The sequence below is a fragment of the Myxine glutinosa genome, chromosome 2 (genome assembly GCF_964187855.1).
Source record: "Myxine glutinosa chromosome 2, kmMyxGlut1.1, whole genome shotgun sequence".
In the NCBI taxonomy this organism is placed as follows: domain Eukaryota; kingdom Metazoa; phylum Chordata; class Myxini; order Myxiniformes; family Myxinidae; genus Myxine; species Myxine glutinosa.
Window position 1 is genome coordinate 116,424,815 of NC_136262.1, and position 71,523 is coordinate 116,496,337.

General features: G+C 46.4%; 3 protein-coding genes across 6 annotated transcripts; 1 reads left to right on the forward strand and 2 right to left on the reverse strand.

Moving 5' to 3' along the window:
* Positions 1-5,755: 5,755 nt before the first annotated feature.
* Positions 5,756-8,381, forward strand: LOC137422565 (uncharacterized). Its single transcript, XM_078771533.1, has 5 exons — positions 5,756-5,816; positions 6,465-6,671; positions 6,795-7,015; positions 7,155-7,322; positions 7,529-8,381. Exons 3-5 carry the CDS (start codon positions 6,901-6,903, stop codon positions 7,831-7,833), a joined length of 588 nt encoding a protein of 195 aa, XP_078627659.1. The 5' UTR covers positions 5,756-5,816; positions 6,465-6,671; positions 6,795-6,900; the 3' UTR covers positions 7,834-8,381.
* A 13,440-nt stretch (positions 8,382-21,821) lies between these two features.
* Positions 21,822-43,327, reverse strand: LOC137412951 (lysosomal protective protein-like). Of its 4 annotated transcripts, XM_078771537.1 has the most exons (10): positions 43,045-43,185; positions 37,650-37,740; positions 37,435-37,511; positions 37,226-37,294; positions 35,586-35,651; positions 31,396-31,480; positions 28,695-28,786; positions 28,427-28,506; positions 24,285-24,394; positions 21,928-24,114 (listed from the first exon to the last, which is right to left on the reverse strand). In XM_078771537.1, the coding sequence occupies exons 6-10, from the start codon at positions 31,471-31,473 to the stop codon at positions 24,022-24,024; spliced, it is 453 nt and encodes a 150-aa protein (XP_078627663.1). In that variant the 5' UTR covers positions 31,474-31,480; positions 35,586-35,651; positions 37,226-37,294; positions 37,435-37,511; positions 37,650-37,740; positions 43,045-43,185; the 3' UTR covers positions 21,928-24,021. The 4 variants fall into 4 exon arrangements, with proteins under 4 accessions (XP_078627662.1, XP_078627663.1, XP_078627661.1 ...); XM_078771535.1 differs by lacking the exon at positions 35,586-35,651 and having other exon boundaries at positions 43,045-43,327; XM_078771534.1 differs by lacking the exon at positions 35,586-35,651 and having other exon boundaries at positions 37,654-37,740; positions 43,045-43,313.
* A 925-nt stretch (positions 43,328-44,252) lies between these two features.
* LOC144890648 (uncharacterized) lies at positions 44,253-53,040 on the reverse strand. The gene is made up of 9 exons (XM_078771532.1): positions 52,992-53,040; positions 52,747-52,825; positions 51,549-51,610; positions 51,390-51,440; positions 51,052-51,235; positions 50,386-50,858; positions 48,778-49,167; positions 48,284-48,411; positions 44,253-44,898 (listed from the first exon to the last, which is right to left on the reverse strand). Exons 4-8 carry the CDS (start codon positions 51,414-51,416, stop codon positions 48,337-48,339), a joined length of 1,149 nt encoding a protein of 382 aa, XP_078627658.1. The 5' UTR covers positions 51,417-51,440; positions 51,549-51,610; positions 52,747-52,825; positions 52,992-53,040; the 3' UTR covers positions 44,253-44,898; positions 48,284-48,336.
* Between the last annotated feature and the right edge of the window lie 18,483 nt (positions 53,041-71,523).

Below are 71,523 nucleotides of genomic sequence, written 5' to 3' on the forward strand. Positions count from 1 at the left end.
ATTGGAACTCTTGATATTGGCCAAACATTTTAACTTGGAGGTCCGAGCTCATATGAAGAAAGCAGAGATGCCGACATTGGTGGTAGAATCTCTGGTGGGACAAGGAACATGGAAAGAGGTAGCCTTGGATTGGTTACCCGAGGAAAAAGAAAATGTGGAGCTCCGGAAAATGGAGATGCAACTGCAGAGCCAGGAAAGGTTAAAAGAGTTTGAATGGAAAGTCGAGGAAAGATGAGCAGAGGAAAGGAGAGCTGAAAGGGAACTCGAGGAAAGAAGAGCAGAACAGGAACGAGAACTCGAGGAGAGAAGAGCAGAGGAAAGGAGAGCTGAAAGGGAACTCGAGGAAAGAAGAGTAGAACAGGAACGAGAACTCGAGGAGAGAAGAACAGAGGAAAGGAGAGCTGAAGAAGAGAGAAGAACAGAGGAAACGAGAGCGGAAAGGGAGTTAAAGGAACGTGACATGGCGTATCAGAAGGAACTTGAACTCACGGCGCTGGAATTAATGGGAGAACGGAGAGAAGTAGCCGGCTAGTTCGACAACTAGTCAGAACACTTGGGAGGTTGGTAGGCATGTGAGGCTGGTTCCACCCTTCAATGAAAAGGACGTAGCCAAGTTTTTTTTACACTTTGAGAAAGTGGCTCATATGCTAAAATGGCCTGTGGGGTCCTGGACTATGTTAGTGCAAAGTGTTTTGGTGGGTAAAGCTCAAGATATCTATTCGGCTTTACCGATTGACCAATGTGCAGATTATGAGATAGTGAAGAAAACCATTCTCAAAGCCTATGAATTGGTCCCTGAAGCTTAACGGCAAAAATTCAGGAATGCCAGGAAGAGGGAGAGTGAGACCCATGTGGAATTTGCCAGAATGAAGGAAACCATGTTTGATCGGTGGTGTGACTCGAAGGGGATTGGGAAAGACTTCAAACTGTTGCGACAATTGATCTTGGTGGAGGAATTCAAACAGTGTGTCCACGCGGACATTAAAGTACATCCGGATGAAAAGAAAGTACCATAGTTGTATGAGGCAGCAACCATGGCAGATGACTTTGCCTTGACACGCAGGATGGGGTTTCCTCAAACCTAACTTCCCGCCTAGAGTTAGCCTGGGGAGTTATGGTAAATCAGGTTCGGAGAACAAATATTCATGGAGGCGGCCTAGAGATGACTATGAGGACAAATCTGATACCGCGACTTTTAGGGATCAGAAGACTACAGTTCCAAGACAGACTTATCTTCCGGGGTGCCCGAGGCAGACCACGAGTTTTTCCTCCGGGCCTACTTGCGCTTTTTGCAAGAAACCTGGGCATTTGATGTCCCAATGTTATGCCCTGAAAAGGAAAAATCAGGAGCGGAGTCAGACTAGTACAACTCCTAATGCATTGGCCAATGCGAGAAATCGTCCTTGGAGGACAGTGCCGTGTGAAGGTTCCCATGCCAAAGTTATGGCATCACAGAACGACCTTGTTCAAGAGGGTTACAGACCTTTTATTTCAGAGGGGTTTGTGTCACTGGTTGGAGACTTGACTAACCAGTGACCTGTTAGGGTATTGAGGGACACAGGAGCACATCAATCTTTGATGCTTGAAGGCATTTTGCCATTGTCAGAGAAGACGGCAACTGGTGTTCGTGTTCTTTAACAGGGGGTTGGTGGCTATGTTAAAGCTCCCCTTCATGTCATCCATTTGAAGTCTGATTTGGTGTCAGGACCGGTCACCGTAGGTTTACAAGCCACTCTTCCTGTAGAGGGAATCTCTTTTGTTATCGGGAATGATTTGGCCGGTGGTCGAGTTTATGGTAATCCGAAGTTTGTTGAAAAGCCTAGTATGTGAAATAACACCGCACGGTTGGAGCGGGAGAATCCGGGTATCTTTCCATCCTGTGCCGCGACTCATGCTATGGGTCGGAAGCGCTCTGAAGAGAAGGAGATGTACTGACGCCACGCTTTGCACAGGCACTTCTTGTCGAGTACCCTGAAACTAAGTGTCAGCACACACAAGTCATGGATGGAGGCAATGTTGGCAAGCTCTTTGTAGGTGGACTGAACTTTGACACAAGTGAAGATGTTCTGGACTCTATCTTTGGCAAATATGGACCACTCTCGGAAGTGCTGCTGATAAAAGACAGGGAGACGCAAAAGTCGAGAGGGTTTGGATTTGTCACGTTTGAATACACAAAGGACGCCAAAGATGCAGAAAAGGATTTGAATGGCAAGGATTTGGATGGTCGGACCATAACAGTAGAGAAGGCAGGCCATGGGTGTCGAGGGGGCTACAGAGGAGGAAAACGTGGAGGTAGTTTCAGGGGTGGCTATGGCTCCCGGGGTGGGAGTAGTAGTTTTGGTGGCGGCCGTAGTCGTGATTACTACGGAGGCTCCGAGCAGCAGCAGCGCAGTTTTGGCAACTCTCGACGGGATGACTATTACGGTGGTAGCCCAGATGTGGACCGCTACTCACGTGACTACAGCACCCAACTCTACAACTGTGATTATGATTTCTATGATCAAGAGTAGAGTTGGAAGCACTGAGTGCTCAGGAGCAGCCGAGCCAAGATTCCTACACGGATTAACCCGTGAACTCCACGTTCCTAAATGCGTCCATGCAGTGAATACTTCCAGGCCTCACCACCCAACCACAATGAAACCTGGCTCTCAGCTCGGCCTCCTTCAAAAAGTGCTATAGATTTGCTTTGCTTTGGATTTCTGATCACAACCCTTGGCCTTCATTCAAAAAATGAAAAATAAAAACCAGAGGTTGATGAGATGGAGTTTGGCTTTGCAGGAGTTCAACTTGGAAATTGAGCATGTAAAGGGCAGGGACAATGTCGTTGCTGATGCTTTGTCCAGAGTGAACTAACTTTGGAAATTTCTGTAGGTTGTTTGGAAGTTTTGTTTCTTTATTTTGGGAAATATTAATTATCGTTGCTCACGGGAATTGATGATTTGGGTGTGAGTTTTACTTTTGTTTGTTAAAAGAGTTTTTTCCTGCAAAGAAAGTTTTCACTATGTTCAAACTTTCTTTATTGAGGGTGGGAAGTGTTACGGATTTGTCACTTCCGTTGTTGTGGTTTTCATCCACTGTAAACATTTTTGATTCCATGTACTATTATTGTTGTCGTTTAAGGGAGATAGAGGTTACTATTTTCAAAAGGTAAAAAAGTCAATGTTTTAAATGAAACCGGAACCGGACGACGACGAAGAGGAAGACGGAGCGAGTGAGTCGGGGAAGAAGCCTAGCTGCTTCGAGGTCTGGAGCAAATGTTGACGAACGGAGGTCACTAGCGAACTTCGGGTTTCCCGGGAAAGGGATTCTTGCGACAGAGTTGTTATCGCTGTGACAGATCAACCTGCGTGTCAGGTTTTGGCGGTTGATTCCGAGGAGAATCATCGTCGTGCCGTTACGCCTCGAGAACGGGCCGTCGGCCATCTTGATTCTCGCGCTTTGCGCATCGCGCAAGGTTTTTTGCTTCGCTTCAACCATTTTCACCGCATCCAGACGTTTATCTGGTGTGTGTGTGTCACGTGGATTTTGAAGGTAAATCTGCGGTTCGTCGGTTTGGAGCTGTGAAACGTCCATACCCGAGGGTGTGATTTCCCAGTCGCCTGGAGGGCGCCTTTGGATTTCCCCGTCGCCTTGAGGGCACCTTTGCGCAGCTTTGGCTGCGTGACTGTGACTGTCATCCAAACGGGATTCTGGTCTCAATTGGACATCATTCAGACGATTGCTGGAGCGGATCGACTTGGGCTTGATGGCGGAATAGAGACATTGGGGAATGTTCTTCTTTTTGCTCACTTGGAACACAGTGAGTTATATTGTACGAACCTGATGGTACCATCATAGGAAATATATATTGGTTGTACAATTGATTACTATTGTTGTTTTACTGTTATTCTTGTGTGATCTTAATACAATATTTGTTTGTTGGTAACAATTGGTGTGGCTTCACCATTGATCTTTGACATACAGAATAACACATTTTTCTGCCGTGACTCCTCTCGGGGCTCGGAGGTACACCGTGACCGGGGGTTTGGGAGGAGCACGTAACAGTATCCACAAATGCAATTTCTTTGGTTTGCAGTGGAACAAAACAAAAAAAAGCTGAAAATATTACTAAATCTTCGCTGATTCCGCACAAAAATCCTAAAATGGCCCGGACAATATTATTGGCAACTTTTAGAAGTTGTTAGAAATAATTAGATTTCAGGCAGGTGATTGTCCTTTACTTTGGAAATGAACTCACATGTGGTGAGTTGGAGGTGCTTGCAATATAAAAATCATTCCTTCAACCAGTTTGAATGGAGAAAAGGAGTCATTCTGCTGTTTTTTGTCACTGTTTGTACCGCAATGAGCATGGAGAAAAAAAAGAAAACCAGAGAATAGTCTGAAGAGGTCAGACACAAGATTGTATTCAAGCATGGACAATCTCAAGGCTACAAGTCCATCTCCAGAGATCTTGATGTTCCCGTGTCCACTGTACGCAATGTTATCAGGTAAGGCCCATGGCACTGTAGCCAACCTCCCTGGACGTGTCCGCAAGAGAAAACTTGATCGAAGATTGCAGTGAATATTTGTTTGAATGGTGGAGAAAGCACCTCGATGAACTGCCAAACAGATTCAAGCTGACCTTCAGACACAAGGTATTACAGGTAGGTTCAACTCACACCATCCATCGCCAACTCGATGAAAGCGGGTTCTATGGTAGGAGACCCAGGAGGACCCCACTGCTGAGAGAGAGACATAAGAAAGTCTGACTGGAGTTTTCCAAAACACACCTGAACAAGCCAAAATCCTTCTGGGAGAATATCCTGTGGACAGATGAGACCAAATTTTAGCTTTTTGGTAAAGCACATCATCTCTAAGTTTACAGAAAACAAAATGAAGCCTTCAAAGAAAAGAACACCTTCCCTACAGTCAAACATGGAGGAGGTTCAGTGATGTTTTGGTGTTGCTGTGCTGCCTCTGGCACTGGGTGCCTTGAATGTGTGCATGGCATCATGAAATCAGAAGATTACCAAGGCATTTTGGAGCACAATGTTCAACCCAGTATCAAAAAGCTGGGTCTCCGTCAAAGGCCGTGGGTCTTGCAGCAGGAGAATGACCCCAAACACACTTCAAAAAAACATGCAGGAATGGTTCAAGACAAAATGCTGGACTGTTCTGAAGTGGCCAGCAATGAGTCCAGATCTAAATCCTATTTAACACCTGTGGGGAGATCTGAAAACAGTAGTTGGGAGAAGGCATAATTCAAATCTGGGAGAACTGGAGCAATTTGCACAAGAAGAGTGGGACCAAACTGCCAGTAGCGAGGCGTAGGAAGCTCATTCATGGCTATAGGATGCGCTTGACTGCAGTTATTTTGTCCAAAGGCTGTGCTACCAAATATTAAGTCTCGGATGTCAATAATTTTGTCAATGCCATTTCTTTTTATTTTCTGATTTAAAAGGATATATTAAGTTCTGAATCAAAAACAAAGGTGCTGTAATATTTTCAGTGAAATAAAGAATTGTGGAGACCAAATACTTTTGTCAATTTCAACTTATTTTTAGAGAAATTTGAAGAGTTATTTTAAAAAAGTGCAAGGGTGCCAATATTTTTAGTCACGACTGTAAACATGTGTACAATTCACACTTTTCTTGCATTGTGTGACCAGACCCTGAGTAACGACCAACTGCGCATGTCATCCCTCCTACTCTCCTTGGATGAATCCAAGGCTTCTGTTAGCGATACGGGGTGAATCAGTGGGAAAACGCTGGAACAAAACCACCTGGAACTCTTGGCTCAACATGCTGAGATGGAAGGGAAACGTATTATCCAAAGAGGTATCGGTCCTACAATCTCATCACAATGCACCCCACAATGGATTCCTAGTTATTGTCTCTGCCTGCCTGCCATATTTTTAATACTATGCCTGTGACTGAACATATACTTGCTCTTTGTTACTCTGCGCTAATACAAGCCTTCATCACAAGCGGTTGGATATGGAGGTACAGCATTCACATGGTTGAATTCCCGTAGCATCACAGTGGAAGTATTGATTACTGCGCACCACGTTTTGCTGAGAAAGCTGCGAAACTTTGTGTGGAAGTTTCAGAGCCATCACAGGCATCGGAAATGTCGTTGTATCCATTCGGCTCCAGTAGCAGAGAAGCGGGTCACCCTTCTGTTTGGGATGCCCGGGAGCAGGTCACCCTCCTTCGCCAGCCATTTTCTCCCCCAAATGATCATGTTCATTCTGGGTTGCTGACTGCTTTAATGTCGGCTAACCATACAGCCAAGGAGCTGCTGCTCTTTGCCACGTCTGATGAAGCCGCCTGCTTTTTGTTGAACTTGGAAGTTTTCATTGCTAGATTATTAAGCTGTTGTATAATTTTTACTTTTAGCATGTTATGCGACATTAATGACACTGACAATGATTAAGATACAATGCCATTTGCCAACATTCATGCGTTGTGCTGCATGTCACACAGGACGAGCACTACCTGCTGCAACTGGACGAAGCCATCGAGTCGCTGGACGCCACCATTGCTTACCGCAACGAGGTGCTTAGCTCCCGGCAAACCGCACCTAAAGATCCCACTGCAGTCCTTCGCCAAAGTTGGGACAACATAATGGGACACCTGGCCAACCTGGCCACCAAGGAAACCCACCATCTTCTGTGCAAGTACTTTGATAAGGTTGACCTTCAAAGAGGCATTACGTCATGCATCTGCAGAACCCCTCCGCTAAGGTTTTCTCAATTTCTTTGCACACATTGCTGCAATAATCCATCCCATCATTATGTTTTGGTGGACCTCCAGGTGGTATTGCTCCAAGAGGAGAAACGGCACCTTTAGCTCTCCTGCTCCTTTGCTGGAAGCGAAGGCCGGGGAAAGCGAACTACTCGTGGCCGAGTTGCAAGTGGCGATGCAAAACCTCTCCTTGGAGAACGAGCGTAAGCTCACCACACAGCAGAGTGAGCATGACCGCAGCCTGCAGCTGTACATTATCCACGCATCGACTGCGCACTCACTCCCAGCAGGTGAGCACCACAGCACCACAGCACCACAAACATTTTTTAAAAAAAGGCCGAACTTTTAATAGTCACAAGGTGTACCGCCTCTCTTGCTCCACCTCAGAGCATATGGGAATTCTCTTGATATTTTGGTCATTTTATCCAGCAGGCGAAAGTGAGAGCTCTACTGTCATTAAATCTTATGAAGACAAGGTGCAACTACTGCAGAAGGACCTCGTCTTCTACAAATGCACGAGTCGTGAGCTGAAGCGTAAACTGCAGAAAACGTTTCCAGAATCGCGTCGCTCACAAAGAGCCTCAACCAGCCTTCCAGGTGACGTTACTCAAATTTTTCCCTTCGCCTTCCACTCCCAACATTCCCCTCCAGCTGCACAACAAATAAACAAAAAGAGCAAATTATTGACAATTTTGGAAATGTTCCGGCACCCAAACTAAATGTAAATGATTTTGGAAGTTTGAAGGAACCAGATTATCGTTGTCACAGTTGGTAAATACTATCGTTGGTCCAATGTGATGCAGATGCGTTAACGTCGGACCACCCATCACTTGGCGAGGAGGTGCAGCCCGACAGATCGGACGACATTGACCACGGACAGGAGGAGGTAAAAGATGGATCATTAAACAGCTCCATTTCCAAATCGAATATGGCTGAACATTCACCGAGTGTCAGCCGCAACGAAGCGGTCTCTCACCTGCCACCTCAGCGTGCCGCCCCTGTTCCGGTAAGAAAGCTATGGCGAGAGCTTCGTCAGGTTCCCATCTCCAAAATCAAAGCGAGACGTTCCAGCGTCGTCCATAAACCCGAGGCTCCTCAGGATCTATAAACTAAGCAAGAGATGGTAAAGAAGAGTACAAAGTTCCTCATCGCAATCCCACGGGTGAAGCCTCACTGTGTGCCTGGGTTGTCATCCGTCCCGGCAGATGCAAGAAAATGCCACCAAAACCCAAGTTGTTTCCTTCTGTTGTATTTTATGTGACTTGACTTTCCAAAGATTTTGCAGTTTCACTGTTTAAAATGGCTTGGGGAGTGGGAGGTGGAGTTTATATTCCTTTTCCGGTATAATTGAAGGTTTTAAAATGCACTTTAACAATCTGAAAGACAATACCGTACATGCATGCAGCTTCATTCATTCACTGACAAGTCATTTCAGATATGTTGGTACTATTATTCCAAACAATCAATTATTTAAAATGCTTCATTTGTTGCCATTCTGAAAGAGAAGGAAATATTTTTAAGCATTTGGTGTTTTTAGGGTTAACTATTACATCATTGGAGTGATGTAACCTTTGTCATTTCCCCATTTGTTATTTACCCATGTCATATGATGCCTTCGACATGAGCCTTGTTCATTAAAACAACTACCCCGAGCACAGAACAGGCCACACTGCCTTCTTCTTCTTCTTCCGGTGGTTTTTATCTCTATATATGTGGGTTTCAGAAAGTGGAACGGTGACCTCCCAGGTCTCAAAGTATCCTCCTCCGCTTTGGTGAGGGATCACAGTTTATGGTACAAGCTTTTTTTTCAGAGTTTTGCTCCAAGGGTTCTTTTCAGGATCATCACCGAACCCCAGATTGCCTCCAACTTTTTAGTTCATTTGTGGTAATGTTCCCAAGGATGCTTAAGATCTCGAACATTCGTCTTTATAATTCCCGTTGCCCCAATCATCACTGGTACAATTTTGGTGCTTTTCAGCTTCCAGGATCTTTTCACTTCATTATTGACGTCTTGGTATTTGGTGCTTGATTCTGCTCGTGTGTGCTTCTTCTTCTTTAGTATGCAGCACATCACCGTGGGTCGCATCATTTGCTTGAGAAGCTGTGTTGCTGATGCAGTGCCCCCTGTAGGTTGGAGCTGGAATTTGGAATTTAGCCATGGCGACGGTGACCGCTCGCCTTCTGTTTGTGAAGGACACTATGGGATCTCTAACATCCAACGAATGCTGACGGACGGAACGTCCAGTTTAATGTGCATCCGAGGGATGGCATGCACATTGATGAACGAACCGTCCTGCCTGTAAAACACCGGGATGGCAGTTTATAGCTGGGTCGGGATTTGAACCCAGGCTAGATAGCTTGGAGGAGAGTGCGTGCACCTCCAGGCCATCCCACCAGCCCCATCACACTGCCAAGGAAAAGAGTTTTTCCTTTTATCAGTTTTTCCCTTCTTAGTGGGGGGGCCAATGTAGCAGATTGAAATGCCCGGTGAAATTGCTTGTTAATTTTTGGACACTGGTTGGGCTGTCTTTAGGGATGATATAAGTTCTAGAAAAAATATGTCTCCAATTGTTTCAAGTTCTTTATGGCGGCCATTTTGGATTTTCAAAATGGCGGATGTCGAAAACGTAAAATTCCATTATCTTGGCTTCTAAATGACCTAGAGTTTCGATTCTGGTGTCCAGTTGTACATTTTTGGGGATAGAGAATTGAATGAAACCTTCTTTAATAACCTACAAGGGATAAAAATAGGTTTTTATGGCACAGCCGAACCAGTGTCCAAAATCTAACTTAATGCACATCTATCTTAATTGTTATTTGTTATTTGTATGTTCCAGATTCGTGACCCTGAGCTATGATGGAGCCAAAAAGCAAGAAAACCAAGAAAGAAACTGATTTCACACTTTGCATTCAGTGCCAGGATCCCCAAGGTGCACTAGTGACTGAGCCAGCACTGGGCTCATATGCAAAGTTTCTCCAGTTCATCCAGGAGAGGGCACGATATGGTGATGCCGACTTCAAACAGATCAGCGAACGATTAAGCTGTTTCACTGCCACTGACTTGAGGAACAATAAAGCAAAGTGGCACCGGGCATGTTATGGATCTACATGCAACACTGCTCACCTGGAGCGTGCTAGAGTTCGCCACCAGAAAGCCTGCGAACATGGCGACACCCAGCATCTTCATAAGAGGTGTGGACGTCCTTCTTCTGCACCTGCCGCTGCAAGTACCTCAGGTTCTACGCAAGACGAGACTCTTCGCTTCACACGTTCATCATCAACTCCATTCAACAGAGACCTTTGTTTCTTCTGTCAAGAGGTCACTAAGGAAAGTGTACATGTTGTATGCACGTTCAACGCAGGTAAACAGCTGAAGAAAGCTGTTGAAGAAGGCAGCAACCACAAGTGGAAAGTTCAGCTGAGTGCTGCCATCAGTGCACATGATGCTCATGCGATCGACGTCAAGTATCATCTCCCATGCTGGGTGCAGAATGTCCAACGTGCTCCCAAGAGTGGGACATCAAGTGATGACAAAGAACACATACTGCAAGAAACTAATGTTATCAAAATAGCCGCAGACATTGAGTTTGTCAGCCTTGTTCGCTCTCTACTCCAAGCTGGTGAAATTCTCAACATGTCTGACCTGAAGTCGGTTTACTCCAGGATTCTTGACAATAATGGTGTGCACAATGTCCCATCACCTACTACCCAAGGCATGAAGGAGAAAATCAACTCTCACATTGATGACGTTCACTTCATGAAACCAAAACGTCGAAACGAGTCAGACTGTGTATTCTCCACTGCCGTGCGTGATGCAGCTGTCGAAGATGCAATGACGAAGACAAATGAAAAAAACATCGAACAACTGTTTGAGAGTGCCTCTGTTCTCCGCAGTGCCATTGCTTGTCAGAACAAGCACCCATGGCAATTTGAAGGAGAAATGAACACTGATGATGCTGAAAAGCATGTACCCAAAGTACTCTATGCTTTCCTCCGCTGGCTACTGGAAGGACCAGCCACGAGCATTGAGCCAGAGACTATGCGCTCAGCCACTATTCATCGAGATGTTATAACCATCAGTCAGAACATCATGTACGGCTACAAGTCAAAACGCCAAGTCACGTACAAGCCCAAAGAGCCAGATGCACCATTCCGCCATCGCTTAGAATGGCCACAGCAGCTTGCCGTTGCCATTGTAGTCCATCAGTCCACCAGAAACAAGAAGCTTCTGGATTTCCTGCATGGGTTCGGTCTGTCTGTTGATTATAGTCGGATCTTGCGGTTGGAGACACAGCTGGCCAACTCAGTCATAGAGTCTACGACAGAACAGGGTGTATACTTTCCAAGAACCATGCGCATAGGGACGTTTGTCTTCTTTGCAGTGGACAACAGTGACTTCAATGAAGACACACCTGATGGGAAGCGGACACTCCATGCTACAGCCTGGGCACTCTACCAACGACGGGAACATGCAACCTCCACAGATGAACATAGAACACTGACACTACATGACCGAAAGGCCAGACACCGCTCACTCAAGGTTCTGACTGCTCCAGACTTTGTTCCTTGCCAAGCACCAAACAAACAATCTGCCACAGGTACCACGTATAGCTTCAAGACACGGTCAAACCCAGATGTCACCAAGCCGTACTCTGCGACGGACACAGTGTGGCTACTTTCACGCACAATCATGCGAACAGCTGAAGCTGAGGACGTACAAGACGACATCATCCCACCAGATGACCAGCTGCAAGCTGCAGAACCCCAGCATGCTGACCCTGTTGGGTCACTCGTCCACGATCCAAAACAACCACCTGGCAGTAGGATCAAGCATCACGATATCCCAACTTGGACAGCCTACAACTCACTGCTCTCCTCTTCGAAGCCTCTGACAGAGGTCAACGCCCTGCCATTGGTAGCAGCACCAGCCCATGAATGGCAAACACTGATAACAGTCTTGAAACAGACACAGCAAATCAACTGCATGGTCATGGGTCCCGATAGGAAGACAGTGATCACCTTAGACATGGCCCTGTATGAGCGAGCCAAACAGCTGGAGATGACCAGAGATGACTGCAAAGGCAAGTGGGTACTGCGACTAGGGGAGATGCACACTGTGATGGCTGCACTGAGGGCTGCTGGGAATGCCATAGAGGACAGTGGTCTTGACGAGGCTTGGTCTGAGGCTGATATCTATGGCCCAACAACGACCAGACAAATACTGGAAGCCAAGCACATGAAGAGGGCTTTGGAGGCCCACATCACCACTGTCCAAGCCCTCTTCGACCTCTATGTGGACGAATTCTTCCAAGAGCATCCCCATCTGAGGGGCCCATGTACCCAGTCAGCACAACAGGTTGCCCAGAGCTGTCATCTACACAACCGAGAGGAGATGACAAGCGCGCAGAACAACATGCTAGCTGTCCTCGAGTCAAACGAAGTCCTGGAGGCCATGGCAAAGTTTGATGAGAGGAAAGAAGCCAAGAGTCCACTGTTCAAGTTTGTGCGACGCTACATGCGGATGATAATGCTGATATACACATTCATCCGTGCCACCCGTGATGGACAATTTGAGCTTCACCTGTCTTCACTGGATGAGATGTGCATATACTTCTTTGCACATGACAAACAGAAATATGCCAGGCTGACTCCCCGGTACCTTGCAGAGATGAAGGCCCTGAAGATGACAGATCCAGGGATCTACCAAGAGTTCATGGATGGGAACTTCAGTGTCCATAAGAATGAAATCCCCTTCTGTGCTGTAGGTGTGGACCATGCACTGGAGCACATCAACAGGATCATGAAGGTGACAGGGGGTATTGTGGGCATTACCCAGAATGCCAGTGCCCGCGAAAGGTTCTTTCTGACAGCACCAGAGCTGAGTAGGCTTGCTGAAGAAGCCCGTCAGATGGCTGGCTCACAATCAGCTACACGCAAGGAGCACCACGACCTATCAACCACAGTCTGGGCTCGGCAGGAAGACAGCATTCGTCGACTGAAGAATGTGATCAGAGAGTCCATGAATCCCATGACGCATGAGGGTGAAGACCTGACGACTATCATCACCAAGGTGGTGATGCCAGCTGAAGTACAGAAGGATGTCTGCAACCAAGATGAGATTGGTCAGAAAGCGTATAACACGTTTGTTGCAGAGCGCATCAACACAAATGAAATCAACCTTTGGGCCAGAATGGGAAAGGTCAAACTGAAGATGTGGAAGAGTGCCAGGAAAGCTGTGAAGCACAAACTGGCAGACAAGGTTGTAGAGCTGAAAGACGACAGGTCACTGTTTGCGCGCATGCTGATCGTGGCCCGCTCACGACCAGAGATCAACTTGAAGGATGCCATAGGTCAATATGAATTCACCGCGCTTCCACGAACCCTCTTTGCAATGGCTGGGACACTACTACCATGCACAGACAAAAGCAAGCTCATGGCCATCCTAGAAGATCTACCCAAGAAGTCAACTGGCACTGGTCAGCAGCCAGACGACGACAATCCTGAACATACTCCACCCCCTCCCAAGAAGGTGACTGTCATAGACGGCATGGCATTAGTGCAAGCAATGGGTAAGCCACAATGGGTCAAAACATGTGCCCAGTGGGCTGGCCATTTCAATGCAACACTGGACTGCAAGACCAACGGGTATGATGAAGTCCACCTCGTGTTTGACCGATATGATCTGCCAAATTCACTGAAAGAGGCCACACGGGAGAGGCGCCAAGGTGGCAAGCCGCCCACTGCTAACCACGTTCAAGACAGCACCCCGATTGGGAAACTGACAGCAAAACAGTTCCTGTCGCACACCAACACCAAAGATGAGCTAACTGTCTATCTGGCAAAGAAAGCTCTGTGTCACTTTGAGGGGACTACCAAGGTCTTCATCGTCACTTCAAGGCAGGATGTCTTCTCCAACTGCATGGATGTACAGCATCTCCGTAGCTCCCAGGAGGAGGCTGATACGAGGATCTTTCTTCACAGTCTAGATGCCGTCCGAAGAGGTGCAACACAGCTGTACATTCAGTCACCTGATACTGATGTATTCATCCTAGCACTCCACCGGTACCATGAACTATGCAAAGACACATACTTCATCACGGGTGTGGGGAACAAGAAGAGGCAAATCTCACTGGAACCAATAGTACATGAACTTGGTGTCAGGAAGGCTGCAGCCCTACCAGGATTCCATGCATTCACGGGAGCAGACCAGACTGGTCGGTTTGCCGGCAAGGGAAAGCTCACATGTTGGCAAGCCCTCAATAGGTGCTCTGTTGAGGTGGTATCTGCGTTCCATGACCTTGGGGCCTCTGAGGAGCTGAGAGCTGACACAGAAAGTGACATTGAGGCATTTGTATGCCAGCTGTATGAGCCTCGTACTACAGTTGTGGATGTGGGCAAGCTGAGGTGGAGACTGTTTACCAAGAAACAGCTAGAGGCACAGAAGCTGCCACCAACACGGGGAGCTTTACATGAAGCCATTGCTCGTGCACATTTCCAGGCCATGGTGTGGCATCAGGCTGATGTACCGGACCCCCAGCTTCCACAACCAACAGAACATGGATGGAGAGCAGAAGGAGATCAGCTGGTGCCCATCACAACCAAGGACCCTCCAGCCCCAGCTGCCATCACACATCTAATCAAATGTAACTGCAAGAAGACCCAATGCATGTCTCACTGCTCATGCAGGTCTCAGCATCTCAACTGTTCTGAGATGTGTATGTGTGGGGCAGATGAAGAGGTGTGTGGTAACACGGGTCAGGAGCGCCCCATGGGAATCGATAACACTGATGATGAGGAGGATGGAGATCCTTCAATGTAACAATGAACAATGCCAACTAAAAATATTGCACAAAGACATTATAAGTGTACATTTGAACACTAAAGTCCAGCCTTTATGTGATTTAGAAGTGAAAATGATGGAAAAAAATATATATATGTGTTGGCATAAGTGCGTGAAAATCCAAGATGGCTGCCATAAGAACCCTTTTGATCATATGTAGGTGTATAAATGTGTGTTTATTGGATTAAGTATCCGCAAATATGTACATTTGGACACCAAAATTAACACTCTAGGTCATTTAGAAGCCAAGATAATGACAATTTCGGTTTTCAACAAACGCCATTTTGATAATCCAAAATGGCCGCTATAAAGAACTTGAAAAAAATGGAGACATATTTTTTCTACAACTTCTATCATCCCTAAAGACAACCCAACCAGTGTCCACAAATTAACATTTGAATTCAACGGGAAAACATTGGCCCCCCCACTATCTGTAGTAAAAATCCCAAGGAAACGTATGCAGGAATTTCAAAACATGTTTACAAAGTTGTCATCTTTAGAAAAAAGGTGAAGCTGACAAAGCATTGCATTACTATAATTATTGGGGAAAATGTCAGGGGCATAGAAAATGCCCCTTTATATAGTACTAGCTGAGGTACCTGGCTTTGCCCAGGTTGAATAAGAATAAGACAAATATATGATGAAAAGAACATGTATATTTTAGAGCAATATCACAGTACATTGCCTACATGACGTTTTGTCAATTTTCAATTTCTCAAAACCTCTTGGTACACAACATTTCTGGTTTTCTTACTTGGTGCCAAGACATAAAGATTGCTTGGTTTTCCAACCCTCGAGCAGCCCACGTACAGCTGGCCATGGGCAAACACTTGTTCTGTGAAGTTCAGGCCTACAACCTTCATTGATTGCCCCTGTGCCCTGTTGATGGACATAGCAAAACATAGCCTGATGGGGAACTGAATCCTCTTGAAGGAGAATGGAAGGTCAGGTGGAATAAGTGGTATCCTTGGAATGAATACTTTCTCTCCTCTGTATTGTCCTGAGAGGATGGTTGCCTCTAGGACATGCGGCATCATTTGCTGGATTGTCAATCGTGTTCCATTACACAGCTTTGGTGGATGAAGATTCCTTAGAAGCATGATTGGTGCTCCCACCTTGAGAATCAACCTGTGTGTTGGGAGTCCTTGAGGCTGAAGACTGTTGAGAAACTCAGTTGGGAAGTTTACTGCCTGATCTTCATCTGTCACTTTGCCAAGAGAATCATAATGTCTTTCATGACCGGGAAGTTGGTGGAGGAGCAAATTGTTGATCTCTTGAACAGCATTGTTCTTGGGGGCCAAAATGGCTCTTTCGGCAAGCCATGATGAGTCCTGGAACTGGGTCTCCATATTGGGAAAGACCTTTTTGATCAAGTCATCTTTTGTTTCAACAAACTGTCCAAATGGTAGAATTATTTGTTCTGATGCATCTTGAGAGTATAGACTATAGGCCATTGCCAACTTTCAAAAGCTGGCTTGAGAACGCCCCTGCAGTGTTGTTACCAAGAAGGTGGACTCTCATGTTGGTATTCAGGGTAAGTCTTTGCACATGTGGCCAGAGGAGATAAGAAGACTTGATACAGGCCTTGACTTGATCTGCTCTTGTGCCCCGTTGGATGACTGGGAGAGTCTGACGAAAGTCTCCAGCCAGAACAGTTGTCACACCACCCATGATTTTCTTGTTGTTGCGAATATCTTGGAGTGTTCTGTTCACTGCTTCGAATGCCTGCTTGTGGTTCATAGTAGCCTCATCCCAGATGATGATTTTGCACTGTTGAAGGATCTTGGCTTTTGCTGAATTATTGCTAATGTTGCAGGTTGGGGTGTCTTGCTTGGTCAAATCCAAAGGCAGTTTGAAAGTTGAGTGTGCTGTCCTTCCTCCTTCAAGAAGTGTAGCTGCAATTCCACTTGAGGCCACAGCCAGAGCAATTTCCGAATTTTGACGAACCTTGGCCAGGATGTTATTAATGAGGAATGTTTTTCCTGTCCCGCCAGGAGCATCGAGGAAGAATATCTTGCCAGCATCATCATCAACACTCTTCAGGATAGAAGTAAAGGCTTGCTGTTGGTCCTCAACCATTCTTGGGACATTCTGCTCTACAAATGTGGTCAGCTCTTCCATGTTGTAGTTTGTTTCCCTCAGAAGCTCCTGAGCCATTCCCTCAATGCAGACAGTAGGGATGGTGTTGGATGGGTGTTGAGCTGTGCTCGGCTTCCGTCAGACGTGACACTTTGCATTCAGGCCAAAGCATTGAAGTTTCGTCTCATCAGACCACAGAATCATTTGCCTCATGCTCCCAGAGTCTTTCATAAGCCCTTTTGCAAACTCCAGGTGTGCTGTCATGTGCCTTTTTCTCAGGAGTGGCTTCCGTCTTGCCATTCTTCAATTTCTCAAAACCTCTTGGTATACAACATTTCTGGTTTTCTTATTTGGTGCCAAGACATAAAGATTGTTTGGTGTTCCAATCGACCGTCGTTGGTGAACCCAAAAAATATTTCCAACAGTTGAAATAATTATTGTTTCCAACAGTTGAAATTTAATGGAATTCGAATTCGAATAAAATCTCAACTAAAAAAAAAAACCGTTTATTCGTTCTTGGCGCGAAAAAATGGCGTGCATTTTGTCATTATGTGCGACTTTACGTCACTCCTACGGACGTGAAAACATTTGTTTTCCTTAAAAATATATTTAAAATAAATAAAATAGTACATAAATTAACAATAAAAGAAGCTAAAAAACAATTTAAAATACAATAAAAAGCACATTAAAAATATATAAATATGTACGTACAGTATACTGTATGTACGCGCAACTGCCGATTCTCATTCAAAACAGAGGCGACGTACAGTATTCCTTTACTGTGTCTGTGTTAGCCATGGGTCCGAAGAAGGATAATGCTAGTGTTTCCAAGCATAATGTGGTTACGATGGACGATAAGTTAAATCTGATTAAAAGGTATGGAAAAGGTGGAAAAGTGTCGGTGATAGCGCATAGACCTTATCGCGAATCGGAACCGCAATGCGTCATGGGATCGGAAAGGGGCAATAGCGCCGCCACAAACTACACCATGGAATTACAGCTGGCCCGGTTTTTTAAACCATTGATATTAAAATAAAACGTAGCCTATAACCACCGGAATTTTATGCTGATTCCGAATCTGTGTCTAAAACTTTTCTTCGATGTGTAGTTCTTGAGTTATAAGCGGACATCCCGACAGACAGACAGACACTCCTCCTTTATATATAGAGATGTGCCATGTGGCAAACTATAGAAAAGAAGGGACATTCCACATTCCATGGCTTGTAGAAAATACTGTCTTGTCCCTGTCGATTAAGAACACCACCGGATGACGAATACCTGAACGTTTTTTTACTCCTGAGGCAAACTCCCAATTTGGCGGTTATGAGTGTGCGCGAGATGGAGGCTGCAAGACGTTTATCCGGAACGGAAAACGGGTTTATTCCGAACCCACAGAACATGCAAACACCACAATGAATTGATAATCAAACGATTTAATAACCAAATAAAGCAAGACGAAATAAATGTTGAGGTAAACGAATTGAAATTCTTACTTTGAGGATCCTCACACACAGTCACGAATACGAACACACGGGAAATTAAAATGAAAAAAAAAATGTTCCTTTTTAGTGGCAGTGCCTAGCTCACCCAAACGAGTTCGTTTGATGAGGTCGGCAGTGGTGGCCGACACCAACGCTTCCCATGCCCAATTGGCACCAGGCGACGAAGAGAGCGCACGGAGCCGTGAATCGAGCAATGAAGACGACCCTCTTTCCCTGCACTCTGTCCGAAGTGCCAAGAGCCCCACAACACGCCGCCTTTATTGCTCCTCGAGTGCCACAAAATTGCGCCCAACTCCATGCAGCTCACGATCGGAAATAGCCAAAATGGCAAAGCTTCTTGTCCGAGCAAAAACACCGAGAGCGACTCTTCCTCTTCCTCTCTAAAAAAAACCTCGATGACGTCACCCCTACCAATGGCAAAGTTCTTGACAAATCACCCCATGTCTTCTGGGCCAATCATCACCTTCAGGGGTGTAGCCTGACGGCTCTTCTTGACCGCCCATTTATCTGCCTCTCGTGGGCGGGCTTTCACCTATTAGGTCCTTTGGGTGGGGCTTAATCCGGGAACCAGTTTGCTTGCAGTTGGCGGTTGCTGTTGTTTAAATGAGGTTTTGCATGGCCGGCCTTATCAGCAAAACGTAAAGGGAAAATTACAGAGGGAAAATCCCTATCGCTAATTAGCACTGCTTCACCCCTCATGTGAAGACACATAAACAGCCTTAAGCTACAATTTCCCGACTTATTACATTGAAATGCTCTGACGCTTTACACGGTCCAAGCTATAATTATACAGTCCTACCTTCCCTACGGTATCCTTTCAGCTACCCCTATAAACATAACAATACCAAACAATAGAAAAGAAGGGACATTCCATCGCATGTGGAAAATGCCAGACGATAAAGAAGGGACATTCTAAAAATCTTGTGTGCATGCTGTATAACCCTTGTGTTCTTCGGAGGAACCATGTAATGCTCTGGAAAAGTTCATATAAAGGGGCACCCTTAATTTACCTCGCCCTTATTTTGGGTTTAGTTTACCTCGTGCAGGATGTTGTGCTGCTACATTAGTTTTATGTTGCTGATCAAAGGTCCGCAGTCGGCCTCCAGGGTTTAGTTTAACTGAGATTCAATTTCTGGTTTCGATTTTCATAGTCGCTGAGGTCGATAAGGCCCCAGTAAAACAAATTTAGTGAGAATCAGTTCAGTTTTGCCGACAGTATAGTGACATGTGGTGAGGCTTTGTCTCTCCCTCCCCCCTTCCGTTCTCCCTCCCCTTTTTTCCCCCCATCCCTTTCCCCTCCCTTCTCTGCTCCCTTCTCCACTCCCTCTCCCCTCCCTGTCCCTTCTCCACTCACTCTCCTCGCACCACCATTCCCTCCCAGAGTGTGCAGTATAGTGAGGCTTCACTCTCCCTCCCCCTTCCTTCCTTTCTCCCTCCCCTCTCTTCCTCCTCCTATCTCCACCTCCCCTCTCTCCCCCACCTCCTCCCATCCCCATCCCCTCCCCATCCCTTCTCCACTCCCTCTCCCCTCCTCTGGTGAAGTTCTGGTGCCCAACTGTTTCTGCTGACGTCCTCCTGCAGTCGGGTTACCTCCTTCCAGGAGGTTGCTGGCAGGATTTGCACACGTACAGTGTCCACCTCAGAAACTCTGCGGCCGCCGCAGGTTTCTGTCAATTTAGGGGGGGTACGGCCGCCGTATCCTAGCCGTAGAGCAAATGTGACTGAGGAGTGAAAGACTTGCCCGAATGTTACTTTAATGTTCTCTCCAATCCAGGTGTGTACACACATCAAGCGATGAAGGCTTATAAGTCACTGGAGGCCCATCGGTACTTCACTGCTGGCTTCGGGCAGACAGTACATCATGTCAAGTCTGCAACAGGGTTGATTATCTTGAAAGCTGATGTACGTCCATCACAGCGGGCTGATGACCCTTCACATCACCCATGGCTAGCCACAAACAGTGACGGAGTAGTGCAAGCTGCCCACTGCACTTGCATGGCTGGGTAAGTTTAAATATAAACTATTACTTTTAACTTCAGTTAGTATTTTCATTACATCACAGCTACTGAAAATATCACTTTCTATCAAGACTATAGTATTTCATATTCATATAATTTACAATAAATTGGGTCGTGTGAGTACTTAATATAATTTTATTTTGTCTCTCCCCTCCAGGCTTGGCGAGTCCTGTTCACACGTTGCTGCCTTGCTCTTCAAGGTGGAGGCAGCAGTTCGTTTCGGGCTGACATCAGTGGCCTGTACAAGCAAGCCGTGTGAGTGGAATAATTACCACACGGATAAGGTTCAGCCAGCTCCAATCCATAACATTGGTTTCTACAACCAGGATGCTATCAAAAAAGTGGATTTGAAAAAAAGAAAGAGACGGCCCACATCACATATGACTCAGCCTTCTGTAGATGAACAGCAGAGTTTCCTTAAACTACTCAGCACCAATGAATGCCCTCCTGTTGCCCTTTCACTATTCTCGCCAACTTCAGCTGCGTTCGAGTCTCAACGGATTCTACCACCAACACCGCATCTGCCGTTGACATTGCGGTCACATTACAAAGAGACTAACAAACAACTACATTCTGCAGAACTGAAAAGAAAATGTGAGGAACTAGCGACATCTTTGGCAGTGAACAAAAGCGAATCTGAATTTTTGGAACAGAAAACTCGACTCCAGGCAAAGACCACCATCTGGCATGAACACCGAGCTGGTCGTATCACTGCCTCTTCTGCTCATACCATCCTGCACACTAACCAGGACAGCCCAGCTCCATCCGCCATCCTCAGATTGACAAAACCGAATCCTTCAGAGATACATTCAGCCCCCCTCATTTATGGCCGCAAAAAGGAACCCGAGGTATTCCAGTTAGCGGGTCAACTCCTCGGACAATATCATGAAAACTGTGAACTCTCGCACTGCGGAATGGTGATATGCGAGGACAAGCCATGGTTGTCAGCATTGTTAAGTGCTCCTGTCATGGGACAAGGATTTTAGAAATCAAGTGCCCGTATTCAGCAAGGGACAAAGAAGCAGAGGAATTTGTTATGACAAGGCATCCTACATGTATGGTGGACACTTGAAAGAGGAACACCAGTACTACACACAAGTTCAGCTAGAAATATATGTTCACAATGTGCAGGCCTGTGAGTTTGTTGTGTATGTGAAAGACTCTCTTCTGCATCAGACAATTGTTCGCAATGATATGTCCCTCAGCAAAATTCTGCCAACGCTTGAAGGATTCTGGAAACGTCACATCACACATGAACTCCTCACTAGATGAGTAGAACATGCAAATGCACAAGTTAAGCGTGATGAACGGATATATTGCTATTGCAGGAAGAAGTGGGATGGAGTTTCTGTTCTAGTTGGATGCGATGGGTGGTCTTGCCCGTTTGAGTGGGTACACTTGAATTGCATACGTCCAGCTAGGAAGACAGCACCGAAAGGCACATGGTACTGTTCGAAATGCTGCCACGAAAAGTAAATTCAAGCATGAAATGCTTGATATCATGTATCGTACTTACAATATAATTTACATGTAATACCTATAATGCCTACATTACCTCGTTCATTTCATAAGTTAGAAATGAAGTACAAGTATAATCAAGGTTCTGTGAAGACAAAGTACAAGAAATAATAAATGAAATAAAGTTGACACCATGAAATTCATTGTGCAGAAGTCATTATATTTGTAATTGTTTTCACATGTGTAAATGTTATGAGACAGTGCAGTATTTTTTTTGAGAAGAAAATGGGAGTGAAGGGGTGGGATGTGAATGAAAAATTTTTTTAATTGAAAGAGAAACATTGCATGTAGTTGAAATAAATTTATAGAAGAAAATGTATATTCACTGCTCGAACCAAAATAACACCATTGTGTTTTTTTATATCACTACCATTTGAAGTATTTCATTTATATCACCGATTCAGATAGAAGTTCGTTGTATTTTGTGTGTGGGTGTATTTTATTGCATGTGATTGGAGCAACAGAAATTCAATGCGTTAATTTTAAGTAAGGTTCATTCCAGCTTATATTCATTATTTTATATGATCCTCCCCCAAAATCATTGATTCATATAAACGGGTTATTGAAATGTTTTCCAACACTTTTAGAAGACACTTTTGTTATAAGTGCTTATTTTTAGATTTGTTTGTATTTACCAACATAAAGGTACATTAAGGGTACCTTATAATTTCCAATAGTAAGTGGATAGGTTTGTTGATTGCACTTAAAAAATGAAACAAAGAAAAAAACACGTCTTGCCAAACTCGCATACTCGCACAGATATTGCTCATACACAATTTCAAATTACAAACAGAATATGCACGCATTACATTACTTACAGGTAAAAATAAGCATAAATCACATCTCGACAAAATCAATGACTAAAAATGAAACACTTAAAAGGCAACTCTCATCACATTCTAGTCAGTCGACAACTCCAAGAAATTTAAAGAATAATTGCAGCAAACAATACAAATTACAGTTGCAAATGTTTATTAAGGGGCTGTCCCAAATGTGTACATTGAACAAAATACTAAGCTTAAATGGAGTGAGCTGGAAAGAACCTGAACCAAATAAAGAAAGAACAAATAACAATATACATGTGACAGTATGACATCAATCTGTACACAATTTGATATTAGCAAATGAAGCCATCATCCTCTATATACAATGCTTCCACCAAGATTGACTAACACTGCACATACTCTTAGCAGTCTATCGATGCTTGCCTCCCCCACTTGGTCCGTTTCATCTTTTAGAGTTTTTATCATTTGGATAGGCAAAGTCCCTTGGAGAATTGTGTAGCGTTTCTTTAAAAGTCCTATTACCCGCTCAACATGGATGCGGATGGAGGACATCTGCCGTGATACTTCAACCTCAGATGCCGACAGTTGCTTCTTTCCTTTGGTGAAGGCAGGTATCACTAGTTACACCCCACATATTACAGCAAAGTCTTCCTGCAGAGTGAACCCCCTATCTGCCAAAATCTGGTCATGCGGCCAATGAAGTTCAGGAGACATAAACCCAGAACGGCGCACAAGTTCAACATCAGACACTCGACCTCTCCATGCTGTTGACAAATATGTAATTGCCCCTAAAGGGTTGCATGCAATGAAAACTTTTGCCGTCGTATGTTTTTTGTAGTTGGAGTAAGTTTGCTGACACGCTAGTAGATTTCCTGCATTTTCAATGAAAATCTCAAAACAGTCTATTATGCCAGTCAAACGTGGATATAACACTTTAAATTCTGGTGGAAGTGTCTGTGCAGCTGCATCCTTTTCTGGCCACTTGAGTAAAAATGACAATTTAGCATACATCACATCGATCCACTTCCAAAAATAGTCTCTAACTGTGGTCTCCCCACAAGCAGCAATATCTGAAATAAGTTCAAATGGCAAGTCCAGGCGAAGTCGAACAAGAGTTATGAAGAACTGATCTATGGAGGCTAGACTGTCCTTTGTCCTCCCACTCACATGGCTAGCCAAAAAATTGAAAGTCTGAAGAAACACAGCCCATGTCAAACCTGTGTAAAAACGGGACTTCGCATCATTGTCCTTAATGACAACTCGATAGCTGAACTCCTTTGTATCGAACTTTAAGTTCATCTAGATGTTGAATGGCCTCCTCCTTCTCCTGTGTCAAATTTTGAATTTCTTCATGAAGATTTGTGATTCGTGTTTGCTCTCGACTTTCATGTGTCTGGGTTGATTTGTCATTGTCAGTTGCCTGTGCTCTATGCTCATCAAGAAGGGCAACACCTAAATTAGTAGCAGTGTTTCTCTCACTTAAAGTCTCCTCAAAGTCCAATCGCTGTTTACATTTTCGCTTGGAAGATGTGTCTTCATGGCGTTGGTGTCGCTTCAGGCTGTGCTCTGCTTTCTGTAGGCTGTGAGGACGATGAGGGAAGATCGACGGCACATAATCAGGATGAAGTGCATCCTTCGAAGGTCGACCTGCAAAAATTAAGCAAACAAACACAAAATGAGAAATAGTGACATCTTGACATCTTTAACAATAACAGTAAAATATCACTCATTCAGCCAAGCATTATCCTTAAATTTGCAATAATTTATTTAACTTCACTGTCGCCCAAACATGCAACGGTAATAATCATAAACCTTACCTGAGACAAAATGATCAGAGCAGATCGTCCTTGAATTGACTGGACGCCAGTGGGATCTATCTTCATTCTCACGGCTGATCGCGGCCAACCACCGGTCTCTTCTCTCTGGACTGCGTAGTCGTTTTGGGATTTCAAAGAAAGATTGTTTCTTATCTCTCGACAGACTGTGATTATGGCAGCCAAACGCTATACAGTTTCGAGGCATTTTAACTCTATGACAACTGATGAAGACGCATAGGATATGTACAACAAACTGAAATATTCTCCCGAAAAAGAACTTGCGAAAAAATAGCAAACCGTTCATAAATTCAGTGAAAGCTGCAACGCAACATAAGTAACTGTTGTGTGTATCGCGCATGTATACACATTACACATGTACGCACACATTGCTACGCGTCTTTGCTTTCATCGGCCCTTCGGTTGTCAAGTGTCAGAGGGTGAAAGTACCCGGATGTACTTTCATACCTGGTGTGCTCGTGAGGTACATGTACACATCCGCGAACTGAACTGAACCGAAACAGGTCAAGAGACCTGTTTTGAATTATTGCTGCCTGCTGGGAAAAGGGGAACTTGAAGATAAAAGTGTGCAGCCCGAAAAGGTTTTTTTTGTTTACTTGTTAACAGTCGGAACTGCTGCTGAGGTCAATTCAGCAGTTAAAATTTTCAAATTTGGTTCAGACGAAGAGATTATCAAGCTTTGCGGAAATTAAATAAAGGCACAAACACTGGTGTTTGTAAGCATTGTGATGTATACAGGAATACAGCAAATCATAGGTATGAAGATCAGCGATATTACCATTCGTGGATATGAAGCTTTATTGGACAGAAACCGACCTGTTCTGAGGCAAGGCATGATTGAGATGTGCGGACAAAATGGTGGAATTAACACCCCAAGCTGAGTGTTCAGGCACTATAAAAAAAAAAAAATCCAATTCGACCAACACACACACACACACACACACACACACACACACACACACACACACACACACACACACACACACACACACACACACACACACACACACACACACACACACACACACACACACACACACACACACACACACACACACACACACAAAGTGTCATAGTATAGAATATAGATAGAAGATGCTATTGTTCAGGAGAATGTTCAGGGAAACGAAGTTCACCCCGATTTTTTTAATGCTGTGAACAAACCTAAGTCACAACACAACAAATATCATTTGTGCCAAATTTGGTCGCAATCTTCGGAGAAGAAGTTTCAAGTGTTTACGGAGGGACAAACGGACGGACTGACGACGCGCCATCGCATAAGTTCCCCTGAACTTCGTTCCAGGTGAGCTAAAAAGCATCACATTGTTGACAAGTATAGCAAACCTTGTTGGGTAGTCCAAGGTAATCAATGGTTACATTAGCCTTCCATGTTGAGAAGGTGAGATGCTTGGCATCAACTACCTTGTGTTGTGGTTATGCCTGAGCCGGGTTGCTGTGGCCGTGCTGGGTTGTTTGTCGTGACCTTCTCAGTCGTCAGTCAGGGCAGGGATTTGTAATTTGTTGAAGGTGTTGGTGCCAACTCATCTACTCTTTACAAAAGACATCGCTGGATCTTTAACGCGAACCAACAACTGGTGCTGGCAGAAGGTCCTCTGGCTAAATACCTTCCAATGGATGGTGCACCCATTGATGTGAAACACCAGGGTGATAGTTTATAGCTGGGTTGGGATTCTCAGTGGGTTGAGTTGAGACAGCTGAAAGCGGAGTGCACACATCTCTCGGCTATCCAGCAAACACAAAACGGATAAAATAATCAATAAGAGTACTTGCTGCCTGCCAATCAATTTGTGCAAATTGCCATTGCTTGCATCCTGTTTTCTTGTACTAGAATATATATATTCTCACAAATTAAATTTTAAGAATATGGGATTTATAAACAAAAAAAACATCAGAAGCTTGTGATTTCCAAAATTTCAATTTTTTTTCCAAAATTTCCAAATTTCCAATTTATTAAATTTTTGTGAGATCCGGATCCGGTTATGAGAGCTTTTCAATTTTTTAAGTGATTCATCACCATTGAGAGATGGGGCCAAAAACAATATAGAGCATAATATCTCAAAACGTTGTGGACGGAATCTGACAAAACATGGTGGACAGGTTCGGTGTGTGATAAGGAAAAACTGATTCAATTTTGGTGAAGATCCGGATCTGGATCCAGATATGAATATTTTTATGCCTCCACCCCCGAAGGTGACCGGAGGGATTATGTTTTCGGGTTGTCCGTCCGTCCGTCTGTACGTACGTACGTACGTACGTACGTCCATCCATCCGTACCGGCTAAACCTCGTTTTTTTTAATCAGCAACTACATGTCCGAAATTGAGGCGAAACGTTCAGGATAGGAGTGACACCCATGCAGAATGCTTTTTTTGATAATTCTGACGTCATAGGTCACGTGGTATTGCAGCCATCTTGGATTAAACGTAAAAAAAATAAAAAATTATTTCTTGGAAACCGCTGAATGGAAAAATTTGAAACTTGCCACATTGTCAAGTACTCCCAATGGGGAACAAAAGCATGATAATGGTGACACCATCGGTGAAGTTGTATACCAGCCAAATATGTTTTAATCGAATTCCTTTTCCTAAAAATCTAAAACTGCAGCACATGATCTGTGACCCATTTGTATTGCAATATTAAATTTATGACATCATCGGTCACATGGTTTGGCAGCCATATTGGATTTAACCTAAAATCTTTTAAAAATATCTTCTTCCAAACCACCAAATTGATTGACTCAAAACTTTACATGTGTCATTGACTAAGCATGGCGATTAAAAGTTGATCACGAAAACATCTTTGGTCACATGGTGTGGCAGCCATATTTGATTGAAGGAAAATATTAAATAATTATATCTCTGAAACAGCTTACCTTATCAATGTGAAATTTTAAACATGTCATCCAACACTATTGTTGCATATAGTTTGAAAATGATGACGTCGTAGGTCACGTGGTCTGGCAGCCATATCGGATAAACAAAACAAACCTGATCCGATCCTGATCCTGATCCGATCCTGATCCTGATCCGATCACGTGGAGTGGCAGCCATATCAGCTTGAAAGCCAATATTTAAAAAAAAATCCCTTCTCTGAAACTGCTTCACCGATCGATGTGAAACCTATCCTGTTTGGTGAAAACAGTTGAAGGGATTTAAATCAAACTTGTTTTAAAGTGATGTTTCACCATTGAGAGATAGGGCCAAAAATGCAATGGTTTCACATATATCCTAAAAATAATGCACATTATTGGCTTCATCCCAAGCGCTGCTACAAATAAAAATTACCAAGACAACTCGCAGGGAAGATTTTTTTTGCCAATGCACAAGATCTTTCGTGTGCAGCGTCCAACGTCCGTAAATGTCAAGCATGGACACAATGATGCAAATTGATGCACTTTACTTTTGTGACTGGACTCAGCGTCGTTTTCTCCCAGAATCGATGTGGATATTGTCTGCCCTCTAAATAATGCAAGTTGCTGCTTACACTTTTTCTTCACCAAAGCTCACTTTAAAATTTGCATTAGTTTGAAGGTGAAGAGATGAACAATCATGTTACTGTACGACACACTTTTGAGTGCATACACTCAAATACCATTCATCAGCGCACTTTCTTGTATTTTTGAGTGCAACACAAATGCGATGCATCAACATGCTCTTCTCCACTTTCCAGTGTGAACACTCAAATCTGATAACAAAGCGACACTGATACACTTTGTAAAGGTTAACCTTCGTCGGAGCAAAAATATTTTTAAAATGGGAATGCCCAAACTGGGCTCTTCCAGCGCTAAATATTCATGCCTACTACTTTTGAAAGGGAACACAGGATCTTTCACATCCACAACCTAAATGTAGAAGTTATAGACAGCGTTACATCCATACCTGAAGAAAGAGGTGCTCCTACTGCCATTGCATCATGAGAACAGTGGTTATTTTTTGGGGTTTTTTAAAACAAGTTTGTCCCTGCCACAGATCGAACCCTGGCGAGACAGCTCAACGGCAAAAAAAAAAAAAAAGAAGCTACCAAATGAGCTCTCTCACTGCTTCGAAGAAAGCAGAAAGAGCTGAACAAGGCCAAAGTAATTGTGATATGGGACAAGGTGTTTACCTTTTGGCCACGTTTGTTGAGATTTGTGTTGAGAAAAGAGATGCCCTGGATGTGGGATGATCAATTGCTTCCCTTCTGAACTAGAATGCAAGACAAACACAGAAAACATTCTTTCAAAACGTCACCTCCCCCCAGCCAAAGGTCATCAAAGAAGCAAGCATATGGGTTGTACATGGAATAACAAGACGCATCCTCTTGCTTCAACTGGTTCATCAGAAAAAGGTCAAATAAAATAAACAAAACTTCAAACAAAATCAATTGCACATACCGAATGCTCTTTGGCACACCGCCATCACATGGGCTGTACAACTTGTATATATTCAGGCCAATGTTCTCCACAATGTTGTCTGCTTCCTTCACCTGCAAATCAAATAAAAGCAAAAAGCCTGGGTCGTTAAAAGCCCTCGCTCGAAAGTTCCAGAGTTACATTCCAAGATGAGACATTTTGTACTTGAATCTGGTGAGTAGGTTCCCGTTTTTGTACACAAAGTCAACAGGACAAAAGGAATAGTAGATGAGTGTGGGGGAGGGGGGGGCGGTAGGAGGGGGAATAGGGGCACAGCAGGGTTGAAGGACAAAATTAGGCAAATAAGGGGTGTGGGGAGGAATGGGGGCAGGAAAGGATGCATGGGTTGGACAACATTGGTACAGAAGGAAACTCTCAGGAGGGAAAACTGGAAATTTGGAATGAGGGTGGGGTTGGGAGGCGGGCTAACGCGGACAGAAAAGATCATTGTTTTGGAATGGGGATGTTCTGATATGGTGGTGAACAGCTGTGTTGAAGACCTGGAAGGAAGAATAGGATTGAAGAGGATGTGTAAATTGGTTCCACAAGCAGGAACAAAAGAAGAACAAATGAGTGGAGGTGAGCAGTGATACTGGATTTAGATCGTTTCATTCGATGGGGGTTGATGGTGGACTGCGTGTGCCCTGCGGAAACCTGGGGGAAAACAAAGCAAGGAACGAGCAAAGGGAGCAAGACCAAAAAGAATGCGGTAGAAGACAAGGAACACCAACCTGTCTGCAATGTGTTACGGTTTGTAACCTTTTTCTTATTCCTTCCCCCCACACCCCCCTGTGAGTTAGACCAAGTGGTTTGGTCCATGTGTGTAAACCTATGATTGGCTGTGGGGCAGGGGTGTGGCCAGGAAGATGATTCAGAGGTCTGAGTGGCTATTTTGGAGGGGGGCTGATGGCAGAGTGCTTTTTTGGGGGTTGTGGAGTGTAGGCAGGTCCAAGGATGGACCTGCCTATACTCCACAACCCGCTGCAATCTCTCCACCTGAAGGGTGACGTTGATCGAAGTCTTGCTGCCTACCACTGGGGCCTGCCTTGGGGCCTACTCGTGGACTTGCCTACTCCTACCCTCTCGTGCTGGGCCTGCCCTGAGGCCTACCACTGTGCCTACTGTTGGGCCTGCCGTGGGGCCTACGACAAGGCCTGCCCTGGGGCCTATTGTTGGGCCTGCCTTGGTGCCTACTCGTGGACTTGCCTACTCCTACCCTCTTGTGCTGGGCCTGCACTGGGGCCTACCACTGGGCCTGCTCTGGGGCCTACTTTTGGGCCTACTGTTGGGCCTGCCCTGGGGCCTATTGTTGGACCGGCCTACTCTTTGACCGGCCTTCTCTTGGACCGGCCTGCTCTTGGACCGGCCTGCTCTTGGACCGGCCTGCTCTTGGACCGGCCTGCTCTTGGACCGGCCTACTCTTGGACCGGCCTACTCTTGGACCTGCCTACTCTTGGACCTGCCTACTCTTGGACCTGCCTCCTCTTGGACCTGCCTCCTCTTGGACATGCCTCCTCTTGGACCTGCCTACTCTTGGACCTGCCTACTCTTGGACCTGCCTACTCTTGGACCTGCCTACTCTTGGACCGGCCTACTCTTGGACCGGCCTACTCTTGGACCTGCCTACTCTTGGACCGGCCTACTCTTGGACCTGCCTACTCTTGGACTGGCCTATTCGGGTTTTTCCCTCTTTTCTCCCTTCTTGGTTTTATGTGTGGGAAGAGATTTTCGTGTGATGATCCATAAATAAAGACAGTGTGATTGAAGGCTTGGCTTGGTGAGCTTCAGGCCGTAACAAATGGGAAAGTGATAGGCCCATATGCTCAGCTTCAGTGCAGGAGATTCCAACAATCTTCTGGTTTGTAGCACATATCTGTCTATGTACATGTTTGTCTGAAACATTTCGTGCATTGAAGTACTACACAGGCTCTAAGGAACTTGGACATCAGAAGTGGAAGAGGCCATTTGGCCCGTCACGCCTGTGCTCTATCAATTCAACATTAATTAAGTACAATGTATCCATTTATCGACTCAGTTTCACGATTCTATACATCCACAGCATCTCTGAGTGAAAGGTCCCATGTAGCTCTCCTATTCTTTACTCCAAGGCTTTACTCCCTAGTCCTGTCACTGTCCATTCTTCAAGGTTCTCCACTTTGAGCCAGAGCACAGCTAGCCCACCCCGCTATCCTAAAGCCTGTACAGCCCGAAAGTGCCAAATTCAACAGAATTTCTCATCGAATGAAAAGTCTGAACTGGGGCATTATTATTTCACATCACAGTCAGGTTGACGGCTTTAAAGTATTCCATCACCTCTTTCTCGTGTTGTACCTCTACCCTTATCAGCCATTTATCGATTCCCAGCTCCATCAGGTCAAACCTGCTCTTCCAATAACTTTGGCAGCATTTCCAGAGCAAATATTTTCATCCACCTTCACTCCCTTTTGTGGAATAATCTTTCCTTATCTGTTCACCCAAGTCCTTCTACGTGCTACAATCAGCACTCTTTCACAGCAAACGCACGACTTTTACAACTCCCATGAACCTTGTCTGAATGCCTGTCCCATGTCAACCCATATTCTCCACAGACGCCTTTCCGTCCGTGCACTGACCTCTCACCCTTTCTTTAACTCTGTCACATAGGCCTTAAAACTCGTGGAAATGGGAAAAAATGAAATCTTACCACAAATGAACATTTTATTCTTGTGGAGTTGTGGAAGTTACATTTGTCTTCCAAACAACAAGCTTTCTGCAAACGCATCCACAAACTGCAAAATCAAGGAATAACAAACGAAAGAGTAAGACATCTGAAATGGAACAGCAAATTATCAATATGTAGAGACCACTTCTAATAACAGGAGTAAAAATATCCCCAAGTGGGCTGTATGCTCAAAGTGGAATTGTATTTTTTTTAAATTGTTTACAAATAAATTTTACATTAAATCCATATATATCTAATTTACACAAGTATTCAACAACCCCCCCCCCCCCCCCCCCTGTCAATACTTCATAAAAGCACCTTCGGCGGTGATTAGAGCTTCGGGCCTTATTGAGGATGTCCATATCAACTTTGCACATCTGGATTTGGGTAGTTTCTCCCATTTTTGCTTGCAGATTTGCTCAAGCTCTGTCAAGTTGGATGGGGAGTCTCGGTGAACAGCAATCTTCAGGTTTTTCCAAAGATTCTCAATGGGATTCAAGTCCTTCTACGTGCTACACGTGGTCTACTCAAGGACTTCCACATTCTTGTTTTGAAACCATTACAGTGTTGCTTTGGCTGTATGTTTGGGGTTATTGTCCTGTTGGAACGTACATCTTTGCCACAGTCTAAGGCCTTTTACACTCTAAAGCAGGTTCTCCTCAAGGATTTTCCTGTATTTGGCTAAATTCATTGCTCCCTCTATCCTTACAAGTCTCCCAGTCCCTGCTGCTGAAATGCATCCCCATAGCATGATGTTGCTCCCACCATGCTTCATGGTAGGGATGGTGTTACCTAGGTGGTGAGCTTTGCTCAGTTTCCACCAGATGTAGTACTTTGCATTCAGGCCAAAAAGTTCAATTTTCAGCTCATCAGGCCAAATAATATTTTGCCTCATGCTCTCAGTCTTTCATGTGCCTTTTTGCAAACTCCAGGCATGCTTGCTGTCTTGTGCCTTTTTCTCAGGAGTGGCTTCTGTCTGGCCCCACTCCCATAAAGCCTAGATTTGTGAAGTGCTGCAGAGACTGTTGTTCTTCCAGCAGGTGTTCCTGTCTCAGCCAAGGAACTCTGTAGTTCTGTCAGAGTGGTCATTGGGTTCTTGGTCACCTCCCTGACCAAGGTCCTTCCTGCCCAGTTGCTCAGTTTGGTCGGACGGCCAGCTCTAAGAAGAGTCTGGGTAGTTCCATATTCTTTCCATTTCTTAATGATGGAGTTCACTGTGCTCTTGGGAACTTTCAACCCTATTTATATTGTTTTATATTGTTTTATCTCCTTCCCCAGATCTCTGCCTCCTTACAATTGTATCTCGGAGATCTACGGACAGTTTCTTGGCCTTCGTGGTAGAGTTTCTTCTCTGCCATGCACTGTCAATTGTGGGACCTTACATATCGAAAAGTGTGTTTCTTTCGAAATCATGTCCAATCAATCAAATTAGCCACAGGTAGATTCCAAGCAAGTTGGATAGACATCTCAAGGATTATCAAAGGAAACTGGACGCAATTGAGATCACTTTGGAATGTTATAGCAAAGTGGTTGAATACTTATTTACTCGTCATTTCAGCTTTTCATTTTTCATTAATTTGTAAACATTTCTAAAAATAAAAATACACTTTGACATTACGAGTTTCATGTGTCGATGGGTGACAAAAAAAATCTCAATTTAATCCATTTTAAATCCAGGCAGTAACACAACAAAATGTCAAAAAGTCAAGGGGTGTAAATACTCTCTGAGGGCACTACACACAAGAAAAAGAAGTTACAACTAGACAGTCGATGTCAAGTAATTTTGTACGAATGAGAACCACCACGAAGCAGGAGAAAACCACAAAGGGCTGGAAGCAATTTAGGGATACCTCAAAGAGCTGGAAGCAATTTAGGGATACCACAAAGGGCTGGAAGCACTTTAGGGATACCTCAAAGGGCTGGAAGCAATTTAGGGATGCCTCAAAGGGCTGGAAGCAATTTAGGGATACCTCAAAGGGCTGGAAGCAATTTATGGATACCTCAAAGGGCTGGAAGCAATTTAGGGATACCTCAAAGGGCTGGAAGCAATTTAGGGATACCTCAAAGGGCTGGAAGCAATTTAGGGATACCTCAAAAGGATGGAAGCAATTTTGGGATACCTCAAAGGGCTGGAAGCAATTTAGGGATACCTCAAAGGGCTGGAAGCAATTTAGGGATACCTCAAAGGGCTGGAAGCAATTTAGGGATACCTCAAAGGGCTGGAAGCAATTTAGGGATACCTCAAAGGGATGGAAGCAATTTAGGAGTACCACAAGAGGCTGGCAAGACAGCTTGGAGGTATGCGCACCCACCTGGTTCTGAATCTCGACCCAGATATAAACTGTCACCCTGGTGTTTCTTGTGCAGGGCAAGGCATCAGTGTGCACTGTCTGTTGGAAGGACAAGCCGAAGCACCCATTTGCCAGGATTAAAGATCCTGCAGCATCATGCATGAAGAGTGGACGAGTTATCAACAGCACCCTTGAAGGGGAACCCAAATACGCAGACCTCCCTGACGCTAATCTATCCATCGATACCCTACAAAATAGATTTGACGTGTCTTTTTCCATTTCTGATTTAAAAAGTGGGTAATTTTGTGATGAAAAGTTGAAATCTTCTTCACATTTAGCCATGACGTCACACCGGAAGTTGCCCGTCATATTTGTACTGTCTACAGGTTACATCGCAGTACGATTTAACTCAAACGACGAACAATCTTCGAATTTCTACAAATATGTCAGGTCGATGCGTCCTTGGTAGTTACAGTATATATAGTGTGCGCCATAGTGTAATAGTACACAAACCAAGATGGCTTAATACTACACCAATGGCCGAACGATACAAAGGTTGCCAGAAATTGGACGAGGTTTGTCCGAAACACCAGAATGTGGATAGTGCCTACAAAATGTTCGTTTTTGTGTTCGGAACATTTCACAGAGCACTGTTTTGAAACAACAGAGATGGCTATAGATCTTGTGGTTATCCATCACGATTGAGGGAGGACACCATTCCCACAATGAGGCGGAAGAAACAGCCATCGCTCAAAACTGTAAGACCATCTTTAACCAGCTATCAGCACGTGTGCACAGATGATTTCAGCAGTGAATCAAACACCCGTGTTGGCCTGCTGGCAACTGACCTCACCTCGCCACTACCCCATACCCCTCCCCTCCTCCACTGGGGTGGGACATCGACATGCCACGACACAGCACGGACACAGCACAACCACAGATACAAATGGCGTCCCGGGAAAGTATGAAACTGGGCCATCCTGGAACATATAGGACACCGGTCAGCCTGCTATGGTGGGACAAAGCTTTGGTCAATGTACGAGTGTTTCTGGGCAGTGTCGTGCCATGCTGTATCCGTTTCAGCCATGTCCATCCTGTATTTCTCCTGGAATAATACAACCGATTCATCAATTTATACAAAATCTCTGAAAAATTAATAGGCTACAAATATCATTTTGAATCTTCATTGAGGTACTAACACAGCCATCTTCACCAACGCCATCGTTGTCTGAATCGTTCACACATGGCTCAAAATGATACAGCTCCACAATTACCCCAAAATCGTTTTCCATCACTAATTTTGACTCCAATAGTTTCTTCAAAATCACGCTGATCAGTTTCAACATGCTGAGAACCTCAGAGTTGCTCATGACGGTGGATTCAGTATCGAAATCCGAGATCGAAATACACTGTTCAATATGCAAAGCCACCATTTGGATAAAGAAGAGTTCACAATGTGACATCACTGACAAAATCGAAAAGACACTCGAGGTCTAGGGCTTTTTTTTTCACACGTTGTTTATTGGCAGAGAAATTCCCAAAAAAAAAATCTTTAAATTCAAACGTGATTAATGATTTTTCAATGGTTTTCAGAAAAAAGAAATTGCGTTTGGGTTCCCCTTCAACAAATGACAAGTTCCTGCCACCAATCGAAGGTCAGGTCTACCCAGCTGCTTCTAAAAACACTTGGTCCAGAAATGCTTCCTCGGCTAACCCCACACAAGTGCAATTAATTTGGGCCTTTGAAGAACCAGAGGAGAAGGAAGGAGAAAAAGGTATATTGCAGATGTCCCATTGTCCCAGGCTCACCACACACATGGCATATTTATCTCACAAATTGCCCAACACAACATATTCAAACCAATGCATATCCCTGCTCACATTATGGAGAACAGTAGTCTTCATCTGAAGAGTAGTTTTGTTCATCGGAGATTATTTTCTATCGTGCTGGAGTCAAACAACAGCAGTATTTCATCATCAAATGGCCAGTGGGCCCATCCATTCTCAACCCACAACATTGAATTGTTTATTTGTGTACATTCTGTTACGTTTGTGGGGGTAAAGAATGAAATACCTTAGTCGAGATAGAATCGTATCGATTAGCATGCTCCGAGTGTCGCAAAGAAGCCATTTCGATGTATCTAAGTAGGGTTGAATGTCCGGTTAAGTGTTTACATGGCTCCATACAAAAGGGTGGAGCTTGTGTTAAAAAAAGATAGGGATTATATGATGAACTCCCTTGTGTGTAGTTGCCCTCGGTGATTTCTCCCTATGATGTTTTATTACAAATAAAAAGCCATGTCACAAACGCTCCATTCACAGCCGATGCCATCAGGGCTGACAGACACCCGGGCATTCTCGATCGGGAGACTAGGCCTCGCCCCGATGACGTGTGGCGAAGAGGCCACGCCCCGGCCTTCGTGATTGGTGTAGGTGCGATGGGGTGATGGGCAAGGCTCAGGTGATTGTTAGAGAGAAAAGCAATCGTCAAACATTCGAGAACGGAAGGAAAAAAGACGCAGTCAAGCCATCTTGCTCTCTTCTGGTCTTGGCGGGCATGGCGAACGGTCGCATTTTTAACTCTCCTTTGTTCTGGCAATCAAATCTGGCAGTTGCTTTTGTTCTTTGTCCCTGGTTTGGCTGTTCCTGGCTCATGTGCGATCATGGAGAGGAAGAAGCGGACCCTCTCTCTCTCTCTCTGATCGAACGGGTGGACGTTTGGCTGCCTGCTGCTTGGTCAGTGTGCGGGCGCGCTTGACCTGCGCCATTGTGGATGCGTCGATGCTCAGTCCTTTCACCAACGGACCAGACGCGTTCAACGAACATCAAGCCCCTCGTTAACTATTTAATCATCAGAGCTAAGTGCCGGCCGGCAGAAACATTATTTATTTTTACTTTTGTTTTCCCCTTGTTTGAAAACGAGTGAGTGGAGACGTCTCAAGTTAGAATTTTGTTTTACCTCACATTCATTTTATTTGGTTTACAATTACTTTTAATAAATTCATTATTTGTTGAATTTTACTTTTCTTGTCCTGGTTCGTTTCTTTGTTTTGTGGGTTCGGAATAACCACGTGTGTTCCCGATCAGATAAGGCTTCGGGCCTTTCCCGCACGCGCCAAAGACAATCCCGCCAAGGTTTGAAATACGCCCCGGAGTTAAAGCTCGTTTCGGTTATTCGTCACCCAGGGGTCGTAACCCCGGGAACGCGACAATACATAAGATCAATGGTGTTCCGTATCATTTTGTTTCATTTGTGGGTGATCAAACCTGGATCCACTTTGACCCCGGTAAAACCCCTGAGACGCCGATTTTTTTAATGCCGTGAACAAACTTTAGTGACAACACAACAAATATCATTTGTGCCAAGTTTGGTTACAATCCCATCAGCGGTTTCAGAGAAGAAGTTGTAAGTGTTTACGAACTGACGATGCACCATCGCATAAGCTCCCCAGAACTACATTCCAGGTGAGCTAAAAATGAATACACTGAACACCAATCAACACAATGGTATTTAACCTTACCTCGAGACCCGTGACAGCATTTCCAATCCACACCAGCAATGCACTTTTTTGGTAAAGTCGAGTCAGTACCTAAAACATGAAATATGACGATGAAGCAATTATGGTGAATGTCTCATGTTTACCAAAGTATCAAACAGACAACACAGACATAACCAGCAAAGAGCCAAAATGGATACCATTCAACGATCTAACGCAAATTATAAACTCACATGTCGACGCTTGTCCAACGTGTCATAGTAGTGTTTGCAAAATTCTTCAGCTGCCAAACAGGACTGTTCAACCAATCCTGAAAAGTCCAAAATAAAAAAATAAAATAAAGTGAATTAAATAAATTAAAAAAAGAATAAAAAATGTAATATAAAAAAAATTAAAGAAATAAAAATATTAAATAAATAAATACATACATACATACACACACACATACATACAATCGATTTTCATAGTCATCCCACCAGCTGCTCACTAGTCCTGTGTCCATCATGTCGATTTGCAGTCGAAGATCCATGTGCATGCCACTGACATGGATGACAAAGACATTGGTAAACAGTATTTTTATACAAATCACAAAGACAAAAGTAAACCATGGAAAGATACATAAGGTGGGATGGTCATTTCAGGAGTTGTGTGTGTGACTGAACTGAACACGATACGTACGATGGACAGAGATTCTACATGTCGGGGGTCAAAGCAGTACCCTCTACAACTACACATGTTCAACTTGTCTTAGTGTGGTGTACATGTGTGTGTACATGTGTGTGTACATGTATATGTGTATGTGTGTATATACTGTATTTATTTTTATATATATATATATATATATATATATGTCCCGGTGTGTACCCTGGTTAGAATAGGTACACCGTATCCCTGCGTGTCGTAAGAGGCGACTAAGAGAGCTAACGTCAGGAAGGGCATCCGGCCATAAAAACATTGCCTCAAAGAGAGAACCATGACAATTACAACTACATATGGGCAGGGTACAGCCAGAATGGAGATCAGTTTCTGAGGTTTGGGACATGGAATGTAGGGACAATGACAGGGAGATCAGGAGAAGTGGTGGAAGTATTGGTCAGAAGAAGAGTGAATATATTGTTGCGGATATGAGGACTGTATTTTTTTTTGATTGTGTGCTTTATTATTATTATTATTGTTATTCTGCGCCTCCTGCCTCCGGAGCTGTGTAAAGGTCAAAGGGCGTCCCATAATTAGTCCACAAGCATACACGTCAGCCAATCATAGAATACCCCTGTTCGATAGTTATATCTTATTCTGTGTTTTAGGGTAAGGCTGTGTCTCCCATTAATATAAGTACTCCATTGCACCAAGTGAAAGAGATAGATTCCCTTCATTCCCACTCCCAAAACTTCCATTCCCCCTTTTCATCAATTGCCATTCGCATTGCCAACTGCATTTTGGGCGGTTTTCTCTTTATCCACCATTGGCCACGAGGCAGGGTTGGGGAAGAAAGGCGGGTCCCCACCTCGTCATAGAGGGGAGGAGTGAACCAGACCTTGCCGACCAACCCAGAACGAGGGGTTGACTTTAGAGGGCGGAGAGAGAACGTTTTGGGGAGGTTCGCAAAAGGGTCAAGGGTGGGGCTTATATAACCCGAGGCAGAGGCCCCCAGAGAGAGTCGAGGAGGGAGGAGATCAGAAGACAGAAAGGCCTTGAGTTGGACTAAGCAAGAGAGGAAGTTGTTGGACTGGGTGGGACTAAGAAAGAGAGAGAAAGAGTCCTGAAGCTTGTGAGGGAAGGAGAGAGAACCCGTCACACCAACCCCCCACCAGCCGCCTTGGCTCCACCAAGCGTTCACCTCCACCAAGGCTCCACCAAGCTCTGCGTTGGCTCCACCAAGCATTCACCTCCACCAAGGCTCCACCAAGCTCCGCGTTGGCTCCACCAAGCGTTCACCTCCACCAAAGCTCCACCAAGCTCCGCGTTGGCTCCACCAAGCGTTCACCTCCAGCCATCCACCTCCTGCGATTCCTGTCATCATTCCCCGCGTGAGTCTGTCTTTTGTTTGTTCTGTCCTGGGTTAATTAAGACTGTAGGTAAGCTAGTATTTTCACTGTGTCACCTGCGTCTTATGTGCTGTAAATAAACGTGACTGCTTTCTTTTTGCTTATGTGTGTAAATAGTAAATAAATTTAGTAGTATTTCCAAACCTTTCTTTGCCTTCGTCTTCCTCTTTGCATTCGTCGTTTTAGTCTTTTCCCTCATTGAGCAGCCGCGGTGCGATCCGGCCAACGTTTGGGTGGAATCGGGTTCTAATCGGGGAATAACTGTTCGGTCGCGGTAATACCAACCGCTCGGTAAAATAACATCTTTAACCGCGTCCGCAACAATATGTTGTGTGCAAGAGACGAGATGGAAGAGAAGTGGTCTGAGAATGGTGAAGGGTAGGCAGGGACAGAAATACAAGTTTGTGTGGCAAGGGTGCCCGGAGGGCGTGAATGGTGTTGGTGCCCTGTTTTCTGAGGAGTTTGTAGACAGTGTGGTGAGTGTGACTAGAGTGAGTGAAAGGTTGATGATGGTGAAAATGATGATTGGAAAGCTCTTGATGAACGTCATCTCGGGATATGCTCCGCAGGTTGGTCGGAGCGATGAAGAGAAGGACATGTTCTGGTGTGCGATAGAGAAGCTGATGGAAAATGTGAAAGATGAGGAAGTTGTTGTGGTTGGAGGAGACCTAAATGGACATGTGGGAAGGAGTATGGACGATTTTGAGGGAGTTCATGGGGGTTACGGATATGGTGTGAGAAATGGAGAAGGTGAAAGGATTTTGGAGTTTGCTGATGGAGCCGATTTGTTGATTTGTAATACTCAGTTCCAGAAAGAGGATAATAAGCTTGTTACATACACGTCAGGTGGGTCGACGACAACCGTTGACTACCTGATGGTGCTTAGGCGAGATAGGGGGCACCTTCGGGACACAAAGGTGTTCCCGGGGGAGGAGGCTGTTTCACAGCACCACTTGGTTGTCTGCGACATAAGGTGAAAGGTGCGAGGAGAGCTCGGCGGGTGAAGTACCAACCGAGAATGAAGGTGTGGAGGTTGAAAGAGGTGACAGTAAGGGAGGCATTAAAAGAGAGGCTGAGTAGAATAGAGGATGATGTGGTTGAGCTTGAACGTGGTTGGATGTCAATGAAAGATAGTCCGTTGGGAGCCGTTGGTGAGGTATGTGGATGGACAAAAGGACCACCGAGGCACTCGGAAACATGGTGGTGGGATGATGAAGTTGGAAAGAGGATTGACGAGAAGAGGAAGAAGTTCAAGGAGTGGCAGAAGGAGAAGGGTACGGGGGCAGAAGAGGCAGAGCATGAAAGTTATAAGGCAGCCAAGAAGGCTGCAAAGAAAGAGATAGCAAAGGCGCAGGAGGCATGTACGAAAATGTTCGGAGAACGCTTGGATTCGGGAGAGGGTCAGAGAGCGGTATTCAGGATTGCAAAGCAGATAGCGAAAGGGAGGTGTGATGTGATGGGGGTGAGTTGCTTGAAGGATGAAGTGGGACAAATCGTTGTGGACCCAGATGGAATTAAAGGAAGATGGAAAAGATATATGGAAATGCTGTTGAATACAGAGAATGAATGGGATGGCAACATAGAGATTAACCAAGTTTTAGGACCAGCAGAGAAGATAACTGAGAAGGAAGTTGAGGAAGCGATAAAAGCAATGAAGAGTAGAAAAGTGGGAGGGCCGACAGGAGTTGTGGGAGATATGTTGAAGGCAGCAGGAAGTTGGGGTGTGAAGAGAATGACAGAGATCTGCAATCTGGTGGTGAAAGAAGGCCGCATTCCAGTGGTTTGGGAACTGAGTACCCTCGTCCCTCTATACAAGAGGAAAGGTGACCCTCTGGACTGTGGCTCGTACCGAGCGATAAAGTTATTTGAGCATGGAATGAAGGTATTGGAAAGGGTGTTGGAGAGGAGGATAAGGAAGGAAGTGAAGATTGACAAAATGCAGTTTGGATTTATGCCAGGAGGAGGAACGACAGACGCGCTCTTTGTTGTGAGGCAGTTGCAGGAGAAGTACATGGAGAAGAGGAAGAAGTTCTTTCTTGGGTTTGTTGATCTGGAGAAAGCATTCGATAGGGTTCCACGCAAAGTATTGACATGGGCAATGAGGAAGTTAGGAGTGGAGGAATGGTTGATCAGAGTAGTGATGGCAATGTACAAAAGAGCACGCACAGCTGTAAGGACGAAGGACAGGAACAGTGGTGAGTTTGGGGTGAAGGTGGGAGTGCATCAGGGGTCGATACTAAGTCCACTACTATTTGTAGCTGTGATGGAGGTGCTGGCTCAGAACGTAAAGGAGGGTTTACCGTGGGAGTTGTTGTATGCAGATGATCTGGTGTTGATTGCGGAAAGTATGGATGGACTGAAGGAAAAGATGAACAAGTGGAAGGAATGTATGGAGACAAAAGGTCTGAAGGTGAATATAGGAAAGACGAAGGTGATGGTAAAGCATGTGGTGACGTGGAAAGAACTGGGAGGTGGCCATGTGCTGTGTGCAGGAAGGGTGTCGGAGTGAACTCCATTCAATGTACAATGTGCGCTGAGTGGGGGAGGTGGCCATGTGCTGTGTGCAGGAAGGTTGTCGGAGTGAACTCCATTCAATATACAATGTGCGCCGAGTGGGTTCATCAAAAATGTAGTGGTCTGAGAGGGTCATTAACCAGTGTGGCAGCTACATTCAAATGTAAGGTATGCATAGAGGGAGCTGCAGATGGTGGAAATGTTGAGTTGGATCTTGGAGACGGCGTGAAGCTGGAAGGTGTGAAAACATTTTGCTACCTCGGAGACATGCTGAATGGAGAAGGTGGATCAGACTTGGCAACGGTTGCTCGAATGAGATGTGCAAGGAAGAAGTTTCGGGAACTGAGTGGCGTGCTGATGAGGAGGGGAGTGTCATTGAAGCTGAAGGGAAAGGTGTATGCTGCATGTGTGAGAAGTGTTATGATTTATGGGAGTGAGACATGGGTCATGAATGTAGAGCAGCAACGAAGGCTGGAAAGGGTGGAAATGCGAATGGTTCGGTGGATGTGCAGAGTATCGTTGAGAGAGAGGAAGACAAATGATGAAGAGCGAAAGATGATGGGAATAGAGCCTGTGATGGATGCTGTGAAGAGGAACAGGTTGAGATGGTTTGGTAATGTGTTGAGGAAGGATGAAAATGACTGGTTGAGAAGAGTGATGGAAATGAATGTAGAAGGAAGTAGAGGACGGGGAAGACCAAGAAAGACTTGGCTAAAGATGGTGGAAGAAGAAATGTGGGCAAGGGGGTTATCAAGGGGAGATGCAGAAAATAGGGCAAAATGGAGAAGATTGTGATGGGGACCGCAAGGCTAACCCCCGCTCTTACAGGGAAAATGGCCTTGAAATGCATGTTGTTATATATATATATATATATATATATATATATATATATATATATATATATATATATATATATATATATATATATATATATATATATGTGTGTGTGTGTGTGTGTGTGTGTGGGTGTCTCTGTGTACATATGTGTGTGTGTATATATATATATATATGTGTGTGTGTGTGTGTGTGTGTGTGTGTGTGTGTGTGTATACATATGTGTGTGTATATATGTATATATATATATATATATATATATATATATATATATATATATATATGTGTGTGTGTGTGTGTGTGTGTGTGTGTGTGTGTGTGTGTGTGTGTGTGTATGTATATATATATATATATATATATGTTTGTGTGTGTATGTATGTATGTATGTGTGTATATATGTGTTTGTGGGTGTACGTGTGTGTGTGTGTGGTTGTGGATCTACTGATTTACCATCAATTGATGTGGATCCATGGTCGAGGTTGTGGATCCGCCATTTGGAGAGGTCCTGGGCTGAAAGGATCGAAACCTCGAGGGAGAACGGTGCCCAGCTGATGATCCATGCAGTCGGGGAACTAGTCAATTGCTTACGTGTTAAGGTTCCTGCTTTCGGTGGAGAAACTATGTTTGAGGTTTACAATTAAATAAAGTTGAATATGGGATGTCGTGAAATTAACATCATTTATAGCAATCCTTTAAATTATTTATATTTAAGTTTATGAACAACCTTCACTGCACAATTAATTAAATGTGTGTGTGTGTGTGTGTGTGTGTGTGTGTGTGTGTGTGTGTGTGTGTGTGTGTGTGTGTGTGTGTGTCTGTGAATAAAAGAGAGAGATAGAATTGTGAGGAACAGAAATGAAAAAACGAGATGTGTGTGTGTATGCATGTATGTGTGTGTGTGTATATGTGTGTGTGTGTGTGTGTGTGTGTGTGTGTGTGTGTGTGTGTGTGTGTGTGTGTGTGTGTGTGTGTGTGTGTGTGTGTGTGTGTGTGTGCACGCACATGCATTCACATGTTATCAGAAGTAAATACATTGTGTAGATGACATCATTTGTGCATCTGATAAATTGCCAGTAACCATTTTGTGAAACTGAATGTACAGGTGCAGCATCTAACTCAATATGTCCAAATGTCACACACGTCCATGCCCGTCTGATTCCCATGGGTGACCCACTCGTTGCCCCTTTACACCCCTTCGGCTAAGACGCTTTACACCCCTCAGAACATCTTTAGACCCCTTATACCCCTTTTAACCCTTTACACCCCTTAGGCCACTTTTGACCCTTTACATCCCTTATACCCTTTTAAAGCCCTTTGACTCTGTTCGACCATTTACAACCCTTAGACCCCTTGAGACCCTTTACACCCCCTTAGAAACCCTTGACCCTTTCCACATTTTAGAACATATTTAGACCCCTTAGACGCCTTTTAACCCCTCCCACTCCTTCGACCCTTTGGACCCTTTACACCCCTTTAGATCCTGAACACTTCTTTGACCCTTCACACCCCCTTTCGATCCTTTGCACACACCCCTTAGACCCACCCCTTTGACCATTTTCATCCCTTTCGACCCCTAACACTCCTTAGACCTTTTACAACACTTAAACCCCTTTAGACCCTTCACACCTCTCAGATACCCTTTTTTTTCTTCTTTTTTTGCATACAAGATCGAGGCTGGTGTGAGGATATATCGAGGCCTTTCAATCCTCTACACCCCTTAGACCCCTTTAGACCCTTTACACCTCTCAGATCCCCTTTTTTTTCTTTTTTTTTTGTATGCAAGATCGAGGCTGGTGTGAGGATATATCGAGGCCTTTCAATCCTCTTCACCCCTTAGACCCCTTCGACCCTTTACCCACCATTAGAAACCTTTGACGCTTTACACCCATTCGACCCTTTACACCTCTTTGGACACTTTAAACCCCCTTAAACAACTTTAAACCCCTTTGACCATTTACAGCACTTTTACCCCTTTCGACCATTTACACCCCTTTAAACCCCTTCGGCCTTTGACACCCCTGAATATTTACACTCACTGACTGAATATTTACACTGAATTTACAAATTAAATTTACATAACATTTATAGAAAATAGAGAAATGTAATTAAATTGTGTGTGTCTTCGAACCAACAATTCCCTGCTACTGACGCTGCTTCAAATTAAACATTTCAAAGTTATTTTCTTCCAATTTCTTCTGCAACTCAGCGTTTTTCATGTTTGGCGTTTCGTGTTCGATGTTTGGCACCATCCAATGCTTGAAGTTGACCACCATGTGGGTCTCCAGACAGTTCTTTTTATCACATCTGTTAAATTAAAATGATATGACATGTCATTGACATAGATATTGACATTGACATGACATGTCATGTCATGACAGAGACATGGGTAATAAACGTAGAGCAGCAACGAAGACTGGAAAGGGTGGAAATGCGATGGATGTGCGGAGTATCGTTGAGAGAGAGGAAGAGAAATGATGAATTGCGAAAGATGATGGGAATAGAGCCTGTGATTGATGCTGCGAAGAGAAACAGGTTGAGATGGTTTGGTCATGTGGTGAGGAAGGATGAAAGTGACTGGTTGAGAAGAGTGATGGAAATGAATGTAGAAGGAAGTAGAGGACGGGGAAGACCGAGAAAGACTTGGCTAAAGATGGTGGAAGAAGAAATGCGGGCAAAGGGGTTAACAAGGAGAGATGCAGAAAATAGGGCAAAATGGAGAAGATTGTCATGGGGACCGCAAGGCTAACCCCCACTCTCGCAGGGAAAATGGCCTTAAAATGCATGTTGTTGTTGTTGTTAAATTAATATGACAATGTTTAAAATGATAAGACAAAAAATCATGATCACCAAGTAGTCAGAACAAGGAGCATCTCACAGTAATAGAGCTTTTTAATTTATCTCCACTTCCTGTCCAGACATGGGGCTATGACTGAACCACTAAATTGTGATAAAACGAGGAAATAATAATACTGTTACGGTCTGCGGAAAAGGATGTTGTTTGCCGAGCAGAGGCACCGCGGCCGAACAGTTACCCCGACTAACCCGATTCCTGGACGTTGGCCGAAATCGCGCCACAGGTATTCAATTTGGAAACCTCTAAAGCGACCGAATGTAAAGAGGAAGAAGAAGAAGACGTACGGAGGAATAACAGGTTTTATTAATTATTTACACAAGCCAAAGCAAAGAGAGCAGTTGGTTATATTCAGAAAATGGAAAGAGCAGAAACACAGTGAAATCTTTAGCTTACCTATACAAGCTTAATTAATAAACCCCAGGACAACGTTAAAGACAGACGGACGATCACACTTACACGGGGAAATGCAGGCAGGAAGCAATGGCTTGGAGATGGGTGGCTTTTAGAGGCAAGGGAGGTTCAGCGGGTACTGGGCACGGTCGGGCCAGAGGCAGAAGGCACCGCCGTCAAGAAGCCAAGCTTTGGTCCCAAACTGCGCGGGCGAAGTTCCTTTCTCTGTACTGCTGCCTCGTGCGCTCCTTGTGTTGCCCCGGTCCGCTTTTCCTGCAGCGCGGCACGTCTCACGGCGGCTCGGTCACACCTGCTCGTCTCCAGCGCATCTCCTGGACTCATCTCTGTCAAAGCTCATCTGCTTGGGGAGCGTCCCGCGGCGGGTTATATAGGCCCCGCCCTTCACCCTTTGCGAACCTTCCCCAAGCGTTCTCTCTCCGCCCTCTCAAGCCAAACCCCTCGTTCTGGGTTGGATGAGCGGGGCCGACTTACTCCTCCCCTCTATGACGAGGTGGAGACCCGCCTTTCTTCTTCGGCGTTACCTCGTGCGTAATGGAGTCAAATGCAGCAAAGTGGACGGCAGATGAAAATGCAGCAAAGTGCCTAAAGAGCCAATTGCAGCAAAGTGGCAAACCTGGCACTTGGAAGCTGCCATGGGGCGTCGGAGGGCCTACTCTTATTTAATTCGGTGCAATGAAGAGTCAAACTAGTGGGAAACACATCCTTAGCCTACAGAGAATAAGGGACTAACTATTTAAAAGGATATATCGTGTCCTGTGTGTAGGTTTATGGAATTAACTAAGAGGACGAGCTGCGACCATTCTTTACATTACGAGGGTCAGTTACACACAACAAAACCATACTTTTCACATTCGTTACACTTTCTCAAAACTGTTACACTTCTCAAATTCGTTTCACTTCTCAAATTCGTTACAATACTTAGGCAGTTAAGACCAAAAAATAGGGCGTATCGTTCATTTTTTCAGGAAAGCACCAAATTTGGCACAGATGTAGTATGGACCTATGCAATTATTTTCCTGAGGGGCACCCAAAAATTCAGAACCCCTGGTGGCCGCCATATTGAATTTCAACATGACCGCCCTTTTTTTCCATTTTCCTTGAATCTCTCATAGTATTTTAGGTAAAATTTCAATTCCAAGTGATACACATTGTTTTATTGGTCTCTGATAACAACGAAATGGTATCAATTAATCAAAGTTACACACAGTTCCAGTTTTAACTTAAAATATCGTGGGCACTTGAAAGGTGGAGGCTCTCGCACAGACGCGTAGTACTACAAGCACTGTCCATCGCAGTCACACAGTGATGTGCAGGGCAGATTTGCCCTGGAGCATTTACAGTTGCCTTTACAGGCCGACTTACAATGGCAGCTTGTAAGCTCTGAACATGCCTCCTGTATCAGTGGTATTGTGGTCCAAGCTCTGAACATGCCTCCTGTATCAGTGGTATTGTGGTCCAAATTGGTGTCCAAGAAGTCCCTGTTTTCATCCAGCCCTAATTAGCTGGTGATGGAAGTTCTGGGTAGGGCACAAGTGCCTGACTCCATACGTGTCCAGCCTGAAAACATGCACGTTTTAGGTGTTGTTCGAAGGCGTCTGCTGTTGGGGGAATGTGATCAATTGTTCTTGCCTTCTTCGTGAACAAGTGTCGGCGCATGTCATTCACTGTCTTTATCTCGGTAGTCCGGTCATAGAGGATGGCAACATATCTTTCTATGCTCTGTAGTTCCATAGTAATAGCGTCCACAGATGGCCTATAAGCGAGAGCATGAAAGGTCTGCGTGATGCTGGGGTATGCCTCCCAAGCCTTCCAGGCTGTCATTTTCCCAATTTGGGCAAAAAATGACACTGTCGCAGCCAGTGAAGGCATGAAATAATGGCAAAGACTCGGACTTCCTGCGGCCAAGGCCGGTGGCAATTTTATGGATGGCAAGGTAGCGGTAGCTTTTACGAGTGCCAATGGCAATCCAGAGTTCCTCCACACCGTGTGACTGGTAGGTAAAGTAGTGTGCTATTGCCAAGACCACAATATCAGAATCTACAGTTCGAATCAATACCCGTTTTCTCCCCTTTTTCACGGCACCCCTCAGGATTTAATTTCAATTTCAAAATTTCTGAATTTTTGGGCACCCCTCAGGAAAACAATTGTATAGGTCAATACTACATCTGGGCCAAATTTGGTGCTTTCCTGAAAAAATGAACGCTGCTTCCTCTTAACTGCCTAACTATAAGGTTTAGAACCTTCACCATCAGTCCTTCAAATTCACTGCAATATCCTCCATCTGCTCTACTTCTCCACTTTCAGTCTATTCCACTGTCACCCACTTCAGTTTCGCTCTTCCACACGCTTAGACTTCTGGAGATGACAAAGATAAGTAATCAACTCGTGCTGTTACAGAAATCAAAATGATGCAAGAGATCTCACCATTCCGACAAATGATAGATGACGCAACATCATGGGCACTTTAGCAGTTCTTCTCAAAATGTCTTCTTGCTTTTGCGCTTTCCTGGGCAAAGCCAAGACAAAACTTTTTTGCATTTGCCAGGAGATTTCTGAATGCATGGGAAAGATGATAAAAGTATTTCGAAACTCGACTCATCCTCTACCATCAGCTTCTCAAACGATAACACAAGATTTATATATGGCAACATGGGATCAACTTTATATGAACATACCTTATGAATAAACAAAATTCCACACGACAAACATGATTATTTTCGTCTTATAAAGAAAAATAGCCAAAGAGCACAAAATCGTAAATTTGGGTCAACCTCAAATATGTTCAGAATGATTATCAACCCCACGCGCTCCTCCAACTCCAAGCTACTCTCCTGCAAGTTGACATTATCTCGGATTTGGAGTATTCGGACCAGTTTCACTTTATTCTCATTTCTCGGTTGTCTCCAAGAATAACTTACCTGTTTCTCTTCACTCCTGCACATCTCACAGGCCTCATAAGCTGTGTGGTGCGTTTTTGTTTGCTTTTCCATTTCGAAAACATTTTTCCTCCCCTTCTGAGAGGCAATCTCGATTTCATCGAAGTTCTTCTTGGTCCGACTCTGGAGGTGACGTTGCCGTGCAGCACCGCACTTCTCATTTTGCAGCTGCTGCGTCAAATTAAACACTTCATCGTTCTTTTTTTGCAATTTCTTCTCCAACTTGGTGATTTTCTGTTTGGCTATGTTCGTCTCTCTTTTTTGGCACTCGCCCTTGCTTGATAAGAAAATGGTCATTTTTTCTTTCAGACTTGCCTCACGCCGAGCAAATTCATCATTAATCCGTCGTATTTCCTTCTTATTTGTCACGACCTGTAACAGACAATGAAAAGAGAGATCAACACTTCATGTAACACAGATATGTTGATACACAAACACAGGTCTTGTAGTTAATGTGAGGGTTGGTCGGAAAAAAAGAAAGAAAAAAAAGAGAGCTATGATTGAATTTGTTCTTTTATTTTATTTTTTACTGCAGAAAGTGCTTTTCCTCCTGACATCCATGTGCATTTGAAATATGTGTTTGCTCATTGTACCAACTCGCAACGGTACCCGCCCTATGGGCGGGGCTTCAATTGGGAAGCCCAAATGAAAATAGCAAAATATCAGAAATTGAAGGCTTTTTTTATTTGAAAACGATTCATATAAACATCTGTTGAATCATATCACATGCAAATCATCAAAATCTAAACAGTACATGGCGCCCATTTTCAAAAAAGATTGATTTATGCAAAACGGAAACGGCCGCTACACATCTTTCTCAGTTGCACGTTTGTGTGAAGAGTGCGCGCCGAATCTGTAACACAGAAGTGGCCGCTACACCTGTTTCTCAGTCGCTTTGCACACGCTGCCGTGTTACTTCGAGCGGCACATTTATATCGGAAGAGTTTGGCAGGAGTCGATCTATTCTCTCCTGGTACGTAGAATTTCAACAAAAGCTACATCACTGTTCATATCGGTAAATATTATTCCATCATGTTTGGAAAAACTGCAAAATTGGAAAACTTGGGGGAGGGGAGGGGGAAGGTGGAGGAGAGGGGATGAGGGAGGGGGGAGGGGAGGGTGGAGGAGGAGGGGATGGGAGAGGAGGGGAGGGGGAGAGAGGAGGGGAAGCGGGGGAGGGGAGGGTGGAGGGGATTGGGGGAGGGGAGGCGAGGGGGGGAAGGGGATTGGAGGGGGGAAGGGGAAGTTCGAGGGGGGGAAGGGGAGGTGGAGGGAAGGGGAGGGGAAGTGGGAGGCAGGAGAGGAAGGGGAGTGGCTCACGTTGCTGAGTGAATGTGGCTCACGTTTCTGAGTTCAGTGTGTTGCCGATCAGGAAGAAGAAGAAGCTGTTCCACCAAATTCGTACACTTCCGGAATTGTTTGATGTATTTGTATTCAAATGTCTGGTAATTGTTTTGTATTTATTTATGCAAATGTGAACTTGTATATAACTGTCATTAATTTTAAAAGGCATCGGCACTTTCGAGCGATATTTTATTTTATTTTTTTAACTCCAAAAATACTCCAGGTTTCTCACTTCATAAAGCTTACCTCGGCATTAAACTTCCGCTCGGCATCGTGCAGGTGTTTGACAAAGTGGGCCTTTTGTCTCTTCTGTTGCGCGATACAATGCTGCAGTTCTCCCACTTGGCACTCCCTTGAGCTTTCTTCATCACGCATCCGCTTGGCATCGTGCAGGCATTTGACAAAGTGGGCCTTTTGTCTCTTCTGTTGCGCGATACAATGCTGCAGTTCTCCCACTTGGCACTCACTTGAGCTTTCTTCATCACGTATCCGCTCGGCATCGTGCAGGCGTTTGAACAACTGGGCGTTTTCTTTCCTCTCTTGCGCGAGAGAATGCTCCAGTTCTTGCACTTGGCACTCCCTTGAGCTTACTTCCTCAAGCATCCGCTCGGCATCGTGCAGGCGTTTGAACAACTGGGCATTTTCTTTCCTCTCTTTCGCGAGACTTTCGCCCAGGTCGACGTTGTCGGTCTCAAGCCGATCATTTCTTTTTTTCAAATCTGTAAAATTAAAATGACAATGTTTTCGGAAAGGAAAGTAATGAGTGGTTGAGATTTATCGATAAATGTGAGAAAGATGTTACTCTGTTTTGGAATATCACCACCAATAAAGTTCTGTCACCAGTCAACCGCCATACCACCTGAAAATATAAACATGAATCATGTTTTGAAAGAAAGGACAAACAAATCTCACCTAATTTTTCCATTTTCACCAGCCCCCGATCTCTCATTAGCCGATCCACTATTTTTTTCGCTTCAGCAAGGTCTGCACGCAAACTACGGGTGTATTCTTCTCCATTCCGAATTTTTTCAAGGAGGTCCTCATTGGTTTTCCACAGAGAGTGAATATATTGTTGTCGATTGATGCAATCGCCCCTCTGGTGATAATAGCGGAAGCACTCCTCACGTATGTGCAAAGACAATAGAAAATACAATGGTGATTTAAACATGTAATGAGACATACTTTGACAGATAAAGCATCCAAAGTGGAGCTGAGGTTGGGCCCCAACCGTTGGGGTTCCCTTACCTTACCGTAAGGTTATAATGTTCGTGTTCCATTTCGGGAGCTGATGGAGAAACTTCCTGTAACGCAAAATAGAGACAAAATTTATACTTGTACCAGTGGATCAGGTTTGAATTCTGCAAGCAGATACATAAATCAACAAGAACGGCACTCGGTGGAGAGCGTACCTCCACCACGCTGAACAGTTTACGTTTTGTATCCCACTGATAGGCCGGATCTGATTTTGGACCTGAAGGGGAGATAACATCTCTAACATGTTAGATGTTAGATAACATCTAACATCTCCACACAAATAACATCTCTCCTCCTGCAACAACCCCCACAATCTCAAGTTTACTGGTGACGGAAGCACATCATACGTTGCCCGCAACAGGAAATTCAACAATATTGGCTCCATCCTCCAAATCTCTTGCCAATTCAACATCCTCACCCGCACACCTTCCCACTTAGTCCAAGCACCTTGCTGTGCCTGACCGACTGCTTTCACATATCTCCCCTTCTCTTCCTTTCTTCTCACCTCCCTCTCAACCATTTGATATATATATATATATAAATCAAATGAATCCATTTTTAGTTCTCCAACCTTTAATGAGCAAACAAACAACTGCTCGACGTTTCGATCAGCAACACAGATAAACGTGCATCCACTGACGTTTCTCAAAAGTAAAGCAAAACAACTATATCCTCCCTTATAAAAGGGAAAAAGAGGCGGGGACACCGAACCACCAATCAATGCCATTCTGGAACAACTCGTGCCATTCAAATTTAAACCGTACATCCAAACCGTTGCACCACTGAAACCACACCTTTGGATGTCACATCAAAACAACCGTTAAATCACATGTTGAATCAAACAAAACTTAGCATAATTCAAATAAATCGATGAAAAATAAACAACATGATTGGTAATAATTTATATGCTTGGTGACGCAGTTTCTCTGGTCCGTTTCTGCATGAGACGGCCAAAAGCTGGTGGTAAGTCCAACACCTCCTCTGTGAGCGACACCACAGACTCCTCCACGTGCCATGCCTCCAAAATCCTCCTTCGTTTACTGGGGGTTGCCCCCAAAATGCTGGCATTATCCCAAAGGGGAACTTGGCCAGCCTGAAGACCATGTTTGGCAATGGCAGATCGCTTTGGAAAGTTGCAGTCGAAGGCCTTGCTGTGCTCATGGACACGTTGTCCTAATGTTCTCCCTGTCTCACCAATATATTCAACCCGACAAACACAGGGAACCCTGTACACCACCCCTGCCCGGTCATTCCTTGGAAGCTTATCCTTAACATGGTGTACATCCTGCCAAGTTGGTAATCGAACGTGTCCATCAAACTGAACGATGTAAAACAACATGTGCAATAACTCACAATTATGTTCGTTTCCAGTGGTCGTTTCCAGTGGACGTTGAAAATATTCATTCAAAGCTGGTCGAGCATGCGCCGCTTGCTGTATGAGATTCGGGAGGTCATTAGAGGATTAGTGAAGTAATGTACTATTTTACTTTTTGCTTCGATTGAGACAATTAAAAACCTATAATCCGGCAACGGATTCTTCTCTAAAACATAATTTATCCACAAATATCGCGCTCCGACAATGTATTCGAACCACTCACCTTCGAATCGTTTGAACAATGAGGCGAAGTCGTTTTTTTTCGGACTATTATGACCTCACACGATTACAATTAGCCACGCCCACACAATACTGGGACCGCCCACCATAATTCTGGAACTCGGAAAGAATCGGTAAAATCATGCGAGATGGACACATTAGTGTCGATCCCGCAAAGAGTGACGCGCGGGGTCCGGCCTTCGGGCGCCCACAAGGTCCCACTCGCGCCGTACGACGGCAAGAGTGATCTGAGGGCGTACCTGGCGCAGTTTGAATACGTGTGCAGACTGCAGTGGTGTAGTCTGCGAGCTACGCAGGTATACGCCTTATACCCACTAGGAAAGGTCCAGGATTTCCGTATACCCACTTAAAAATGCGCGAGGATACGTAACAACATAGTTTCGTGACAGAACTTTCACACTTTCATTCATAAAATGGGCTATATGAATAATTTTCATTCCGAAAATGCACTATATGAATAACTTTCATTCCTAAAAGGCGCTATATGAATAAAATTTGATTTGATTTGATAAAATTCACCCCGTCTGTGTTAAGAGGCACTGACTAATGGCATTGGGGCTTCCGTGACCTGTGACCCGGATCTGACGTCACCTACTGTATGCATTAGTGAGTGTGGTGGTGCTTATGGGGTGTCGCTCTGGGGCGCGTCGCTCTGGGACGGATGACTATGAGGCTGGAAGGGAAAAATCACAGTATACCCACTACAACAAATTAGACTACACCACTGGTGCAGAGGCAACGGTTGGAATCCGGACGAAGGTGGAGTACACCTTGTGGGAGCACTGCGCGGTGCGGCGGCGGAGGTGCTGACAGCTCCCGTGTCCGTCCCGTCTCCCGTCTCCCGTGTCCGTCCCGCCTCCCGTGTCCGTCCCGCCTCCCGTGTCCGTCCCGCCTCCCGTGTCCGTCCCGCCTCCCGTGTCCGTCCCATCTCCCGTCTCCGTCCCGTCTCCGTCCCGTGTCCCGTCTCCGTCCCGTCTCCCGTGTCCGTCCCGTCCCGCCCCCCATCTCCCGTCTCCCGTCTCCGTCCCGTCTCCCGTCTCCGTCCCGTCTCCCTTCTCTGGCCCGTCTCCGTCCCGTCTCCGTCCCGTCTCCCGTCTCTGGCCCGTCTCCGTCCCGTCTCCATCCCGTCTCCCGTCTCCGTCCCGTCTCCGTCCCGTCTCCGTCCCGTCTCCCGTCTCCGTCCCGTCTCCCGTCTCCCGTCTCCCGTCTCCGTCCCGTCTCCCGTCTCCGTCCCGTCTCCCATCTCCGTCTCCCGTCTCCGTCCCGTCTCCCGTCTCCGTCCCGTCTCCCGTCTCCGTCCCGTCTCCCGTCTCCCGTCGCAGGCCTGGGGGCCGACGTTCGAATTCCTGCGGATGCCGTTTGGTCTCAAGAACGCGGCTCAGGTGTTCCAGCGCTTGATGGACGGCGTGCTGCGTGACCTGCCGTTCCTTTTCGTTTACCTGGACGACATCCTCGTCGCCAGCACGTCCCGGGCCGAGCACCTCCTCCACCTCCGAACACTGTTCGGGCGCCTCAGCGAGCACGGCCTCATCGTCAACCCGGCCAAATGCCACTTCGGCACGACGGCCGTTGATTTTTTGGGCCACCACATCACCAAGAACGGGGCCGTGCCGCTGCCAACCAAGGTCGAGGCCATCACCACGTTCCCGCGTCCCCGCACCATAAAGGCCCTGCAGGAATTCCTGGGAATGGTGAATTTTTATCACCGCTTCGTGCCCCGCGCTGCTCAACTCATGCGGCCCCTCTACGAAGCCCTCCGGGGCAAGCCGGCCAAGCACGACATCGCCTGGTCCGCAGCAATGGATGCGGCCTTCCAAAGCTCAAAGCGGGCCCTCGCCGACGCAACACTGCTCGCTCACCCGGTGCTCAACGCTCCCATCGCCCTCACCACGGATGCCTCCGACTACGCGGTGGGCGCCGTACATGAGCAATGTGTGAACGGGGTTTGGCAGCCACTCGCTTTTTTCAGCCGGCAGCTCCGGCCGAACGAGCTCAAATACAGCACGTTTGACCGGGAGCTCCTCGGTCTACACCTGGCCGTCCGCCATTTCCGCCACCTCCTGGAGGACCGACCTTTCACGGCGTTCGTCGACCACAAGCCGTTGGTTTACGCCATGGCCAAGGTCACGGAGCCGTGGTCGGCCCGCCAACAGCGCCACCTCTCCGCCGTGTCGGAGTTTACCACGGACATCCGGCACGTCGCCGGCAAAAACAACGCCGTGGCCGACTGTCTTTCCCGGGCCAGCGCGAACGCGGTCCACCTGGGCGTGGACTTTGCGCTTATGGCGGCGGACCAAACCACCGACACCACGGTGCAAGCCCTCCGGGCGGCGGACACGGGCCTCCGCCTGGCCGACATCCCCTTCGCGGACACTGTCCTGCTCTGCGACGTCTCCCAAGGCCAGCCTCGCCCCATCGTGCCCGTCACCTGGCAACGCCGCATCTTCGCCTCCCTCCACGGCCTTTCCCACCCGGGCCGGAAAGCTTCCCAGAAGCTGGTGTCGGCGCGATTCGTCTGGCACGGCCTTCGTCGGGACGTCCGCGATTGGACCAGCACCTGCACGGCCTGCCAACGGGCCAAGGTCCACCGACACACCCAGGCCCCGCTGGCACCTTTCACCGTGCCCGAACGACGTTTCGACCACGTCAACGTGGATCTGGTGGGCCCCCTCCCCCCGTCACGGGGGTTCACACACCTGCTCACCATGGTGGACAGGACCACCAGGTGGCCGGAGGCCGTTCCCCTCGTCTCCACCACCACCGCCGACGTGGCGCAGGCTTTCATCGCCACCTGGGTCGCCCGCTTCGGCGCACCGGCGGACATCTCGTCAGACCGCGGACCACAGTTCACCTCCGAGCTGTAGGGCGCGGTCGCCCGCAACCTGGGGGTCAAGCTCCACCGTACTACAGCCTACCACCCCCAAGCAAACGGGTTGTGCGAGCGATTCCACCGCTCCATGAAGGCCGCGCTCATGGCCGGCCTTCAAGACGGCGGTTGGGCCGACCGGCTGCCGTGGGTCCTTTTGGGCCTCCGCACGGCCCCCAAGGAGGACCTCCAGGCATCCACCGCCGAGCTGGTCTATGGCCAGGCGCTACGCATCCCGGGCGAATTCGTGCCCGACGCTACCAGTTCCTGGTCCGCAGCTCACCAGCGCTCGGACCTCCAGGAGGCTGCCCGACGGTTTGCCCCCGTGCCAACATCCCACCACGGTGACCCCCAGTCCTACGTCCCCCCAGCACTTCGCACAGCGGAGTATGTTTTTGTGCGTCACGACGCACATCGGGGGCCACTCCGGCCGCCGTACGACGGGCCCTTCCGGGTGCTGCGACGGGACGAAAAGTCATTCGTCATCGACATCGGCGGCAGGTCGGACCGGATTGCGGTGGACCGCCTCAAGCCGGCGCACGTGGACGTCGACCACCCACCACGGGTGGCCCTTCCGCCGCGGCGAGGCCGCCCCCCGTCCACGGTGCCCCCCACTCGACCGCCCACCACCACACCGGACCCCCTCCCACGACCCGCCAGGGGTCGCTTCAGCCGGGTCATCAGGACCCCCCTCAAATTGACCCTGCCGGTGCAAGTCGATTCTGGGGGGACGTGTGTAGCGGCTACCGCTGGGTTTTCACAATCGCCTTGCACCTATCAAGGACGCGGAGCGATCACCATGCCGGGCTCGTCCAGGACGCCCGGGCAGGCTCGCCCTCAACTTGCCAGGCCGCAGCCAGGACGCTGGGCCACGCCCCCTCTCGCCTTTCCTGGGCAAACGCTCCGGGATAATATGTATATATATTGCTGCCCGATAAACGGGCTTTTCAGAGTGCCTGAGTGTTTGGTTTGATTAAAGCAACTCGGATGAATTCCAGCTTTTTGTCGCGTCCATTCTTCCGATCGACGTGGGAGCCCCAGCTCCTTCAGTGTCACAATTTAGTAAAACTAAATTCATATTGATTATACCAAAAAGTTACAAAATATTATCTTCTGTATTATGCATTTTTTTGTATTATGCAAACGATTAGACATTGGTCGAGAAAGAGCGACTTAAATGTTTGTTCTCTTTCAATCAGAGCAGTCTGGTAATTTGATTACTCCATTATGCAGAACGAGCAGAAGTCCGTGGTAAATATACCATGATATAAAGAAAGAAAAAAAGGAAGTCTTTTATTCTTGTGCTGGTTGAATCGGCTCAAAAATAGGTTATGTATTTTTTTATTTTTTTTGTATACAAGATCGAGGCTCGTGAAAGAGCGAACATTAATCACACAGAAAGTCAAGCCGACACATAAAACATATAACATCGGGAGTGGTAGACAAGATGGGAAGAGAGGGGGAAGGACACAAACACAACATTTGAGAGCAGGGACCGAGAGACATGGAGACATCGAGAGATCTAACAGTTTGGTGAAATAGGGTATGAGGAAATATAAATTTCTTAACAGCAAAGAAAAATAAATTTTCTGGAGCGATTGAGACAGCGGTCTGTTGCCTGCCCATACACTGCTTGGAACCTTTTTTTTTGTCTGAAAAAAATAACAATTTTCCCATAGGTTTGGATTAATTTAAAGCAACTTTAATTCATCATTTTTTTTCTTTTTTCTTTGAGGAGCATTTCCATGTTGCAGGGTGGGACAGACAGACAGCATTAGCATAGTGTGTGTACCAACACACACACATATATATATATATATATATATATATATATATATATATATTGTTACGGACACGGCTTTTAGATGTTATATTGACCGAGCGGTGGGTATTTAACCGCGTCCGAACAGTTACTCCCCGATTAGAACCCGATTCCAACCGAACGTTGACTAATCGCGCTACAGATATTCAATTGGGAAACCTCTAAAGCGACCGAAAGAGAAGAAGAGAGAAGAAAGACAGAGTTTGGAGGAAGAACAGATTTATTATACTCACACAAGCAATATTTTAGAGCGACCAATATTATTTACAGCAATAGATGGAAAAGAGCAGTCACACAGTGCATTGTTAACTTATTCTATTTCATTTACTTAATCCCCAAGACAAACGAGTAGGACAGGACGTTCACACTCACACGGTGGATATTGCAGGCAGGTAATGGCTCGAGGTTGATTGCTTGAGAGGAAGGCAAGGTCGGAGGCAGCAGCTTTCAACCCCTCGCGGTTTTGGCGGGAAAACCTCCGTCGCGTATCCGCGGCCGTCACGCGCTGGCTCGGCACACCTGCTCCTCTTCCTGGGGCGGAGCCGTCTCCCTCCGTTCAGCGCGTCTCTCCAACGACAGGGGATATTGCAGGCAGGTAGGTAGGTAGGGCTTGCGGTGGATTGCGCTCCTCTTCCAGGTCATCCCCCAGCGTATCTCTCAAGGCCTCCCCTTGGTGCAGCCTCGTTGCTCCTCTCCAGCTCATCTCCAGTCATCTCTCAAAGCAGTCCCTTACAGTCGCTTTTATCACCTCCGGCGGAATTAAGCCGCCGGCTCCGAGGGCACGCCTACCGGGTCACTCACCGCGGTGTTGATTGGCTGTTAGGGCCGGTTCACTCCTGCCCTCTTCTGACGAGGTGGAGACACGCCTTTCTTCTCCAACCTTACCTCGTGGCCAATGGTGGTTGAAGAGAAAAACCGACCAAAATGCGGAAGGCAAATGGAAGGGAGGTTTTGGGGAAATTGGAAGGGCCTACGCTTATTTTGTTTGATACAATGCAAAGTCAATCTAGTGGAAAACACATACTTAGCCTACATGGAATAAGGAAATACACTATTTAAAAGATATATCGTGACCTGCGTGTATGTTCTATGAAATTAATTAGGAGGACGGCTGCGACCATTATTTACATTACCAGGATGTTACCATACCAAAACCATACTCTTCACATCCGTTACCCTTCCTCCAAAATTGTTACACTCCTCAAAACCCGTTACACTTCTCAAAACCCGTTACACTTCTCAAAATCGTTACACTGCACCCTCCTTTCTTCAGGCACGTCCTCGGGCCTACTAGACTTAACTGAGTGTGACATGTAGGTGTAATTCCCTCTACAATTAACCTGACCCTGAGTGTGACAATTTTAAAACACAAATAAGTATGTCCCCCTATTGCATTGCATCCTGTCTAACAGACTCAAGCCCACAGCTAACCGAATTACGGAATTATTCTGAAACTATACATTTACGGTGGGGAGCATTATTTACAATGACGTGATTTCTTATTTACAACGCAACCCAGGACCTGTGTGTTTTTTTCTTTTCTTTTTTAGGGAACAAGAGAAAGAAATTCCTGTTGGGAGGGAGGAGACAGCACGCATTGCATCGATGCACCAGTACCAATACCACCAAAGCACCCAAAAGCACCCAAAAGCACCACAAGCACCACAAAGCACCACTCGGTGCGCAGTCACCATGGTTCATAATAAACACAACAAAACAACTGGTGGTGGTCTTCTCCTTGTCTGCTGGGCCGATGTTCTTCCTGACGTCTTCTGGCTTCATGCGGCCTATTTGGACATAATAAAAAGCACAACTTGTGTTCGTTTTTTATTATTATTTAGGGCCTCAGGGGCCAACTAAGGGTGGTCCACCTGTTTGGCATAGGTGCCACCTTACCGAGGTCCGCAAGCAAGATTCCCTGGCCACTATGGCCGGTCTCCAACAGAGGTGCTCTGCCCCAGAACCTGGGGTCCATCAAGTGGTACTTGGCCGCCGAACAGCGGTCCATAAAGTGGTACATCAACGCAATGCGTGCTGGTTCTGGGAATCTCGGGCGCACAATGGCCACCTCACGCACGCTCCCCTCGGCACCCAATGGCGCACAGGTCATGTGGGAGACAAAAGAAAGACAATTGAGCGAGGGGTAAGGTCACAAGGGTACACGTCAAACAAGGCAATGCAAGGTGAAATGCGTACGGAGGGCGAAGTGAGAAAGCTCGTCCCTACCGTACGTCACCCCCCTGTTACCTAGCCCACCCTTGCCCTTACCCCATATGTACAAAATCTACCCATTTACAAATTCGTCACTACTGTCACGTCTTCCCCATATTTCCCTTATACCAAATTCGTCACCACAATCCCTCTACTTCAAAATTTGCCATCATCAAATTCATCATCAATCCTCATAAGGAGGCAGAGATGGAACATCAAAGCACAATGTCACACCCACGTCATGATGCGTCTCACAATCCAAACATTTGCATCATAAAAAATAATCAAAACATGGCATGGTGTGGAGTACCTGTCACCTCAGGTGAGTGGATGCAGATGGTGCGAGGAGATCCTTCATCCTAACTATCCTCTAAATGACTTTAACACACTTTACACTACCCGGGGTCTTTCCCTGCCAATCCATTGGCCAACTTACACTATGGGTTCTAATAACCAATTCCCATTGGCCAAACTGTGGTGCTCCTCAATTTTGGGGTCTCACTCCCCCGATTCATCTCCCGGTGCTCTAGCACAATTTCTGGGCTGCGACGTGTACCTCTCCCAACAGGTCTACCCACCTGCACACCTCCACCACTGTAGTTGCCACCTGAGCTTACCTGCTCCTCACCCTAACCTAACTAACTGGGGAAGACCCCTCTTGGATCTGTCACCCCACTGGTGCCCTCTGGCACTGGGCTACCCGGGTCCGTCCTCCGGATCCTCGGGCCCCATCCACAACAACTACTACCGGCTCCCAGAGCCCACCTGCGGCCTCACCTGGCCGACATCCTCACAGTGGTGGAGTGCCCAAACCAACTACACACACTAACAGGCTACACGCCCAGCCATTTCCACAACACTAATGCACCCATCCAAAGACCATTCTTTCACCCGCACCACAGATGCCAATATCCAACTACAATTTACCTGTACCCTCTACCTAACACTTACACTACCCGCCCCGGGTATCCGTGATGGGGGTCCACTCTTCCCCCATTCACACCTTCGCACCATCCACTCCACTCCACAATTTCCACCATACTCACTCCACGACCATCCATTCCAATACTCCATACCATTTATTCCATACACCTGCCCTCCATTCACCTGTCGTTGCACACCTGTGCAATCTTACCTGGTGCCACCTGCACCCTCCTTTCTTCCTGGACCATTTGGTCAACACAACACGCAATCACCACTACTCCCTCATACACTGCTCCACACACCTGTTCAGTTGCACACCTGTGCAATCACACCTGTTCCATTCTCCCACACACGGCATCATCTCAGCTAACTACTCCCCTCTGAAACTTGCGCTTCCCAGTCGTCCCTTTAAACTATTGCGCTCCCACGTCATTATCATCCATACTAATCTACCTGTGTCCCCACTACAGGTATCAGTCACTAACTAAACTTAACGTTACCTAATGTCATCTTCTAGATCCCTACACACAATATCCTAACCCACCCGGGCTAGTTTTCACTGCCATACACCCCTTAAGCTATTGCTCCTTTGCCCCACCTGTGAGGGATGGTGGATTTGCCATCCCACCACATCGGGGGTCTCTCACTACCAATTTCGCTCGTCCAAATCCAACAATTCAAAAATTTTCCATTTACTGCCAATTCCATTCACTTTTCTAAATTTCGTTTTAAATCACTATCACTATCACCATCACCCGTCTACTTATTACATCCTCTCGGTGCGCCAATTCACATCACCCGTCTACTTATTACATCCTCTCGGTGCGCCAATTCACATCTACAGCCCGGCTTCGTACAGCCGAGCACTGAACGCGGATTCTTTTGTGCTGGCGGCTGGATGCGTCCCGCATTCGGGGCCGGGGCGGGGGCTTACCCGGGCCGAGATCCCACGCATCACCTCGGCGTGGAGCCATCCAATGTCCCGATCTCGACCTGCCGGCACGTCTCAATAGAAAGTGGTCGCCATGACGACCCTTCCTATCGAGCTGCCCGCTCCGCCTTGTGGAGCCCGGACGCGGCCGCTCCACGCGAGGCCCAGCGTGGATCGCGCACGGCGGTCCTTTCGAACCCGCCGTGGCTCGGATCTCCGCTGGTTCTCGCGGCACGCGAAGCTGCCCGACGCGCACCGAGGGCCCGATCCGGCTAAAAGTCGACCTAACCTTTAACCCGGTTATCGTCGACGCCTCACCTGCAGGCTTACATGCATACGCTACCCCTTTCGTGCTCATACATGCAGCCGTTCCCATTCTCCTCGTACCTTTCCTTTCACACCTCGGTACACTCACTCCGCTCACCGACTTGGTCACACACCTGACCACCGAACACTTTGGCACACATTCGTCGCCCGCACACCTCACCAATACACCTCTTCGCGCCCCTTTCTCGGTCACCTCCTCTGTGACAATCACAGGTGTGCTCTCACTCGCACACCCAACCACGTGTCTCACTACCAATTCCAGCGTGCATTCCCACTCACGCTCTACCATTCCAGGTGTGCATCCTTCTATTCCAGGTGTACATCCTCGCTCACCTGCCACAACCAACTCACGCTCCGTTTCACTCTCACTACTCTCACCTCCACTCTCGGTCGCGCACTCACCCTTCCTCTCGACAGCGCACTCTTTCCTCATGCACCCGTCCGTTACACACCTTTCTCGCGCACACCCTCCCGTTACATCCTCTGTAACACTCACCACAGACGTACACTTTCTCGTTACATCCTCTGTAACACTCACCACAGGTGTACACTCTCTCGTTACTTCCTCCGTAACACTCACCACACCGCGCTTCCATGTACCCCCTCGCACACGCGCTTCGACCGGCTCACTCCTGACGGCACACTCACTCCTCGGCGTGCACTTTTTCCTCACACACCCCATGGTCGGACATTCTCGCACACCTCTTTTTTCGCACACCAGACCTGTCGTACACCTCACCAACGGCCTTTCACGAACACCCGGATCCAAACCAATCCCCAAGCCGACTGAAGCTTTCCTCACATCATGTACATTGCCACTCACCTTGGCACCTCGTCGCACCTCCTCCGCCACCTGCAAACTTTTTATTTGGTTAGTGAGCACCGCATCATGATTTGAACACAGACCTTGTACATATTCCATGACTTCCTCCTTTATCTCCCTCTTAGTTTCCCTCCGTCTCTTCTTAATTTCACTCACCTCTTCTCCCACTTCCTCTAATTTTTGTTTAACCTCTTTTATTTCTCGGTGCGTCCCCTCAAGTTCGTCCTCTAAGGCTACCGTGACCGTCTCTATGTGCATCCTCACCTGCCGGTCCTTTGTCTCCATTATCTCTGTCACCTCCTCCACCCTCATTGTCAGTTCCTCCCGTACCATCTGACATTGCCTCTGCGTCGCTATTAATTCGTTTTTAATTTCTTTTTGTGTCGCCTTTAACCCTCCTAGTACCGCAGTGTTCTTTTGAACCTGCTCCACTAACTTAGTTTGTCCCTCTGTCAGCTGCTCCACCTCCTCCGTCAGATCTTCTATTCCCCCTTGTAACTTTGCCGTATTATTTCTCACCTCTTTCTCTATACGCTTTTCGCCTCGCTTTACCTCCTCGCGCAGCCCCGAGACCTCCTCACTCACCCCTCGTCGTATTTCCTCCATCTGGTTCCCCATCTGTTCGATTTCCCGGGCGGATTGTTCCCCCATTTCCCGCAATTTGTCCTCCATCCTATTTTCTAACCCCATTAACCCATTTTTCACCCCCTCTAACTGATTCTCTTGAGCGGCCATTCTGTTTTCTACCCCCATTAACCCATTTTTCACCCCTTCTATCCCATTGTCTAATCCCTCAAATTTCTTGTCTAACTCCTTAAAATTATTGTCTAATCCCTCACCGGTACCCCTCGCTTCGTCCCTCATTACCCCCATTTGGTTTCCCATTACCCCCAATTGCTCACTCTGAGCATCCATCCGGTTCCCCATTACCCCCATTTGGTTTCCCATCCTGTTTTCCATCCCTTTGAAATTATCGTCTGTTTTTACCATAAAGGCCATCATCTGTTTCATAAACAGGTTCCAATTCATTGGCATCTCGGGTTCGGCTACCGCGACCATGGGCGTGGCTAAATTTGGTGCCGCAACAACCATGTGCGCGAGGACGCCATCTTGTGCACCCGATACACCCTCAACCGCCTCCTCATTGCTCTCCTCCTCCCTTTCTTCCACATACATTTCCCCTGGTTCCTGGGTTACCCCTAACCCGTCTATCTCCCCCACCGACATCCGATCGCCTTGATTGTCCATGGCGCGATCTCAAAATTCGGGTTTTATAAAACAACACAATTTCGGCAGCTCGTAATTTTGACCAAGATTTTTTTTTTTAAATTTGGGCCTAACAAATTTAGTCCCGGGTCCGAATCCGACTCCTCGACACCAATTGTTACGGACACGGCTTTTAGATGTTATATTGACCGAGCGGTGGTGTATTTAACCGCGTCCGAACAGTTACTCCCCGATTAGAACCCGATTCCAACCGAACGTTGACTAATCGCGCTACAGATATTCAATTGGGAAACCTCTAAAGCGACCGAAAGAGAAGAAGAGAGAAGAAAGACAGAGTTTGGAGGAAGAACAGATTTATTATACTCACACAAGCAATATTTTAGAGCGACCAATATTATTTACAGCAATAGATGGAAAAGAGCAGTCACACAGTGCATTGTTAACTTATTCTATTTCATTTACTTAATCCCCAAGACAAACGAGTAGGACAGGACGTTCACACTCACACGGTGGATATTGCAGGCAGGTAATGGCTCGAGGTTGATTGCTTGAGAGGAAGGCAAGGTCGGAGGCAGCAGCTTTCAACCCCTCGCGGTTTTGGCGGGAAAACCTCCGTCGCGTATCCGCGGCCGTCACGCGCTGGCTCGGCACACCTGCTCCTCTTCCTGGGGCGGAGCCGTCTCCCTCCGTTCAGCGCGTCTCTCCAACGACAGGGGATATTGCAGGCAGGTAGGTAGGTAGGGCTTGCGGTGGATTGCGCTCCTCTTCCAGGTCATCCCCCAGCGTATCTCTCAAGGCCTCCCCTTGGTGCAGCCTCGTTGCTCCTCTCCAGCTCATCTCCAGTCATCTCTCAAAGCAGTCCCTTACAGTCGCTTTTATCACCTCCGGCGGAATTAAGCCGCCGGCTCCGAGGGCACGCCTACCGGGTCACTCACCGCGGTGTTGATTGGCTGTTAGGGCCGGTTCACTCCTGCCCTCTTCTGACGAGGTGGAGACACGCCTTTCTTCTCCAACCTTACCTCGTGGCCAATGGTGGTTGAAGAGAAAAACCGACCAAAATGCGGAAGGCAAATGGAAGGGAGGTTTTGGGGAAATTGGAAGGGCCTACGCTTATTTTGTTTGATACAATGCAAAGTCAATCTAGTGGAAAACACATACTTAGCCTACATGGAATAAGGAAATACACTATTTAAAAGATATATCGTGACCTGCGTGTATGTTCTATGAAATTAATTAGGAGGACGGCTGCGACCATTATTTACATTACCAGGATGTTACCATACCAAAACCATACTCTTCACATCCGTTACCCTTCCTCCAAAATTGTTACACTCCTCAAAACCCGTTACACTTCTCAAAACCCGTTCCACTTCTCAAAATCGTTACAATATATATATATATATATATATATATATATATATATATATATATATATATATATATATATATATATATATATATATATATATATATATATATATATATTGCTGCGGTTTTGAGATTGTACATATGACTTCAATAAATGCTAAAGGTTTGCCCCTCATAGTTAGTTCCACGAGCAACACGCAGGCCCACTTGTAGTATTAGTTATGTCATAGTAAGTGTAAGTAGTGTAAGTATCCATCATTGCTTCGGATATGAAATCTTTCCTCTTCTCCAATGGCTTGATCTCTGATCATCAATTTGGTTTCAGACCAGGTCACTCTACTCTGGACATGCTGCTTCTGCTGTCTCAACAATGGATGGAGGTCCTCAATGCCAAACAGGAAATTAGAGCTGTCTCCCTCGACATATCACGTGCCTTCGACACGGTCTGGCACCCCGCTCTGCTCACCAAACTCTCCTCCTTTGGTATCCATGGAAATCTCCACGCATGGCTGGCGGACTTCCTCTCTAGTCGTCGTCAACGTGTGGCCCTGAATGGGTTTCTCTCATCTCCTCTTCCTGTTCAGGCTGGAGTTCCCCAAGGCAGTGTTCTGGGCCCCGTGCTTTTTCTGGTTTTCATCAATGATCTCTCTGACTCTCTCGAAAATCCTCTCTATCTCTTTGCTGATGACTCCACTCTCTGCCACTCCATTCCTCTTCCCTCAGATCGGCAGTCTGCTGCCTCCTCACTCTCTGAAGACCTGGACAAAATCACAGACTGGTCAAACAAGTGGAACATGTCTTTCAATCCTGACAAATCTCACACTCTTACTATGTCTCTCCGAAAAGATCGACTGGACAACCCTCCCATCTACTTTCTCAACAATCCTCTCCAAGAAGTTCTGTCGCTCAAGATTTTGGGTCTCACTATCTGCCATGATCTTTCTTGGGAAAACCACATTTCCAAGCTGGCCTCCAAAGCCAGTCGCCGAGCATCCTCCGTCGTGCGAAGTCCTTCCTCGGCACACCTGAGCTCCTCACCACATACAAGGCTTTCATCCGCAGCTCAATGGAATACTGTTCTCCCCTATGGGCCGGTGCTCCTGCCTCACACCTAGCTCGGCTTCACGCTGTTGAAACCAAAGCTTTCAGAATTATTGGAATCTCCCGCGATGAAGCTATCTCTGAGGGCCTTTCACTCACTCACCGCAGGCAGGTAGGTGGTCTTTCTGTCTTCTACCGACTCCTCTCCGGCCTTGCACCCCCAGCTCTCTCTGTGCTCTGTCCCCCAAATATTCCTACAGGTCGCACAAGATCTGCCAGCAACCCTCTGATGGTTAAACTGCCGAAATCTCGGCTCTCTGCTCACCTTCACTCTTTCATTCCTCTTTTCTCCCGCCTCTGGAACAAACTCCCTCACTCCCTTCAATCCCACTCCTCCCTCCAGGTCTTTAAAACAGCTGTTCACCACCATCTCTTATCTTCCCCCATCCAAAACCTTGAACTTTTCTACCCCCGCTAATTCACCCCAGATCCACCTTGTTTGAAATTCCAACTTCTTTCCTGGAAGTCCTGGCAGTGTCCATATGTTTTATACCTCTCCCACCGCCCCCTTCCCATGCCCCCCCCCCCAAAGCCCTCGCCCTCTCTCAGATCTCTCGATGTCTCCATGTCTCTCGGTCCCTGCTCTCAAATGTTGTGTTTGTGTCCTTCCCCCTCTCTCCCCATCTTGTCTACCGCTCCCGATGTTATATGTTTTATGTGTCGGTTTGTCTTTCTGTGTGATTAATGTTCGCTCTTTCACGAGCCTCGATCTTGTATACAAAAAAAAAAAAAAAAAAAAAAAAAAAAAAAAAGTATAGGCCATTTTCCCCTATTAATATCTGCGTTGTGTAAAGACATGAGATTAGGTCCCGTTCATTTTGCGTCCACCCTCCAATTCCACCTCGATGGGCGGAATCCACCCCGCGCCCCATTTGGCTGCCTGCTCAGTTTGTTAAGCATTGGCTGCCCCACTAGTCGAGTAACACGAGGTAGGCCTGAGAAGGAGGAGCGCGGGGTCGGGGAGGGGGGGGGGATGGCGTTGAGATCGGAGCGGCAGGGGCGATGACGGTAAGAGCCACCAGCCAATCAGGGCTCTAGCGGCATGGCGTGAGAGGGCGTGGAGAGGCACGTCTGGTAAGTTCGAGAAGGTTCGCGGGGCGTGCCTATATAAGTCGGTGCGCAAAGCCCTCGAGAGGACTTTTACAGCGAGCGCATATCGAGAGGACTTTGAGGGAGAAGGACTTGGGAGAACTTCGTTGCGATAGCGCTTTGAGGCTTTGAACTGTAACTCACCATATTACGTACGCACCAGAGGTGAAGAAGAAGAGGCGTTGGCGGTACGAGTACGTGGCCACAGCCAAACGCGCCAGTGGCGAATAGCGAATATTCCATCCACGCGAGTAAACGCGGCCATAGCCACCAGTGATTAACCGCAAACCGCACCAGAGCCCACCCCCCTACCGTTCGCCCCGTAATAACCCTGTGCGTCCAAACGGCACGCTACGAGCCCCTGCCTTCGCCTGGATCCATCTGCACGGGACGAGCCGGAGACCGGAGGGATCTGCACGAGAGCCATCCCTGGACGCGCGGACCATCATCCTGCAGCTGCAAGCCCCCCCCCCCCCCCGTGTGTGTGTGTGTGTGTGTGTGTGTGTGTGTGTGTTGGGCCCGTTTGTCCTGTGTATTAAGTAAGACTTATGAGTGGGACTAAGAGTGTGTATTAAGAGTGGGACTTCCGTTTCCGGTCTTGCTGGCGAGGGTTCGTTTATTCTCAGCTCTCCATGCTATCCATCGAAATCGAAGTTAAGTAATTGTTCCCATTTGTATTTTCGTTATAACTATTTATTTTATGGTGTATATATTGTCTCCCGACGAAGATTTTCGGTGCAAATCTTTCATACCTGTATTGAAAATCGTGTTAATTCGGGTCGTGTTTTGAGGCCTTGTAGTTGTACAGTGAACACTGTACAACCTTGAGGCTTTTGTTTTTCTCTCAGCGGTCCGTGTTTTTGTGATCCAATAACTTTCGTTCTCTGTTTTCCCAATCTTTTCACCCCATAGCCCTCTTCCTTGTGTAAATCACAACTCAAAAAAATCCAAAAAAAAAACATTTCCTTCTCTGTTCTCATTCGTTTATTCATTCTTATTCGTTCGGTCGTTCGTTCTTCGACCACGTGTTTCTCCCCCATTTCCCCAGATAGATTGTCAAATTTCAACTCGTTATTTTATCGTCCATGCGTTATTGTTTTGATTATAGTTACTTTTGGTTTGAATTTCCTGTAACTTGGAATTATTTAATCGTGTTCTGCTCCTCGTGTGCGGCCTTGTAGTTGTACCCCCGTCGGTGTTTGTTATCTTAATCGTGTTTTGCTTGGCTCTTAGTTTTTTTCCCTTCTACCCCGAACATAATACTCTGTCTAACGTTCTAAATCCCCACCTCCCCCCCCGCCCCCCACCCCCAAAAACCAAACAAACAAAAAAAAAACCAAAAACATTTATTTTCCTTTCTCCACGTGTACTGTTGACTCATCCTGTATTTTCTGTCCAGGTGTGCTGTTCGCCCCGCCCCCATTAACTCCTTGCCATCCACCGTTTGCCCTTCACGTGACTCGTGGTGGTCCCTCTCGGCTCTCCCCCCGTTGGTATTTTTGTGCACATAAGATTGTTCACGGTTCTGTTTAAATATTATTTAAATATGTATAACCTTTCCCCTTCAGTGTTTTACTCAGTGGTATTTTACAACACGCTGTTTTTCTTCCTATTTAAAAGGCTTTTCTCAATTTCCTCTCCAACTCATTCCACCTCAAAAAAAGGAAATTCAATATCTTATACGTCTCCCTCACTACATGGTCTAAATTCACATTCATTCCATCCCTCCTCCATCATTCTGAACCGGATTGCTAACTTGAAAATCACAACAAACCCAATTTGTTTTCAATGTTCGTCTTTCATTAATCATCCACTTTCTAAACTCCCCTCTTGCCCCTCCCATCCAAATCCCTCCCCTTGCACCTACACTCCTAAACTCCCCCCTTGCCCCGCCACTCTTAAACTCCCCCCCTACCCCTCCACTCCTGAACTCCCCCCTTGCCCTTCCACTCCTGAACTCCCCCCTTGCCCTTCCCCTCCTAAACTCCCCCCTCACTCCTCCCCTTCAAAACTCCCCCCCAACCCCTCCCATTCAAATCTCCCCCCATACCATTCCTCTCCAATTCTCCCTCCTCCCCCCTCCTCCTCAAAGCTGCCTCCTCCCCACTTCGTCTCCCTTCTATCTCATACCTCCACCCCCCCCAACCTTCTTCTTTCCTCTGCCCCCCCTCAAACAACCCCTCTCTGTGCCTCATCCCTTCACCTTCAAACCTTTCATCCTCCTCATCCTTCCCTTTCTTGGAACTCTTCTGCAATCGCTGACACACTAACAACTGCTCTCCCTACCTCCTCCTCTCATCCTTCATCTTACCCTACTCCTCCCCTCCCCTGTCCTGTACCCGATGCTCCCCCTCTCTCTTCATTAACGGTATGGACCTCAAACATCCGGGGCCTTCGCTCAAACCTGACTGATCTCTCCATACAGGTTGCTTCTGACAATCCAGACTTGATCTGCTTAACAGAGACTTTCCTCCTTCAAGATGTCTCTGATTCCTTAATATCTCTTCCTGGTTACTCCCTCCTCCGGTATGATAGACCTGAGCCTCGGCCTGGTGGTGGGGTGGCTATCTTTATCAAAAACTCTCTTCCTCACTCTCCTTGCACTGCCCTCTCTCCTCCTCACCCCCAGGAGTACCTCTGGCTACGGCTTCCTCTCCGCTCCCACCTTTTGTTCATATGTGTTCTGTACCGTCCCCCAAACAGTGATGACTCCATCTACATTTCACTGTCTGACAACATGGACCAACTTCTATCCACTCATCCCAACTCTCTCTTCCTCATATGTGGTGACTTCAATTGTCATCATGCCACCTGGTTGGGTGTGGGTTCCTCTCTCACCAGTCATGGCACCTCAGCAAAGGACTTCTGTGACTCACTGGGATTGACACAATCTGTCAATTTCCCGACCTGGATCTCAGCCAATGGAGTATCTTCTCTTCTAGACTTGGTTATGACTAACTTCCCTGCTAATGTCTGCTGCTCTTCTTCTGCTCCAATCGGTTCTTCTGATCATGTGCTTGTCAAAGTGGACATCTCTCTGGCCATTCTCAGAGAGCCTCCTCAGCGTCGACGAGTCTGGCATTTCACTCAGGCCGACTGGGACGGTCTTCAAGCAGCCATCAATCGTCTGGATTGGTCTCCCATCTCCACTGCCTCTGACATCAATTCTTCCTGGGAATTCTTCCAAAGCAAACTGATCTCTCTCATGCACAGATTTATCCCATCTCGCCTTCAGTTGTCTTACCCTTCCTCCCGTCCATGGTACACTGAATCTTGTGGTGAGGCAGTTGCCCTGAAACAACTTGCCTTTGCCTCTTGGAAGGCTAATCCAACTGAAGGAAATCTCAGTTCCTTCCACCAAGCTCGGAACAAGTGTGTGTCTACCCTCAGGAGTGCCAGGAAGCACTATCTCTCCTCACTCAAGAATGAACTCTCAAACCTGTCTCCTTCATCCACATCCTGGTGGCGTCTGGTCAAATCCGTTTCTGGTGTTTGTTCCCCCTCCATCCCCTCCCTTACCTCAAATGGCCACACAGTTGACATCGCACGTGACAAAGCCGAATGCCTCAACTCTGTGTTTGCCTCAAAATCCTTAGTCCCAAACCCATCTCTCTCTGTTCCCACCTTTCCCAGTCGAACCAAACTGCTCCTGGACTCTGTGACCTTCTCTCCTGACAAGGTGGAGGAGTTTTTGTCAAACCTCGACTCTGATTCTGCAACTGGACCAGATGGCATCAGCCCACGGGTCCTAAAATCCTGCTCTGCCGCTCTATCTCACCCTCTCTCTGTTCTTTTCACCCTATCTTTTGCTCAAGGTCATCTGCCA

Coding starts and splice junctions, on each gene's coding strand:
- LOC137422565 (XM_078771533.1), top strand. CDS start 6,901: ATGCAAAACCTCTCCTTGGAGAACGAGCGTAAGCTCACCACACAGCAG. Junction 7,016..7,154: donor TGCGCACTCACTCCCAGCAG/GTGAGCACCACA, acceptor CATTTTATCCAG/CAGGCGAAAGTGAGAGCTCT. Junction 7,323..7,528: donor AGCCTCAACCAGCCTTCCAG/GTGACGTTACTC, acceptor AATGTGATGCAG/ATGCGTTAACGTCGGACCAC.
- LOC137412951 (XM_078771535.1), bottom strand. CDS start 37,245: ATGCTGTCACGGGTCTCGAG. Junction 28,787..31,395: donor GAATAAAATGTTCATTTGTG/GTAAGATTTCAT, acceptor TTTGATTTGCAG/GTGAAGGAAGCAGACAACAT. Junction 24,395..28,426: donor TCAACAAACGTGGCCAAAAG/GTAAACACCTTG, acceptor ACGACTACGCAG/TCCAGAGAGAAGAGACCGGT.
- LOC144890648 (XM_078771532.1), bottom strand. CDS start 51,416: ATGGAACACGAACATTATAACCTTACG. Junction 51,236..51,389: donor ACGAACATTATAACCTTACG/GTAAGGTAAGGG, acceptor TATTATCACCAG/AGGGGCGATTGCATCAATCG. Junction 49,168..50,385: donor AGCGGAAGTTTAATGCCGAG/GTAAGCTTTATG, acceptor TGTCTGTTACAG/GTCGTGACAAATAAGAAGGA.